Source organism: Heterodontus francisci, chromosome 10, assembly GCF_036365525.1.
Source record: "Heterodontus francisci isolate sHetFra1 chromosome 10, sHetFra1.hap1, whole genome shotgun sequence".
Taxonomy (NCBI): domain Eukaryota; kingdom Metazoa; phylum Chordata; class Chondrichthyes; order Heterodontiformes; family Heterodontidae; genus Heterodontus; species Heterodontus francisci.
In genome coordinates this window covers 86,477,547-86,549,635 of record NC_090380.1, presented here as the reverse complement: position 1 = coordinate 86,549,635, position 72,089 = coordinate 86,477,547, and the positions used below count along the sequence as shown (strand labels likewise).

The 72,089-nt window shown below is 44.7% G+C and overlaps 1 protein-coding gene across 1 annotated transcript; it reads right to left on the bottom strand.

Annotated features, from left to right (window-relative positions):
- Positions 1–13,363: 13,363 nt before the first annotated feature.
- On the bottom strand, positions 13,364–51,391 carry LOC137374594 (NXPE family member 3-like). The gene is made up of 5 exons (XM_068040932.1): positions 51,275–51,391; positions 35,712–36,496; positions 30,718–30,791; positions 22,444–22,653; positions 13,364–13,927 (listed from the first exon to the last, which is right to left on the bottom strand). The coding sequence occupies exons 1-5, from the start codon at positions 51,389–51,391 to the stop codon at positions 13,374–13,376; spliced, it is 1,740 nt and encodes a 579-aa protein (XP_067897033.1). The 3' UTR covers positions 13,364–13,373.
- Positions 51,392–72,089: the final 20,698 nt, after the last annotated feature.

The window sequence follows — 72,089 nt, the reverse complement described above, 5'->3', positions numbered from 1 at the left end:
TGAATTTTTCGAGGCGGTGACGAGATGTGTAGATGAGGGTAAAGCAGTTGATGTAGTCTACATAAACCTCAGTAAGGCTTTTGATATGGTCCCGCATGGGAGTTTTGTGAAGAAGGTAAGAGCCCATGGGATCCAGGGCAATTTGGCAATTTGGATCCAAAATTGGCTTAGTGGCAGGAGGCAGAGGGTAATGGTCGAGGGTTGTTTTTGCGAGTGGAAGCCTGTGACCAGTGGTGTACTGCAGGGATCGGTGCTGGGACCCTTGCTATTTGTAGTGTACATTAACGATTTAGACGTGAATATAGGAGGTATGATCAGTAAGTTCACAGATGACATGCAAATTGGTGGTGTCGTAAAGAGTGAGGAGGAAAACCTTAGATTATAGGATGATATCGATGGGCTAGTAAGATGGGCGGAGCAATGGCAAATGGAATTTAATCCTGAGAAGTGTGGGGTGATGCATTTTGGGAGGACTAAAAAGGCAATGGAATATACAATGGATGGTAGGACCCTAGGAAGTACAGAGGGTCAGAGGGACCTTGGTGTGCTTATCCATCGATCACTGAAGGCAGCAGCACAGGTAGCTAAGATGGTTAGGAAGGCATATGGGATGCTTGCCTTTATTAGCTGAGGCATAGAATATAAGAGCAGGGAGGTTATGATGGAGCTATATAAAATGCCAGTTAGGCCACAGCTGGAGTACTGTGTACAGTTCTGGGCACCACACTATAGGAAGGATGTGATTGTACTGGAGAGCGTGCAGATGAGATTCACCAGGGTGTTGCCTGGGCTGGAGCATTTCAGCAATGAAGAGAGACTGAAAAGGCTAGGGTTGTTTTCCTTAGAGCAGAGAAGGCTGAGGGGAGATATGATTGAGGTATACAAGATTATGAGGGGCATTGATAATTTGGATAGGAAGAAACTTTTTCCCTTAGCGGAGGGGTCAATAACCAAGGGGCATAGAATTAAGGTAACGTGCAGGAAGTTTAGAGAGGATTTGAGGAAAAGGTTTTTCACCCAGAGGGTGGTTGGAATCTGGAACGCACAGCCTGAAGAGGTGGTAGAAGCAGGAACCCTCACAACATTTAAGATGTATTTAGTTGAGCTCTTGAATCGCCATAGCATACAAGGCTGCAGGCCAGGTGCTGGAAAATGGGATTAGAATAGTTAGGTGCTTGATGGCTGGCACAGACACGATGGGCTTAAGGGCCTGTTTCTGTGCTGTATAACTCTATGACTCTTAAGCCGATGTACACAACAACAACTGAAGCAATCATCAGAGTTTTACAAGAATTTTTTGCAACACGTGGTATACCTGTTCAGATAGTATCTGATAATGGACCACAATCTGCAAATGATTACTTCATGCAATTTGTGGAAGAATGTGGATTTGTTCACCTAACAAGTTCTTCTAAGTATCCACAATCAAATGGAAAAGCTGAACAAGCAGTCAGAACCATGAAAACTACGATGATGAAAAATCAACATTTTCAATTAGCACTAAAATAAAAGCAAAATACTGCAGATGCTGGACATCTGAAATAAAAACAGAAAGTGCTGGAAATACTCAGCAGGTCTGGCAGCATCTGTGGAGAGAGAAGCAGAGTTCTGATGTTCTGATGAAAGGTCACTGACCTGAAACGTTAACTCTGCTTCTCTCTCCACAGATGCTGTCAGACCTGCTGAACATTTGCAGGACTTTCTGTTTTTATTTCCAATTAGTACTACTGAAATATAGAACCACTCCATTATTGTGCTGATTAGCGCCATCAGAAGTCTTAATGGGCAGAAAACTTGGAACGCAACTTCTAATTCTACCCAAGAAATTACTTCCAGGATTACGAAGCATAGATTATCAGAAAGTACAAGACAAAGGAAAGTCATATCGAAACAAACAAACCCATAATTATAACAGAAGATACCATACAAGGAATCTACCAAAGTTGTCAGAAGGGGAAAAGGTACGGGTACGAGATCAAAATAAAGGAGTAATTCTCCAGAAAGGTGAGAATTAACAGTAATCTTATCTAGTATGAACCCAAGAAGGTTCTATGTGGATAAATAGAAGGAATCTTATTCCTTTACATCAAAGATGTCAATTGCTCATACATTTAGACGACTCAGATTGATGAACTGAAAATTCAAAAAGCACCGAATGCTGCAAACCTCAAGGAAGGCCGTCCAAGTCAAGAAACAAGGGATCAGAGAAACACTACCAATCTTCCACATCTGACAACAATAAGATCAGGGAGAGTTGTGAAGCCTCCTGATAGATTGAATCTATGAAGTCAGAGACTTGGGGGGAGATGGGGTAGCATGTATATAAAAAAGTAAATGTATGCAAATAAATATTGGGATAAAGACTTGGCGGAAGATGTAGCAGAAGGGTTAATCTTGAGAGAATGTAAAGATTACTGCCTACCAGGATGCGGTAAGAGATCATGTTGGAGAGACTCGAGAACAGTTACAGCATGGCTTTTGAAGGAGACACACAGGTAAGTGTGGAGTGTATATAGTTACTATACAATAAAGATTAATGTTTAAACACTACAGACTAAGAACCTCTTTGGCTCGACTCTATACGGTGGCAGCATAAAGAACCAAGTATATAACAAGAAGTGATCTCCGAATAATGACATGATTGGGCAGAGTCAATACGGATTTATGAAAGGGAAACCATATTTGACAAACCTGTTGGAGTTTTTTTGAGGATGTTACCTGTAGCAGAGATAAAGGAGAATCAGTGGATGTGGTGTATTTGGATTTTCAGAAAGCTTTTGATAAGATCCCACACAGGAGGTTAATAAACAAAATTAGAGCACATGGGATTGGGGTTAATATACTGGTATGGATTGAGAATTGGGTTAACAGACAGAAAACAAAGAACAGGAATAAACAGGTCATTCGCAGGATGGCAGGCTGTTACTAATGGGGTACTGCAAGGATCAGTGTTGGGGCCACAGTTGTTCACAATCTGTAAAAATGATTTGGATGTGGGAACCAAATGTAGTATTTTCTGATGACACAAAACTCGGTGGGAATACAAGGGGCTGAATTTTAACAGCCTCCCACATTGGGGGTTTGGCATGGGGGCCTGGAATATTCTTCCGGGAGAGGCCCACCACCACCCCTGACGCTGGGAAGGCTGCGCCGCATTTTACCAGTGGCAGTGAGGCATCAATGTAACCCCCCCCCCGCCCGACCATCACCAACCCCCCCTCAACCGCCTCTCAGTGGTGGAGCCTTCATCTAAATATGCTAATCTTAATACAATAATGAATAAACACTTAACTGGTAGCGACGGCCGTCCCATGGCAATATTCCAGCTGTTGGCCGGAATTCCTGTGCCTTTGGATCTCCATCCGGAGATCCGTGGCCTGAGACTGTTGGGTAGGGGTGAGGATTGAAATTTTCAGGGCAGGAGGGGGGTGGCTATCGAGGAAAAACTCTCCGATTGGTTGTGAGGATGGTGGGAAAGGGTTGAGGGTCAAAGGCGCTGAAGTTGTTGGGGGGGGGGGGGTGTGAAAGTGTTACATATTAAAAAGTGGTTTTCTGGGGGGCGTAGGTCATTTTATATATTGAGAACTCAGTGGGGCGGGCGGTGGGAGAGGGGATTCGAAGTTTAAATAACATTTTATTTCCAATTTTCGTGCAGTGGGACGTTTAAAAATGCATATTTACCTGAAGGCTTGAAGCCCTTTAAAAATGGCGCCGGATGCCGTTGCTCGGGATGGTGCACCTGCCCCCTCTATGTTAGTGGGGACGGGCCTTCTGTCCCTACCACACTAATGAGCCGATGGGCATAATATTGCGGCGGCTCTGCGGCGCATGTGTTGTGCGTGCACTGCATGCTTTTTCAAGCTTGCCGCCAAGAACAGGGGCAAGCTGATAAATGCAGCCCAAGTTGTGAGGAGGTTACAAGGAGGCCTCAAGGGGACTTGGGCAGGCTAAATGAATGGGCAAGAACATGGCAGTTGGAATATAATGTGGATAAATGTGAAGTGATCCACTTTGGTGGAAAACAACCGAAAGGCAGAGTATTTCTTAAATGGTGAGAGGTTTGGGAAGTGTTGATGTCCAAAGGGACCCAGGTGTCCTTGTTCATGAGTCACGAAAAGCAAGCAAACAATTGCAGCAAGTGATTAGGAAGGCAAATGGTATTTTGGCCTTTATCACAAGGGCTTTTGAGCACAGGAATAAAGAAGACTGGCTGAAATTGTATAGAGCCTTGTTGAGGCTGCACCTGGAGTATTGTGTACAGTTTTGGTTTCCTCATCTAAGGACGGATATGCTTGCCATAGAATGAGTGCAATGGAGATTCACCAGACTAATCCCTGGAATGGCGCTATTATCTTCAGAGGAGAGTTTGAGGAAACTGGATCTGTATTCTCTAGAGTTTCAAAGAATGAGAACCGATCTCAATGAACTTAGAAAATTCTTACAGGGCATGATTATTCTATGACAGGATAGATGCAGATAGGATGTTTCCCCTGGCTGGTGAGTCTAGAACCAGGGGACACAGTCTCAGAATAAGAGGTATGCCATTTAAGAATGAGACGAGGAGAAATTTCTTCACTCAGAGCGTGGTGAATCTTTGGAATTCTCTACCCCAGAGGGCTGGGGAAGCTCAGTCATTGAGCATGTTAAAGACAGAAATCGATAGATATCTAGATATTGATGACATCAAGGGATATGGGGATAATGCGGGAAAGTGGTGTTGAGGTAGATGATCAGCCATGATCTAATTGAATGATAGAGCAGGCTCGAAGGGCTGAATGACCTACTCCTGCTCCTATGCTCCTAAATTCCTAATCCCATGAGCTCTAATATTGTGAGACAACATATTGTGTGGCACATAACTGAATGCAAGTTCCCCTTTATTTATTCTGTTATTACATCTTCAAAAAACTCATTAGGTTTGTCAAACACAATTTCCCTTTCATAAAACCATGTTGATCCTGCCTAATCATATTGTAACTTTCCAAGTATTTTGTTACAACTCCCTTAATAATTAATTCTAGCATTTTCACTGCTACTGATGTCAGGCTAACTGGCCTATAGTTCCCTGTTATTTCTCTCCTTCCTTTCTTGAGCAGCAGGGTTACATTTGCTGCCTTCTAATCCAGAGGGGCCATTTGAAAATCTAGGGAATTCTCAAAGATCAAGCGGGGTGGTAGGTGGGGTGGTGGACCCGCCACCACTCCATCCACTCAGCCCATCGGAGGAGATGTTGCTCTGCATCATGGCGCCAGCTGCAACAGAACCTGTGGCATTTGCATTGCCAAGATCATTGAGAATGACAGTAATTTACAGCCTTCCATCCATCTCAATTCCTTCCTCAGCCTTACCCTGAGAGCTGGCAATAAGTGATAGCTGCAGACTATTAACTTCCTGCTTTCTTCTTGACTTCCCGACAATCATCCACTATTTCTGTAGCTACCTCTTTTAAAACCCTAGGTTGCAGGTCATCAAGCCGAGGGGATTTGTTGGCTTTTAGTCCCATTAAATTTTCCAGTACTTTTACTTTACTAATGTCTTCAGTCTCATTCGACCCTTGGTTCCCCACAATTTCTGATATGTTCTTTGCATCTTCTATGTGAAAACAGACACAAAATATTTGTTTAATGTCTCTTTCTCCTATAATTTCTCCTGCTCTACCTCTAAGGAACCTATGTTTGCTGTTGTTAATCTTTTCCTTTTTACATACTGTAAACCTCTTACAATCTGCTTTTATATTTCTTGCTAGTTTACCCCCATCTTCTATTTTCTTCCTTTTAATCAATTTATTGTTCATTCATTGCTTATGTTTAAAAACCTCCCAATGTTCAGGCTTACTACTCTGAATTGACTGCATTGCAAGCTTCTTCTTTTAACTTCTCAAGTTTGCCTTGGCTCTACTACTTCCTCAATGACATTTTTATTCCTGATGTGAATTTTGTTCAGAATGAAGAATTATTTCTTTAAATGTTTGCCATTGCTTCTATACAATCATATCTTTTAAACTAATTCCCCATGTCTCATTGCACAATACCAAATTTAAATGAACTGCTCCTTAGTTGGTTCTTTCAAGAAAACTATTTCGAATGCATTCTGATCTCCCAGCTTTTATATCCATTCTATTGATACTAACAACTTAATCATTGCACAGGAGGTTAAGTCATTCACTGCAAACACAGGAATGCCAAATGTAAGTTGTAATTACTGTGCAAAAGCCAGAGTCTAGACCGCATGGTTGTGCACAAAGATTAAGTTTATTAAAGCTAACACTAACTAAATAATAACTTTATTAAAGGTAACAGTAACAGTATTAATATGATAACCAGTATTGGACAATTTGTACACAACAAAACAGCACTCAATTACAACCACAATGAATAGTCCCACACTTGAATAATTTGAAAATTATCATTTGTTTCAAAAAGTCATTTGTGGTGGAATTTTAACTTAATGACATGTTGGGAGCAGGACGGGGACAATAGCACGCTGGAAACCCAGAATTAAACGCAGCACATCTGTCAGTGGCTTTTTAACCCAGCAACTCAATTTGCATCTGACTTCGACCTTTCTCGATCAATTAGAGTGAGTGGACATGATGACGACCCACCTGAGTCGATTTCAACTGTGCTATTTAAAGGGATAGTGAGGTGGGTGAACATAAGATGTAATTGTTGTAATGGAGTTCCCAATGTGCCAAGTCTGCTCCTTGTTTCACTGACGCCTCCCTGAATCTGATGCTGCAGTTTGAAAGGGAGGACAGGGAGATACCCTTCCCCACTGATGGGAGGCAGAAACCGACCACTGAAAGCAAGAGGCGTGGCTGGAGGTTGCCATTAGGTCAGCAGGAGGAGTGTGATCCCACACTCCTAGATTTAGTCTGGAAAGCAGTTCAATTACCTAATTAGGACAGCAAAAGCAATTACAGTGGCACATTCAAATACATCTGAATCACCCAGCCATCTCATTCTGCCTTCTCAAGCCTACTGGAGCACATTACTCTTGATGCCAACTTATCTTGCAGGGACATGCATCTCTCCCTGTCTATACAAAATGTCATGCCCCTCCCTCATAGTCTCTCAATATGTGATCGCCATCCATCCGTTCTACGCATGCCATTCCTCTCACTCATAGGTCTCTATTTGCAGGAGAAGAGAACACAGAACACCCAGGAATGATTCGAACAAGTCAGCACGGTTTTACTAAAGGCAGATCCTGTTTGACAAATTAATTCGAGTTTCTTGAGGATGTAACTAGTAGAGTAGATAAAGGGGAACCAGTAGATATAGTATACCTGGATTTCCAAAGGCATTCGATAAGGTGCCACCTAAAAGATTAATAGGCAAGATAAGGGCTCATGGTGTTGGGGGTAATATATTAGTATTGTTACGACCAGGTTAGAAAGAGGTCTAGGGTTTCCTCTCAGCCTTCACCTGGTCTTACCATAACAGGATTTAATTTTTAGCTGCCCCTCAATGAATCCTTGTTCACTAACTTCCAATTATAAGGCAAAGAAACTAGCCAAACAGGTTTTCTTAGGTTTAAAGATAAAAGGTTGAACTTATTAAACTTAAATTCTAATTTGGTTAATGCCTACGGATACGTGAAGCACTCACGCTAGCATGCATACATGATACGCACATGCAGATAGAGACAGAAAAGAGCAGAAGAAATAAAGTGGCAAAGTTTGAGGCAATATCTGAAGATGGTTTTGGTTCCTATTCTTCGAGCTCGCTGTACGGTCCTTTATTGTTTGGTAGGTCTTGCTTTTTGTTGGGGCCCATATTCTTCTTACACCTTGTTTGATGTAGGGGACTTTTCTCTCTTGAGGTTCACGTGTCCTCAGTGGGTCCAGAGGCTTGTGAGAAAGAGGTGGGAGCAGACAGGAGAGGTCTTCTCACTCCAGGAGCAGTCTTTTTTTCAGTTCAAACTCTGTGGCTAGTTCAACAAAACCCTGGATTAGCCAGGTAGTCATGTGACCAGCTGGTTTAGCCAGTCCTGGCTTTTGTGGATTGTATCACATTAGCAGTCTCTGGAATGCTCTTCCTTACACCTTCACAGTCTGGTGATCAAATCCATTGTGGGTTGAATGTGCCAGGGAATGGTCCTTTGTCTCCATAAGCACAGTCTGTTATTATGCAAATGTTTTTCAGCTAAGGGTCTGGCAGCCCTTATGACAGGTCTTCTCTTCTTCACAACAACAGTTTAAAATCAATGTTCATATGGCAAAATTAATATGCCTCATTCTTGGCAGGTGGGGGCTTGCATGACAGTGCGGATAGAGGATTGGTTGACAGGCAGGAAGCAGAGAGTGGGCATAAATGAGGCATTTTCAAGTTGGCAGGCAGTGAATAGTGGGGTACCACAAGGATCAGTGCTGGGGCCTCAGCTATTTACACTTTATACTGGAAACCTGGATGAAGAGTAATGTATCTAAGTTTGCTGATAATACAAAGCTCGGTGGAAGGGTAAGCTGTGGGGAGGACATAGAGAGACTGCAAAGAGATATATACAGGTTAAGTGAGTGGGCAACAAGATGGCAAATGGAGTAAAATGTAGGGAAGTGTGAAGTTGTTCACTTTGGTCGTAAAAACAGAAAAGCCAAATATTTTTTAAAAGGTGTCAAACTGTTAAGTGTTGATATTCATAGAGACTTGGGGGTACTCGTACAAGAAATGCACAAAGTTAACATGCAGGTGCAGCAGGCTATTAGGAAGTGTCAGGCAAACCCCATCTGCCAAGACTGCGGCACACATTACTTTTGCCACCTAAACATTAAAACTTTAAAAATTGCAATCTCTGACTGGAAGAAAATTTGTATAAGTACAAGACAACATGGAAACATGGGTGGCACAGTGGCGCAGTGGTTAGCACCGCAGCCTCACAGCTCCAGTGACCTAGGTTCAATTCCGGGTACTGCCTGTGTGGAGTTTGCAAGTTCTCCCTGTGTCTGCGTGGGTTTCCTCTGGGTGCTCTGGTTTCCTCCCACACGCCAAAGACTTGCAGGTTGATAGGTAAATTGACCATTAGCAATTGCCCCGAGTATAGGTAGGTGGTAGGGAAATATAGGGACAGGTGGGGATGTGGAAGGAATATGGGATTAGTATAAATGGGTGGTTGATGGTCGGCACAGACTTGGTGGGCCGAAGGGCCTGTTTCAGTGCTGTATCTCCAAACTAAACTGAACTAAAAGGGAGCCAGTCCCTATTTTCCAATACACAGAAGTGGTCAAAACAGTTCTGCTGGATGTTGAAGATGTTCTATATAAGGTGCTAGTCACATGACTAACCAGCTGAGCACCCTGGGAGCTTTTTGAATTTTAAACTTCCAACAAAGGAATTGTCAGGGAGAACAGCCATGTGCTCATGGAGTAAAGACCTCTCCTCGGACTGAGAACATCTCCTATCTCCTGTCTGTTCATCTCTCAGGGAACTGAAACCATTGAAGACCCATAAACTCAGAAAGAGAAAAATGTTTCCTACGTGAACAACGTTTTTCGAAGTTTATTGGGCCCCAACGAAACATCAGACCATCTCTTCAATCAAGGACTACAGCGAGCTCAAGAAAACATAACCAGATTGCATCAAACCATTTTACTTATCTTCTCCTCTGCCTTTTCTATCCCTATTTTGCATGTTTATATCACGCTTGCATGCTAGTGTGAGCGTGTTGTATATCGGTAGGTATGAACTGTATTAGAGAGCAAGTTTAAGATTTAATAAATTTCCTTTTCCTGTTTTAAACCAAAGTAAACCTGTTTGTGCTCATTTCTTTGCCTTATAATTGGAAAGTTGTGAACAAGGATTCACTAAAAGGGAGCTCAAAACACAGTGTGTTTAAAAATTAAAGCCTGTTATGATAAGACCAGGTCAAGACAGCAAAAAAAACCCAGACATTGCTCACCTAGTCGTAACAGAAGGCAAATGGCATGTTGGCCTTTATTGCAATAGGATTGGAGTACAGAAATAAAACTACAGGGCTTTGGTGAGACCGCACCTGTGTGCAGTTCTGGTCTTCATATTTAAGAAAGGATGTACTTGCACTGGAGGTGGTGCAGCGAAGATTTACTAAATTGGTCTCTGGGATAAGGGGATTGTCCTATGATTAGAGTCTGAGTAAATTGGGTAAATACAGATTCTCTGTAGTTTAGAAGAATGAGAGGCAATCTAATTGAGACATACAAGATTCTGAAAGGGCTTGACAGGGCAAAAGCTGAGAGATTGTTTCCACTGGTTGGGGGACAGTCACAGGATAAGGAGCCAATCATTCAGGACTGAGATGAGGAGAAATTTCTACACTCAAAGGGTTGTGAATCTTTGGAATTGTCTACCCCAGAGGGTTGTGGATGCTCCATCATTGAATACATTTAAGGCTGGGATTGATAGATTTTTGTCTCACAGGGAATCAAGGGATATGGGGAGCGGGCAGGAAAGTGGAACTGAAGCCCAAGACCAGTCATGATAGTATTGAATGGTGGAGCAGGCTGGATGGGTTACTTCTGCTCCTATTGCTTGTGTTCTTGTGCGAAACCAGGCAGAGGCAGAAAACAAGAGATGGTCTTCCAGCAACATTCTATGTTCTATGTAATCTCACCACTAAAATCTGAAGAGCAGGAGGCGCTGGAGATCAACAGAGTCTCCGTTTGCCTGGACATCAGAGCTGGGGAGTGAGGGCTTCCCAACAAACTGATGACAGAATTAAATATCACAGTCACATGACATACAACACTCACTCACGTTGACTTGATGTCAGCAGCAACTGAAATATGATCATGTTCAGCATAATGAGGTAAAACATTCTTACCTTGTCTGCTCTAATTCGTGTTTTTAATCTCCCACAGCACCATCAAGCTTTCCACAGGAGGTGGTCCAGGAGAATGACAATGACTCCTCAGAGGAGGTCACTCCATCAGAGGGTGAACTATCACAGGATTCATGCAAACCCTGCACCAACTCAGATACTCACACTTCAATGAGAACAATAAGAAAGATAGTTGGACTTTCACAATGTGATTTACATATCATAAGTGAGCAAGAACAGATGGTGGAGACTGGCACAGCAATGGAGAGTCTGTGTCAGAGGCTGCAGAACGCTCCAAGCTCTGCTCAAGTGATGAAGATGTTGAACCTCGGGGGCAGTTGACAAAGAAGATACTTCTGGAGAAGCAGAAAAGAAACTGTGATGTACTGGCAGGCATTCCAGCCACACTGTGCACGCTTGCAGAGAGTATGGAGGATTCCATCTCAAGCATCTGTAGCATGATGTCCTTGTTCATGGAAAGAGTGGCCACCTGCACGGAGCATCAAATGAGTGCATACAGGCCCACACCAAAGTTGATGGGGGTGAAGTAGGTTTAGCATGTCGCTGCCAGACGAGTGCACCAGTGCAACCTAACTGAACCTTGCCATTATCAGGGCATCCTGGGCATCCCAGGATGCAATGTGCACTGCTGCGAGTGCTCTGACTGCATGGCATTACATGTTCTCCTTTTCCTCCTCCTCCTCCGAAGAGGCTCTGTTGTGCTTTGCACTTGCTCCTCCTGGAGGTTAAAACCTCGCTGTTGTGCAGAGTGCAGCACACCACACCCACAAGCTGGCTGGTGCGTATCGATGGGCGCCTCCAGATATTTTGGGGAACCTGAAATACATCTTCAACATTCCGATTTCTTGCTCAACGACACATTTTGTTATCATATACATTTCATTGCAGTGGTCCTGGGCCTCATTGCTCGGGTTCCTCACAGATGTCATTAGTCATGTTTTAAGTCTCCAAACATCAACAGGAATGACTGCTTCAAGATGCGCAGAGATGAGCGAGGGTGGACTGGCACAAGATAAAAGCATCATGGCAGCTGCTTGGGAAGCTTGCACACACCTACATAAACACTTTTTTGTGCTTGTACACCGACTGTACATTGAAGAATTTGAAGGCCTTTTGATTTACAAAACTCCTGGGTGATCTGGGAAGGGGGAGAGGGGTACAATGACTCCCTGCACCTGTGTGATGCCAACGAGAGCCACTAACCCTAGTGCCTGCTCATTCCAGCTGGCATCATCAGTGGCAAAGGGTACATAATTGCCTTTCAAGGCAACCACATCATCAGTCAATTGATGCATTTGTGGGTGGATAACTGAGAAACATTGCAAATGTCAGCAGCTGATCCCTGGAAGGAGCCTGAAGCAAAGAAATTGAGGGCAGTGGTGACTTTGACAGCTACTGGTAAAGCATGATCATTAGTTTCACATGGCAGCATGTCCTCTTCCAGAAAACTGCACATGTCTGCCATGACCTGATGCATGACCCTGAGCCTGATTTAACATTGGTGTTCAGATATGTCCAGGGAGCTGATCCTTTGTCTGTACAATCTGTGTTGCAGATATCACCTACTGTGAACTGCACCTCTCTGCTCATCCCCTCTCTCATATGAAGCAGCAGATTTGTGAAGAAAGGGCTGCTGCTGCTTCTACTGGTGCTGCAGGAGATGCGCCTGCTGCTGCTGGTCTTCCTGATCCTGCTGATGCAGTTGATGCTGTTGTTTATCTTGCTCCTCATCTGAAGTGTGAGCTAATATAGCATAAGCAACACCCATGCTGATCTGAGACATTACAGATGCAAAGTGGAGATTAGATAAACAAATCTCCCAAGTAGAGAAACATTTTTAAATTATTTGTTCAGGGGATGTGCACATCCCTGGCAAGGCCAGCATTTGTTGCTCACCCTTAATTTCCCTTGAAAAGGTTGTAATGTGCCACCTCCTTGAATTGCTGTAGTTCTTGTGATGTAGGTCCACCCACTGTGCTATAATGTAGGTAGTTTCAGGAATTCAATACAGCGACAATGAAGGAATAGCAAAATATTTCCAATTCAGGATGGTGTGTGATTTGGAGGAGAATTTGCAGCTGGTGGTATTCCCATGGGCCTGCTGTCCTTGTTGCTCTAGGTGAAAGAGTTAGTGGGATTGGAATTCATCTCCCAAGTCATGAAAGTGACCACCCACAGAGGGAAAGTCAATTCCAAAGTAGTGCAGTGACTCCAAAGCAGTAGAAATAAATGACAAAGGAGTGAAAATAAATTGCAAAGCAGTGAAAGTAAACTCTCAGAATTAGTATTGCAGGAAAGGGTCTTTCACACAATTAGGCAAGGAAACAGCTGTGACATTTCAGTAGTTACAGGAATTTTTGCCTCTCATTTCTTCAGCCAACTGAATTGCTGCTGTGCTCCCACCTCGCTTTACTAGCAAATTCCAGGAAGCCCGGGAAAAGTGTGCACCCACAGTTAAATCCCAAATCCCTGTTAAAAAAGTTTTTAATGAGTTATTAACATATTTAAATTATTAAAATTTTGAATCGTGTTATAACCAAAACCTGGTAATACAGCATTTATCTCTTTTCAGAAGGACACACATATGAAAGAAACATATCAATTTCATTCTTTACAATGACTTGCTTGGGGTGTAATTCATGTGGCAGGTAATGTGCTATGGTCATTTCCCAGGCATCCACAAATGCCACATTGATGCCTGTGAACATCTGTTTCATCACTAAATCAAACTGATAGGAATACCAGTCACTGTGGTAGAGACTATAGTATAGTGACAGAGCCTGGACATTGGCAGTCTTTATTACAACTAGTGTATCTGTACTCCTGTCGAGCAACTGTACAATAGACCTCCGAATATTCTGTAGTCTCCGGATATACACTTCTATTGGATGGGTGGTTAAATGGGCCCATAACGTGATACCTATAACTGTGTCTTTTCCTCCTTTAATTTCATCCAGTGCATTTGCAATATACTTCTGGTGCTGAGTCAATTGAGTGTTCCATTGGACTGGAAGGCCATGAGTATGATATTCCACCAAGATGTTATTTTCCAAATTCACAGCAAGGTGAGGGCCATGTTTTGAAGGATTTCCAAAATCAAATTTTTTGAGACCTAGAACAGAAATTATAACATTATTTAACACAGTAAGCCACAATGTTCCTGATGCTAACAGATATGAAATGGGGAGGACAGATCATTTCCAACTGCAGAACACCAAAATGGAGCTGCAGATTTACCAGTGTGCTAATGTAATAGATGAACTAAGAGACGTAAAACATATAGTGGAATCTTGCAATAAGCACAGACTGACAAACTGGCAAATAAGTGTATACCTTCTATATCATATTGGTTTGTTTCCATCTATTTTGCAAATTATGTATTCTCCTTTGAAGTTTCTTCCCTGAAACTGATATATCACAATACAGTGGGAATGTAGGCTGTGAGGAGGACACAAAGAGGCTGCAAAGAGTTATAGACAGGTTAAGTGAGTGCGCAACAAGGGGGCAGAAGGTGTACAATATGGGAAAGTATGAGGTTATTCACTTTGGCAGTAAGAATAGAAAAGCAGAATTTTTTAAAAAGGCATGAAACTTTTAAATGTTGATCTTCAGAGAGACGTTGGTGTACTTGTAAAAAACACAGCAAGTTAGCATGCAGGTACAGCAAGCGATTAGGAAGTGTTACAATCAGGTGAGGAAGGGTCAAAGGGCTCCCCTCTTTTCCCTCTCCTTGTTTGACCACAACTGGTTTGTTTCTTTTTGAAGTGGATATACTTGCCAATTCAGTGAGTGTTTAACTGCTAATGTGCCATGATCATAAAAAGACCCAATCAAAAAGGTTTTCCTGAGTTGTACTTAAACCAAGTAAAAACCAAGTAAAATAATAATATCCGCTCCAACTTTCACAAACACACACACACACACTCGAAGTTCACACACACACACACACATACAAATAGGTTACAGATTGGGGAACGATAGATTCGTAAAATTAGAGTCCAGAGAAAAAGAAGGGCTATACAATCACTGGCGGTTGGTGACTCGTCTGGCTTCAGGCTGAATTCGGTGGTCATGTGACTTTCCTTTGGTGGTTCTGACGCTTCCGGTTTGAAGATGTGGATGGCTGATTTAGTGGTTCACTGGGAGACAGAAACATGGCTGATTTCCTTCAAGGAATCACTGTGTGTAGCAGGAATATGCCTAGGTCAGGGTTGACCAACATATGGCCCATGGGCCAGGATCTGGCTCACCACAGGTTTTCATCTGGCCCGTGGATGTAAACTCTACCCAACCATTCCGTATCCTCACCAGGGGTCGGCAACATGTTCATACACGCACATCGATGCCCGTGGTAAAAAAAATTTGAGGTCTGTGACTAGTAATTTCAGAGATGACAAATTTCCCATAGGCGTAAGCCTATTTCATTGTAAATTTCTTTTCAAAATTAAATATTTTATTATTAGTAGAATATCAAATGTAATGTACAAACTACTGTATTCTCTGTACAACAAGAATCTAGTTCCGAAGAAGGGTCACTGACCCGAAACGTTAACTCTGCTTCTCTTTTCACAGATGCTGCCAGACCAGCTGAGTGGTTCCAGCATTTCTTGTTTTTATTTCAGATTTCCAGCATCCGCAGTATTTTGCTTTTATTTTAAATAACATCACAGTTTGAACTGGACAAGAATCACCTCTTAACCATATTTTTCATCACCTATCTTTGGCTTAACATCCATTTTGTTCCTTACACCTCTGTGAAGCACCTTGGGATGTTTTTCTGCTACAGAAAGCTGAGAGGAGCATACAAAGTGGAGGGGTGAAGTCAAAAAGGAAATTCAGAAAGCAAACAGAGGGCATGAAAGAATATTGGCAAGCAAAATCAAAGTGAACCCAAAGATGTCTGATCAATGTATTAAGAGTAAGAGGATAACTAAGGAAAGAGTAGGGCCCATAAAAGACCAAAAAGGTAACCTATGTGTAGGGGTGGAAGATGTTGGCATGGTCCTGAATGAATGCTTTGTGTCTGTCTTCACAAAAGAGGGGGACAATGCAGATATTGTAGTTAAGAAGGAGGAGTGCGAAGTATTGAATGTGATAAACATAGTGAGAGAGGAAGTATTAATGGGATTAGCATTCTTGAAAGTTAAGAAATCAGCAGGGCTGGATGAAATATACCCAGGCTGTTAAAAGAAGCCAGGGAGGAAATAGCGGACGGTCTGAACATCATTTTCCAGTCCTCACTGGATACAGGTGTGGTGCCGGAGGATTGGAGAACTGCTAACATTGTACTTTTGTTTAAAAAGGGAGTGAGGGATAGACTGAGTAATTACAGACCAGTCAGTCTAACCTCAGTAGTGACCAAATTATTGGAATCTATTCTGAGAGATAGAGTAAACTATCACTTAGAAGGGCACGATTATTCAAGGATAGTCAGTATGGATTTGTTAAGGGAAGATATTGTCTGACTAAATTGAATGAATTTTTTGAAGAACTAACAAGGAGGATTGATGAGGGTAGTGCAGTTGATGTGGTCTGCATGGATTTTAACAAGGCTTTTGACAAGGTCCCACTTGGCATACTGGTTAAAAAATAAAAGCCCACAGGATCCAGGGAAATGTAGCAAGCTGGATACAAAATTGGCTCAGTGGCAGGAAACAAAGGGTAATTGTTGATGGGTGTTTTTGCAACTGGAAGTCTGTTTCCAGTGGCGTTCCACAGGGCTCAGTACTAGGTTACCTGATTTTTCTGCCAAACATTAACGATTTAAATGTAAATGTAGGGGGCATGATCAAGAAGTTTGCAGACGACACAAAAATTGGCCCATTAGTTGATAACAAGGAGGATAGCTGTAGGCTGCAGGAAGGTATCAATAGACTGGTCAGGTGGGCAGAAAAGTGGCAAATGAAATTAAACACAGAGAAGTGTGAGGTGATGCATTTGGGGAGGTCAAACAAGGCAAAGGAATACACGATTAAAGGGAGAATATTGAGAGTGTTCTTACCCAGTGCGTGTCCCATGGGTACAGCATGGTTGGTGAAAGGCAGCTAACATTCAGTGGGGGAGACTGCAGATGACCTTCCAGGATATCCTCGAGCAGCTGTGAGCCTTGAGGCTCAGCTTCAGACTGCATCGCCTTGCACCCAGGGAGAAGCAACTTGTCACGGGCCTCATTCATATGGCTTCAAGGCCCCAATTGAGGAGGAGGAGCAGCATAGAGGGAGGGAGGTGCAGGCACCTGTAGGGGCATACAGCAACTTGGGGGCCCACAGGAGTGCCAGCCTTGCGAATGGCTGCAGATTGCAGAGGGGCACGCCAACAGCCTCCTGCACGCAGAAGAGAGGGTCACGGCCATGGCTCAACTACCTAATGATATCCTGTCAAGTGTCTTCGAAGACTCCGCCTCTCCAGAGTAGCCATCAGTGATCTGGTGCCATGATGCAGGATGAGCAGAGAACCATGGGACTCGGTGGACATCTGATGCCAGTGTCGTTGAAGGTCACCGTGGCACTGAGTGTCTACGCCATTGGTCACTGCAGGGGTCCACTGGAGGCATGTGTGGAATATTGGAATCTGCAGCTCAATTGTGCATCAAGGAGGTCACCAATATCCTGTTCAGGAGGGCAGGCGACTGTGTGCACTACCAACTGATCAAAACAAATCAAGCTAAGAGGGCTACAGAAGCTGGGGCCATTACTGTATTCCCCAAGGTGTAGGGTGTCATCGACTGCACGCAAATGACCATCAAGGCTTCCACTGACCCGCCATGGCCTTCATGGAAGGACTTCCACTCACTCAATCTGCAACTGGTCTGAGACCACTGCAAACAAATCTACTTCCTGGGAAGCAGCCACAACATCTACATACATCAGCAGTGCCAGGTGCCAGATCTTTTCCATCCCTCGGTATACCTACAGGGATGGATCGTTGGAGACAACATTAATATTTTAGACGTGAATATAGGAGGTATGATCAGTAAGTTCGCAGATGACACAAAAATTGGTGGTGTTGTAAATAGTGAGGAGGAAAGCCTTAGATTACAGGACGATATAGATGGGCTGGTAAGATGGGCAGAACAGTGGCAAATGGAATTTAATCCTGAGAAGTGTGAGGTGATGAATTTTGGGAGGACTAACAGGGCAAGGGAATATACAAGGTAGGACCCTTGGAAGTACAGAGGGTCAGAGGGACCTTGGTGGACTTGTCCATAGATTACTGAAGGCAGCAGCACAGTTAGATGAGGTGGTTAGGAAGGCATATGGGATACTTGCCTTTATTAGTCGAGGCATAGAATATAAGAACAGGGAGTTTATGATGGAGCTGTATAAAACGCTAGTTAGCCCACAGCTGGAGTACTGTGTACAGTTCTGGGCACCACACTATGGGAAGGATGTGTTTGCACTGGAGAGGGTGCAGAGGAGATTCACCAGGATGTTGCCTGGGCTGGAGCTTTTCAGCTATGAAGAGAGACTTGGCAGGCTGGGGTTGTTTTCTTTAGAGCAGAGAAGGCTGAGGGGGGACATGATTGAGGTATACAAAATTATGAGGCGCATAGATAGGGTAGATAGGAAGAAACTTTTTCCCTTATTGGAGGTGTCAATAACCAGGGGGCAGGAGGTTTAGAGGGGATTTGCGGAAAAAACTTTTCACCCAGAGGGTGGTTGGAATCTGGAACACACTGCCTGAAGGGGTGGTAGAGGCAGGAATCCTCCCAACATTTAAGAAATATTTAGATGAGCACTTAAAATGCCATAGCATATAAGGCTATGGGCCAAGTGCTGGAAAATGGGATTAGAATAGATAAGTGCTTGATGGCCGGCCTGGACAAGATGGGCCGTAGGGCCTGTTTCTGTGCTGTATAACTCTATGACTCTATGACAAGGGCTATTCACTGAGGACATGGCTATGGATGCCTGTGAGGAACCCATGCATGGATGCAGTAGAGTTACAATACCTACCCCGGGTCAACCTGAGTGACCATTGAGCAGGCCATTGGTTTACTCAAGCTGAGATTCAGTTATCTTGATTGATCTGGTGGGGCCCTTCAGTATGCCCCAGTGAGGGTCTTGCATATCATGGCAGTTTGCTGTGTACTGCATAACCTGGAGCTAGAGAGCAGATGGTGTTGGTCAGTGAGAATATCGTAGAGCGCGACGCCTCCTCCGATGATGAGGATGGGGAGGAGGATGGTGCCCAGGCAGTGCCAGATGAGAGGACCCAGGGAGATCAGGAAGGTGCCATGTGATACGTGAAAGGGAGGCACGAGCTGCCCTTATACATTCATGTTTCCTATGACCCATAGCACCTTCTCGAACAGCACTAATTAAGCCTTACCTTTAAGCAGTCCTGTTGTTGCCTCCTTCCTTCTGCACTGCTGCACCCAGGTGCAATTCATACAGTGTCAAGGCCAAAGCGTTGAGTATTCAGGACTTTGTCCAGTGCTTCCAGCCCCTTAGGAGGAAGGGTTTAAATTAAGTCCCAAAGGGCATCAACAAAGGGAAGGAGATGTAGCGAGATGACATAAAATGCAATCCGATCTATTTGGAATGTAAATTCATCCATGAATCCCTAAGTGTATCTAGGTGCTCTTCTTAAATCTTTTCCGGGTGCTCCTATGTGGTGCACCCCCTGCGCTGTCAGTAGTGTCGGAGGCAGGGTGCTGAGTTTGCTGTCCCGTGGCTTGGGATGACCTTGGCGGCTGTCCTCTTGCTGCCTGAGGACTGGAGGGCTCTGGCACACTTGAGGGCCTCCTGTCATCGGGGATGATGAGACACTGTCGTCACTGGCAGAGGGGTTTTGGAGATACTGACCCTGAGAGAAACCCCCAGATGTGGCTCCTGCCTGCTGATAAGGCACACTTGTACCTCTCTGCTGAGCTGAGAGGGACGTGGACCTGGTGGAGACTCCAGATGCCTTGCCCCTCTCACCTTGCCACTGCTGCATCGAGCTCATGGACAGTGCGATGATTTGCAGTTCTGTGCGCATATCTGGTAGCCATTGATTGGTCTGCTGAATCTGCCTCTCCATGAGAGTTGCCAATCTCTCAATGGAGGAAGCCGGACTTGCACCTGTCAGAGACAGTGCAGCACCAAAGGCCTGGATGGACTCCTCCATTGTCTGTGTTTGGGAATCCATAGCCTCTGGCATCTCTGCCAGATGTTGTCTTACCTCTCATTGCAGCTGTAGCATTTCCCATGCAGCCATTGACACCAGAGACACGTCATTAGCCTAGGGCTCAGCATGAGCCTGGACTCCCATGGTCCTCTGACTGTTCGTGTCCTCAGATGTCACAGCTTCCGTCAGCTGATTGGGTGTGTCTGAGTTGTGCTCACCAGGTTGTGTGCCTGAATCTAACCGCGAACGGATACTCGCTGATGTGAGAGTATCTGCGCTGGCGGAGTATGTGGAGGAATGATATGCCAGTGCACCCTCTGACGCTCCTCCCTCCTCTTTCTCCTTCTCAGAGGTGACCGACTGTTCTCCAGTCTTTCCAGTTCTTTGTTCTTGTGGTTCATCTTGACCTGCATGAGAGAAAAGAGACATTGAAGGGTTAAGGTCTGCCCATTGCGACATTCCAACCACCCCTACTGTGCAGCTCCATTGATGTAGTGGTGAACAGATGAGCAGCATGGCTCGTTTGCAGCAGATGCACCCTTGTGCCCCAGGAGATGCTCACTGACTGTCTTGGGTAGGGGACCCTGTCTCACCATCAGCAATGGAGGCCTTTTCCTCCAACGGGCTTAAGACATGGAGATAAGGCACTCCACCGCCAGTCTTGGCACACTCTTTCCAATTGTGGGCTATCTTCTCCTGCAGACACAATGATGTACAAAATTAATTTCTCAGCGGAGACAAGCCCTAAACCTCTGATGGAGGTAGTCCAGTGGTCCATGATGGGGGCACATATTTGCCTCCTGCATTTGGCCCCTCTCAAGGGATTGTGTGGGGTGAGACAATGACTGATGTGTGCCTCTCATGAAGATGCAACTAAGCCTCAGGCAGCACCTGAGTCCTGCTACCCTTCCCCAATCAACATGACTGAGTGGTCACTCCCTTTGCACCAAACGTTCCCTCTCGCTCTGCCACATACAATGCCCAACGTGTCAAAAGTGTTTGCAGTTCTCATCTTACCAGTCCAGATAGGTCATTAACTCACTTCCTGCATTGGATCCATGTCCTGAGGGGGTGATCTGATGGCTGCTGACCTCCTCCGCAATCTCCATCCAGGCTTGCTTGGTCAGACGGGCAACTTTCCTCCAGTTGTCCCTGGGGAAGCGGACCTCCTGGCTTTCCCTTGCAGCTTAGAGGAGAAGCTGCAGGGAGGCATCGCTAAACTGTGGGGCCACCCGGTGTCTTCCTTCAGACATGGTCATTGCAGGCCTGTGTTTATCTCCTTACCTATCAGGGAGTAGAGACTGTAGAAGGCTTCTTGGGGGCACTCAGCAAGGCACTCCTTTAACCCAGGCAGCAGTGAAAGCAGGGCTGGCAGCCCTTTAAATGTGGTGCCAGCACCTACTATCGATGCCTTGTTTCCCGCCCCTGGTGATTGATTGCATGGGCCCCACACCTCCCCTTCCTTAATTGGCCAGCCGCCGCATGATCAATGTTGATTGGCTGCAGGCCGCTCATATGGCAACAGCACCCGGATCCGATGCCACCACCGAGATCTGCACCAATTGATCTAAATTTCAGCCAGTGTTTCTTCCTCCTCAGTTTTTTCTCCCTCCAAGCCTTCAGCATCAGGCACCATTGGCTGACCAGGTGATAATTCTTGGGTATCTGAAAGTATAAATGCACAAGGCAGGGTTTGGGGGTGAGGAGAGGGGAGGGAATACAAGAGCTGCAGAGTTACACCATCTGCAGCTTGTACAGCACAGATTGCGGGATGAGAGTGAAGTGGGATTTTAGAAAGTGGATAAGGCTGGGAATCCCATCTCCCACTTCATTAGCAGAATCGTCAATGGTGTGTATTACTACAGAAACAGACACAGCTCCTCTCACCAAGGAAGCCCTGGAAATCCTGGGGCCATTCAAAAGGCCATTGATGGATCAAAAAAGATCTCTAGCTATTTTTCCTGCTCTTTCCATCAGGGGAAGTGGCCATTCCCTTGGGTCAAAGAGCAAAAAAAATCAACCATATTACATTCAAGCTCAGATGTGACCTTGAAATTAAAGTATTAATAACGATACTCAAAGAAAGAAGAAAATGCAATAGTTGAATTTAAAATGTATTTTGTAAATGTATTTTCTATATTTAAATTTTATTTTGAGCAGACCAAGATGGTAAAAATGGCAAAGCAAAACAATTTCATGAAGTATTTTGTTATATTTAATTGGTTCACCTTCAACTTTCTTTTACTGGTCGATGAGTCATTTAAGATTAGTTATTTTTATAAATCGTGATATGTTTCTCATCAGTAGTTCTCTGACTACTTTCCTTGATTCAAATTCTTACTTGAGCCAATTATAAAAGCATAATTGATAGATTTCAATTGTTACATATGCAGTTAATGTATGGTCCATGCTACATGCAAGATGACAGAGATAGATGCACACAAACATAGGTGCAAACATAGACAGACAGATTTATACAAAGATAGAAAAATAGGCAGACAGACGAACTAAACCAACCTGGCACAAACATGGTCAAATATTCAAACCACTGACGTATAGTGGAATCTCCAAACAGATAAACTTTTTTTCGCTGAAGACAATCTGTAATTTTTGCAGGAGTGTCAAAGCGGCGAATATTGCAGGTTGTTGACATCCACTGGTCCTTATAATAAAAGCCAGATGGTGATACCAAAGGCTTTCCCCGGATGCATTCTCCGAGAACTGCAGCTGAAAATAAAGAGAAACAAGATGCAGGATGGTGATGGCCTATAGCTTAGGTTATCAATGCATTTTCAATTGGTTAATTGTAGTTTCCATGGCAATGACAAATCCCAGCAGGACCATTAGCTGTTGCCACAGAAAGTACACATACACAATGAGAAAAATGATCCAAGCAGCGAAAAAAACCTTGTTGTGTCAATGGGTAAATGCAGCACTTGGTGTGTCACTGAACTTTCTAGGTGAGGGGGGGTCCCAACTCTTAATGCTTTGTCTGTGCTGGGTTAGCTCATCTCAGCTGGGTGGCAGTGGAGCTGCTACATAGGACATTATGTTGACCACATATTCATGCCCCATTAAGTACATCCTCTTGTAGACATGGCAACTAGACTATTTAACTTTCTCCAGAAAAGATGAAGGAAATGAGTAAATAAAAGTAACACCTCACTCCTGACTCCTAACTGCTGGAGTCTTTTGAATAGTTTCCAGTCCAAGCTCCTTGCACTGCCCCTGGGAATAGAGACTAAGTAAAATGCTGCATACCTGTTATCCTTACTACAGTATATAGAGAATATAAACTATTTCAGCAATATCTCACCGATGATTATATATTTACTCCAAAACCCAAGAATGCCCACTTTGCATCTATTTTGAGTAACCACGACTATCTTTTACAGCCAAAGTTATGTTCTGCATTCTGAATGCATGTAACCATAGGAAGGAACATAGCAGCAGGAGTAGGTCATTCATCTCTTCGAGCCTGCTCCGCTATTCTAGGCCATGGCTGATCGTCTACCTCAACACCATATTCTCGCACTATCCCCATATCCCTTGATGTCATTAGCAACTAGAAATCTATCGATCTCTGTCTTGAACTTACTCAGTGACTGAGCTTCCACCACCCTCTGGGGCAGAGAATTCCAAAGATTCACCAAACTCTGAGTGAAGAAGTTCCTCCTCATCTCAGTCCTAAATGGCTTGCCCTTTATTCTGTGATTGTGTCCCCTTGTTCCAGACCCCACAACCAGGGAAAACATCCTTTCTGCATCTACCCTGTCTATCCCTTAAAGAATTTTGTAAATTTCTATGAGATCGCTTCTCATTCTTCTAAACTCCAAAGAATACAGGCCCAGTCTCCTCATTGTCTCCTCATAGGGCAATCGCACCATCCCAGGAATCAGTCTGGTGAACCTTCGCTGCTCTCCCTCAATGGCAAGTATATCCTTCCTCAGGCAAGGGGACCAGAACTGCTCACAATGTTCCAGGTGCGGCCTCACCAATGCTCTATATCATTGAAGCAAGATACCTTTGCTCCTGTATTCAAATCCTCTTGTGATAAAGTCTAACATACCATTTGCCTTCCTAACTGCTTGTTGCACCTGCATGCTAGCTTTCAGTGACCTATGAACAAAGACACCAGGACCCTTTGGACATCAATACTTTCCAATCTCTCACCATTTAAGAAATACTCTGCACCTCCATTCCTCCTACCAAAGTGGATAACCTCACACTTATCCACATTATATTCATCTGCCATGTTCTTGCCCACTCACTCAGCCTGTCCGAATCCCTTGAAGCCTCTTTGCATCCTCCTCACAACTCACATTCCCACCAAGTTTTGTGTTGTCCACAAACTTGGAAACATTACAATTGGCCCCCACATCCAAATCATTGATATAAATTATGAACAGCTGGGGCCCAAGCACTGATCCTTGTGGTACCCCACTGGTCACAGCCTGCCAACCTGAGAATGACCCATGTATTCCTACTCTCTGTTTTCTGCCCATTACCCAATCCTCAATCCATGCTAGTATATTAACCCCAATCCCATGCACTTTAATTTTGCTTACTAACCTTCTATGTGAGACTTTATCAAAAGCTTTCTGAAAGTCCAAATACACCACATTCACTTGTTCTCCCTTATCCATTCTGCTAGTAATATCCTCATAAAACTCGAACTAGCTTGTTAAACATGATTTTACCTTCAAAAATCTATGTTGACGCTGCCCAATCAGACCATTATTTTCGAAGTGTCCAGTAATCACATCCTTTCTAATAGGTTCTAGTATTTTCCCTGCTACCGATGTCAGGCTAACAGGTTTGCAGTTCCCATTTTCTCTTTCCCTCCTGTCTTAAACAGTGGGGTTACATTTGCAACCTTCCAATCTGCAGGCACCATTGCAGAATTTAGAGAATTTTGAAAGATGATCACTAATGCATCCATTACCTCTGTAGCCATCTCTTTCAATACTCTAGGGTGAAGATTATCAGGTCCCAGGGATTTGTCAACTTTCAGTCCCATTAATTTCTCCAATACTACGTTTTTGCTGATCCTTATTTCTTTCAGTTCCTCATTCTCACTAGACTCCTGGATCTCAATTATGTCAGGGAGACCTCTTGTATCTTCTTCCATGAAGATAGACAAAAAGTAATTATTTAGCTTCTCTGCCATTTCTGTATTTATTTTGAGATACAGCACTGAAACAGGCCCTTCGGCCCACCGAGTCTGTGCCAACCAACAACCACCCATTTATACTAACCCTACAGTAATCCATATTCCCTACCGCCTACCTACACTAGGTGCAATTTACAATGGCCAATTTACCTATCACCTGCAAGTTTTTGGCGATGGGAGGAAACAGGAGCACCCGGTGAAAACCCACGCGTCACAGGGAGAACTTGCAAACTCCGCACAGGCAGTACCCAAAATTGAACCCGGGTCCCCGGAGCTGTGAAGCTGTGGTGCTAAACACTGCGCCACTGTGCCTCCCTAATATAATTTCCCATTATAAATTGTCCTGCCTTTGCCTGTAATAGACACACATTTGTCTTTAGTATTGCTGAAAAGAGACATTTTGTCAAAGCTTTTTGTCTTGCACTCATCAGGACAAATCGCAAGGATACCAATGTAAGGGAAAGCAACAAATTTATACTGCATGAGAAGAGAGTGCTGATTGGTTGGCAGGGAGACGTGGTGGTGCTGTGGTAATGTCACTGGATGAGTAATCCAGAGGCCCAGGCTAAAGCTCTGAGGCATGGGTTCAAATCCCACCATGGCAGATGGTGAAATTTGAATTCAATTAATAAAAATCTAATGGTGACCATGAAACCATTGTTGATTGTTGTAAAAAACGATCTGGTTCACTAATGTCCTTTAGGGAAGGAAATCTGCTGTCCTTACCTGGTCTAGCCTACATGTGACTCCAGACCCACAGCAAAGTGCTTGACTCTTAACTGCCCTCTGAAATCACAGAATAATACAGTGCAGAAGAGGCCCTTCGGCCCATCGGGTCTGCACCGATGCATTAAAGACACCTGACCTGTCTACCTAATCCCATTTGCCAGCACTTGGCCCATAGCCTTGAATATTATGACGTGCCAAGTGCTCATCCAGGTAGTTTTTAAAGGATGTGAGGCAACCTGCCTCTACCACCCTCCCAGGCAGTGCATTCCAGACTGTCACCATCCTCTGGGTAAAAAAGTTCTTCCTCAAATCCCCCTTAAACCTCCCGCCCCGCACCTTAAACTTGTGACCCCTCGTAACTGACCCTTCAACTAAGGGGAATAGCTGCTCCCTATCCACCCTGTCCATGCCCCTCATAATCTTGTACACCTTGATCAGGTCACCTCTCAATCTTCTCTGCTCCAGTGAAAACAACCCAAGCTTATCCAACTTCTCTTCATAGCTTAAATGTTCCATCCCCGGCAACATCCTGGTGAATCGCCTCTGCACCCCCTCCAATGCAATCACATCCTTCCTATAATGTGGCGACCAGAATTGCACACAATACTCCAGCTGTGGCCTTACCAAAGTTCTGTACAACTCCAACATGACCTCCCTGCTTTTGTAATCTATGCCTCGATTGATAAAGGCAAGTGTCCCATATGCCTTTTTCACTCCCCTATTAACCTGCCCTTCTGCCTTTCGAGATCTATGGACAAACACGCCAAGGTCCCTTTGTTCCTCGGAACTTCCCGGTGTCAGGCCATTCATTGAATACTTCCATGTCACATTACTCCTTCCAAAGTGTATCACCTCACACTTTTCAGCGTTAAATTCCATCTGCCACTTTTCTGCCCATTTGACCATTTCTGCCCATCTATATCTTCCTGTAACCTAAGACACTCCACCTCACTGTTAACCACTCGGCCAATCTTTGTGTCATCTGCGAATTTACTGATCCTACCCCCCACATAGTCATCTATGTCGTTTATATAAATGAAAAACAATAGGGAACCCAGCACAGATCCCCGTGGTACGCCACTGGACACTGGCTTCCAGTCACTAAAACAGCCGTCTGTCATCACTCTCTGTCTCCTACAGCTAAGCCAATTTTGAATCCACCTTATCAAGTTACCTTGTATCCCATGTGCATTTGCTTTCTTGATAAGTCTCCCATGTGGGACCTTGTCAAAGGCTTTGCTGAAATCCATGTAAACTACATCATGAAATAGCCAAGCCACTCAGTTCAAGGGCAATTAGGGATGGACAATGAATGCTGGCCTAGCCAGCAATGACAGAACCCACAAAACGAATAGAAAAATGTGGACTCTGATTGGTAGAGGTATTGCCATGCAGAATGCATCAGTTTATGATGACTGACAGTTAACTACCAAGTTTTGTTTGAAGTTTACACCAGGCAGCTTGACTCTGATTGGTCAAGGCATTGTCCTGAGGAATGAACCAGCAAATAACTGTCACTTATTTTGTTTCGCTGAAACAGGTGCAATGTGTGTACATATTCTTTCTGTCTGCAAAGCAGGGGGCCTTATTATTTTGACAAAATGTCTCTGTTTTCAGCAATACTCAAGTTCTGTACAACTAAACAACATTTTCTTTGTTTTTTTTTTCATTTTACATACCCATAGATGCTTTTATAATCCGTATTTATATTTCGTGCTAGCTTAAATTCATATTCTATTCTCTCTTTCTTTATCAATTTCTTGGTCCTCCTTTGCTGGATTCTAAAATTCTCATCCTCCAGATTATGACATTTTTTCGCAACTTTCTCAGCCTCCCCCTTTGATCTAATACAATCTTTAACTTCTTTTGTTAGCCATAGCTGACTTGTTTTCCCTATTGGGTTCTTTTGCCTGATAGGAATGTATGTTTTTTTGAAAACCATGCATTAACTCTTTAAATACGAGCCATTGCCTATCTCCTGTCCAACCCTTTAATGTATTTTTCCAATCCACCATGGCCAACTTGCTCCTCATAACTTCATAATTGCCCTTGTTTAGATTTAAGACCCTAGTTTCGGATTGAACTACATCTTTTTCAAACTTAATGGAAAATTCTATCATACTATAGTCATTTTGCCCTAAAGGTTCTTTTACCACCAGATTATTAATTAGCCCTTTCTCATCGCATAATACTAGATCCAAAATAGTCTGTTCCCTAGTTGGTTCCTTAACATATTGCTCCAGAAAACCATCTTGGACACATTTCAGGAAGTCTTCTTTCACAATATTGGTGCTCCTTAGATTTACCCAGCCTATATGTAGATTGACATCACCCATGATTACTGCATTGCCCTTGCTACATGCACTTCTAATTTCCTGATTTGTACCATGCCCCACATTATCACTACTGTTTGGTGGCCTGTAAGTTACTCCTACCAATAATTGTTGGCCCTTGCTGTTTCTTAGCTCCACCCAAACAGATTCTACATTCTGCTCTTCCGATTGAAGATCCGCTCTCACTAATGCACTAATCTCATCTCTTATTATCAGCACTACCCCACCTCCTTTTCCTTTTTGCCTGTCTTTCCTAAATGTCAAATATCCTTTAATATTCAGTTCCCAGTCTTGGTCACCCTGCAGCCACCTCTCCGTGATGGCAATTAAATCATATTGGTTTACTTCTACTTGCGTCATCAACTCACCTACCTTGTTGCAAATGCTGCGTGCATTCTGATAGAGTGCCTGTAATTCTGCTTTTTTAAAACTATTCTGTATTTAGACCCTTGTTGGTTCTAGCATTTATTTCGGCTGCTTTCCACTTTCATTCACAACTTTTCTACTTCTCATAACCAGCTTTGTTTTTCTTTCTGAATTCCCTTGCAAGTTCCCAACCCCCTGACAAGCTAGTTTAAACTCTCCCGAAGAGCACTAGCAAATCGCCCCATGTGGATATTAGTCCCCGTCCTGTTAAGGTATAGCCCATCCATCTTGTTCAGGTCCCACCTGCCCCAGAACTGGTCCCAATGCCCCAGGAATCTAAAGCCCTCCCTCTTACATCATTTATTCAGGCCACGTATTCATTTGTTCAATCTTCCTATTTCTATACTCACTCGCATATGGTGCTGGAATTACTGCCTTAGATGTCCTGCTTTTCAATCTCCTTCCTAGCTCCCTAAATTCTGCTTTCAGGACCTCATCCCTCTTTCAACCCAGGTCATTGGTGCCAATGTGGACCATGACTTCTGGCTGTTCACCCTGCCCTGAAAGAATGCCCTGCAGCCATTCCGTGACATCCTTGACTCTGGCACCAGGGAGACAATATACCATCCTGGAGTCACATCTATGGCCTGTCTGTTCCCCTAACTATCAAATCGCCTACTACTATTGCCCTTCCACTCTTCTTCACCCCCAACTGTGCAGCTGAGCCACTTGTGGTGCCACAAACTTGGGTCTTGCTGCATTCCTCTGACAAACCATATTCCTCACCAGTATCCAAAACGGAAAACTGGTTAGTGAGTGAGAAAGACTCAAGGACTCCTGCACTACCTGCCTAGTCTTTCTAGGCTGCTTAGTGGTCACCCATTCCCTCTCTGCCTGCACACTCTTGATCTGCGGTGTGATCACTTTGGTAAAAGTGCTATCCACGTAGTTTACAGCTTCGCGGATACACCACAATGACTCCAACCTCTGCTCGAGTTCCAAAACATGGAGCTCATGTTTTTGCAGCTGGAGACACTTCCTGTACATGTGATCGTCTAGGCCATGTGAACTGTCCACGACTCCCCCATGTCATGAGATGGGCATTCCACACAGCCGAGCTGTCCTGCCATGCCTTAAGCTTGCTTTCAGATTATTTACTTTAAACTGGAAACTAGAAAGTAGAAAGTAAAATTACTCACCAATCAGCTTCTTCTGTGTGTATAAGGCAGAGTTCAAGAAAAAAAAACTTTTACCTTTCTTCTACCTTTTTTCGATAATCCAATTATCAACCCACTTTTCCTAAAAGTATTGAATGTGTCAAATGCTCTACAGACACTTACACTAGATGCTCATCAATCAATCAGCTTGCAACTTTGCCGTGACATGACGGATTTTTTTTCAGCTCAGCATGTGCTGATTCCAAGGAGCACCCGATATGTGCCTCTCCGACTCCCAGGTAAGACCATACATGAATAGCAACAGCAGCAATGGATTCCAAATGTTCAGCAAAATACCTAACTGAAATTGCAGTCCATTTTTCTCTGCCGTGTAGCTCCCTTCCAGAACTACAGAGGGACTGTTGGCAGGAACCTTGGTGTTGCCCTGCTGATGTCCCACATTCCCGCTCCCTAGGAACAGACTACTTGGGGATGATTTTCACTTCCAGCAGCAGTAGAAAACAGGTGTTAGTAGATCAGCCGCCTATTACACATCATTTGTTTATAAACTGGATGTATTTAGCAGGGACGGGGCAGGGGAACTGACCACAGTACAAGATCAACACTAAAATAAAAGCAAAATACTGTGGATGCTGGAAATCAGTAATAAAAACAGAAAGTGCTGGAAATACTCAGCAGGTCAGGCAGTATCTGTGGAGAGGGAAGCAGAGTTAACGTTTCAGGTCAGTGACCTTTCATCAGAACAGTTTTGGATCAGAATTAATCATACCTGAATTCATCAAGGCAATGCATTCTTGTTGGACAAGTCCTACATGCTCTAAATATGTTCACATCCAAAATGTTAATCTAATTCAGAAAATACCAACATGGGGCATTAAATTATGCTTTAGTTGAAAAAGCCACAAATTCCTGTGTTTTTGCAACAAGGAGTTGCTCACCATTCTGCTTACTCAGACTCCCTCTCATATAACAAACATTCAATTTACTAGCCATGCGTTTACAATTATCTTACCTGCTCGAGGTGAAGGTTGTACTATTATATACCCTGTGGCATTAGGTAATATGGGCTTCTTGATGTTGACTTCACTGTAAATGTAAATATATCATAGATTAAGTTGTTGTATCAATGTGAGAAGTGAATAATACATCCAGGATATAGCCTAGAAATATTCTCAGCTATCTTATTCCTCAAACCTCTCAATTCCCATAGGTGCAAGAAGTCATCAACTGCAAATATATGGCCATCAAGGCTCCCACTAACCAGCCTGCAGCCTTCATCAACAGGAAGGGCTTCCACTCAATGTACAACTGGTCTGCGACCACCGCAAGTGGTTCCTACAGGTGTGTGCATGGTTCTCGGGAAGCAGCCATGATGCACTCCTAGGTTCCAGACCTTTTCTTACCCCCTGCTTGCCTTCAAGGATAGATAATGAGCAACAAGTGCTACTCATTAAAGAAAAGCAAAATACTGCAGATGCTGGAAATCTGAAATAAAAACAGAAAGTGCTGGAAATACTCAGCAAGTCAGGCAGCATCTGTGGAGAGAGAAGCAGAGTTAACATTTCAGGTCTGTAACCTTTCATCGGCACATTGAAACATTAACTCTGCTTCTCTCTCCACAGATGCTGCCTGACCTGCTGAGTATTTCCAGCACTTTCTGTTTATACTACTCATTAAAGACATGGCTACTGACGCTTGTGAGGAATGCTAGCACTGATACAGAGGAGAGATACAACATCAACCATAGCACAACTCAAGCGACCATCAAACAGGCCTTAGGGCTTCTGAAGATGCGGTTCAGATGCCTTGGCAGGTCTGGTGGAGCCCTATAATATTCCCCAGCAAGGGTCTCCCATATTGCTTAGATCTGCTTTGTCCTACACAATCTGGCGCTTGAGAGGGGACAGCAATTGAACACTGAGGATATCGTTAACTATGACGCCTCCTCCACCAGGTGCAGGATGTGGTGTGGAGTCCCAGCGACCGCAGACAAGTTGCCATGCTATACAAGAGTTTTGTTTTTTTATTGAAAGCTAAGAGTTCTGTGTGCTTTTAGAAACAGAGAAAAAGGATTTTCTGTGAACAGTGAGTGCTACAACTTGGTATTTGAACTGTGTGCACAGACTGCAAGACCTGTTTCCAAGCAACTAGGAAGATTTATGACTGTCAGGTAATTTGACTGTTGAAAGTTTAGTTTCACTTTGGGTTAAAAAGGGTTGGTGCTGGACCTCCAGAAAGACAACCCAAAAATCTCTTTCTCTTGAAAATAATTCCTGCATCAAGTGTAATTCCAATTTCCTCATGAAGTTAAAAGAACTTTGAAAGAGTTGTAAATCAAATGAATGGGAGCTAAACCTTTGTAGCTGAGTCTGCTTGGAGAGAGGAAGTCTTGTATTTCGGTTGTGGCAGATTACTGTTGCTTCAGGTCTCTGAAGAAACTCTGCATTAAGTTGTGAATCTCTGCATCAAGCTGCTTCCTGTGTTTGAAGAAGTCCTGAATTGGCAGAAATCTTGCATTTTTTAAAAAAAGGGGCTTTTACATTGAGTGTGAGAACTGATTCCTGTTGCTGCACCCCTGATGGAAGACCTTATGTGGTGCCTGCTGCAGACAAATTGCCTTGAACACCTACCCATCACAGTCTGTTCATCAATCTCATCTGGACAGAGTGGTATCTGACTATTCGACTCTGGGACACCTCACTGATCCGGAAATATCCTACCAGACCATGACAACCAATTATTTTATTATACCTAAGAAACCGTTGTAAATCAAAACATCCTTTTTCCCCGATTAACCCATTTTTGAATGTATGTGTGTGTGCATGAGGGTTAGGAAGAATAAGAAGTGATAAAATCTTTTCATATATGGATTTATCTCATTATTGTTTAAGATTTAGTTTATCAATAAATAGTTAATTCTATTGTTGTTTAAAGAAACCTGGCTTGGTGTGCTTTATTCTGGGGGACAAATAGAGTGTTAATTTGGCTACTTTCCGGTAGGTGAGAAACTTTACTAATATGATGTGACCTGTGGAGTACTGGGACTGAATTAACAGTGCATTACTCCCACCTTGGTCATAACACATGCAAGGAATGCTGGGGATACACTCATACAGGAACAGTTCACATGATCCTTACTGACAGAACCTGAAATCCAGTAAAACTTCAGCATTCTGCAGCCCTGGTGCCACCGCATTCATTAAGCTTACCATTTACCTGGTCCCAGTTAGACTTGACATTGTGGCATGGGGAATATTTTGATCTTGTGGTGAGCTTCCACCCGCTAAACACTTTGATAGAGCCAAGGTGCTCCTGAAGTTCAAATGGCCCCCCAAGAGATGCAAGGAGAACTCATGCCCTGCAACATCAGAAATGTAATGGCAGTACAAAGAGTTTCAATGCTTCAAGAATCCCCCAAAAAAACAGTGAATCCTGAGTGCAACTAGGTGCTTTTGTTAAATCTCTTCCATGTGCTCCTATGTGGTACTCCCCCATGCTATCAACTGAGGTGGAGGCAGGCCATCATCCTCTACCTGCCGGAGGCCTGGAGGGCTCCGGTAAATTGACAACTTTGTGCAGAGTGCAGGAGTCTCCTTTGTCATTGTGGCTTAATGAGGTTCTGGTGTAACTGACAGAGGGGCTGAAGAGCTGCTGTCGACACCAGAAGCTGCCTGACAGGCGCTCCCAGATGCGTCAGGCAGCCCCTTCTCCTCCATTTCAAGGCAGACTTGTACCTCCAAGCTCACCTGAGGAGTCTGAGGACCTGGTGCATTGACCCATCCTCTCGCCCAGTCATTGCTGCACAAAGCTCATGGAGTTAGTGATGGCATGCAGGTCCGCAGGCATCTGTGGCATCCATTATGTGGTCTGCTCGATATGGCTATCCATGAGGGTCGCCAGTCTTTCCATGGAGGAAGCCATGTATGCATACGTTGGAGACATGGCTGCATTCATGGCCTGGATAGACTTCTCCATCATTGGCACATGGGTCGCCTCTGGGATCTCTGCAAATGGATACCCATCAACACAAAAGTATCTGCACTGGTGCAGGGTGAGGAGGAATGATGTGATGGTGCATCCTCTGAGGCTCCCTCCTCCTCCTCAGTGGTGGACGGCTATCTACCGGTCTTTGCAGCCTGCTGCTCTTGTCTTTGATCTTAGTAGGCAAAGAGTAATTTGAGGATAATGTGCAATTCATCATGCCCTTCAGTCCACTCCTAGGGTGGAGCTTCATCTGACTAGTGGTGGACACATCAGCGTCGTCCTTGTCTGAGGTTTTCTTTTGCCCATCCAATAGGCCATTCACTCTTTCGTCTCCCACTCCCGTCTCATCATCTGTGATAGAATGGCCCCCATGCTGCCCACCAAGCCCCAGTGCCTTCTCCTCACTGGGGGTCAGGATTAATAGGTATGGAATACCACCATCAGTCTTTGCCTTTTCCCAGGCATTGTTGACTGTCTTTTCCTGCAAGCGCACAGATGAACATTGTGAGTCACCTGACTAAGATACACACATTGCCTATGATGTTGGCCACCTGATTGTCCATGATGGTCCCACAGGTATGCCTTCCTCATGCGACCACTCAGAGACAGAAGTGCAGGAGTCACCTGAGATGGGGGGGAGCCATTAACCAATATGCTGCCTTGCCTGCCACAGCCAATGCTGCTGCCTGGACCCCCTTGCCAGGAACTGGGTTGGCATCCCTTCTCTAACTAGCTCACCCTCCCACCTCACCACATGTAAGCCCCTAAGGCGAGCACATTGTTGTGCACCTACCTTGGTGGATGAGGTCATTCACCCTCCAGTGGTACTGCAATCAGGTTCTCAGATGACCCCATGGCTGCTGACCTCCTCTCCAATCTCTACTAGGCTTCCCTTGGTCTGGCAGGCATCCTCGGCTGGCAGCCAGCCTAGTGGATAACCTACAGGGCGGCATCGCTAAACCGTGAGGCCACACGGGATCTTACCTCTGAACTGGCCTGCTTTCTGCTGCTGTTCCTCTGAGCCTTCTTTGCTGCTGCAACGAGTGAGAAGAGTGTTGGCAGCCCTTTAAAGATGGCACCAGCACTCCCAGTGGTGTGACTTTATGCCGCCACCAGTGCCCTACTGGGTGCTTCCTCCACCTGCCGGCAGTTAAATGACTGACCGCCACATAATCGCACTTCACAGCCCGCCCCTGCACAAACATCACTGTTGTCAACCTCCGGTCTCACCTCCAGGACCGCGGGCAGTGCCGAAAAATTCAGTCCAATGAGGCTCAGCTGTGATGCCCTCATGGTTGAATAGTGTTCTAATCTCAGACATTAAGTACTATCATAACCAGAGGGTTCAAAAGTAATCATTGTACAACTCTACGGAAAATTTTAAGACATTCAAGATTCTAGTTCATCCCGTCATCATATCACAGCAGATTAATTAACTCTAATGTTTAACATAGAAAAAAAATGCTTAATTGGAGGGAGCTGAAATCTAATTGCTGCTGTTATAAAGTTAAAATCACCAGAAGAAGATGAAATAAATTACTTATCATACATCTTCGATTAATATGCATGTTTATTTTGGCATCTTGGTTTGCAATACCATCCATCATAGAATTAAAAAAAGAATTCATTGATTACTTTCCTGACTTTTAACTCCTTTCTCTGTACTAAATACCATTCCCAGTCTGAGATGTGCATCAGTCCAATAGCTTCTGCCAATACAGCAATTGGAAAAATCCTTAGAGCTGTCTAAGGGTGGTCTCTGATAACTTGCCATTCAATTTTCCATCCTTCACTGTGAAGAAGCACCTCAATTTTTTTCATAAAATTAATATAGGCTCCAAATCAATGCACCAAAAAGGAATTAAATACTGTTGTGCTCTGGGAGATATTTCATGATCAAATATTTATTTGACATTCTTGTGTGGGGAAGTCTGGTTCCATAACTCGTGTTTTTACTGCAATCTGAACCAGAATGAAAGATGGAAAGGCAAAGTGGAAAGAAAAGAATGTTAAGTGACATACCTTTGGAAAAATCGACTCTCTTCTCCAATTAAGGGGGCTTTCTCATATCCTTTTTTAGCATGGTTGATACGAGCAGTGCAGGGAAGCTTCTTTGGTTTGTCACAGAACCAGGGCTCCCCAGTCCTGAGATCAGTAAAGTTACAGAGGGAATCAGATTGAGGCAAACAAAGATTACATGCAGTGGTCTCTGAGGCATCTCCTGATTTGAAGGTACTTTGAAAATACATTCTCTGTGGCCGTTCACGTAGCCTTTCAAGTGCTTGGACCCCTTCACTGGGATGAACCAAGGAAACAGACGCTTCAACTTTCCCTGGCCAAGTTAAACTAAAATTTATCAAGTAAATTCCATTTTGCTTATCTATAACTGTTCCTGCTGAACCAGCTTTTAAAGCTGGGGTGTGGATCCGGGCTTGGAGATAGTCACCCCCATATTGCTTTGGGTGTCCTTCAAAATCAGTTATTCGCAGCATCACTTGTAATTGATCTCCAACATAGAAAGTCTTTGTTGAATTTAAAATAACAAAGCGAGCATGCGATGGGTCACTGCTTTTTTGATAGGGTACAATGGGACTTGGAGGCTTTGGCCATTTGATCATTTTCATAAGGAATGTTCCCTCTGACCTTTCTTCAGGGGTGAAGCTGTGATTCTGGTAGCCACATTGCACCAAGTTGTGTATCCAAGGGAGCTTCCTTGTTTCCACTTTCTGCCTCATTGCAGGATAAATCTTTGAAGTTGGATATCTCCTCCATTTGGATTCTGATCCAGAAATTGAAGGTTTATCATACTACAAAAAGGAACAACATGTTAATGATTTTTTTCCCATTACCATCACATATATGTTACTTCCCTCCTTCATTTAGGAAATTTAATTCAGATCACAGAATTTTTGGGATTGCCACATCATGATGCAAAGGTTGTATAGTTCAATGAAGCAGTGTATAGTTAATGCTTTATATTCTCCGATTGCATCCCAGACCAGGAGAGAAAGCATGTTCGTAGAAAATCTGACCATTGACCAGAGCTCAGTGAATTTATCGAGCCAGTGCCTAAATTTTATCAGACAAGGGAAGTTCCAGCTTGATCTCCACTGTGTGCAGAGTTAGCTTCAGCACTGCTGAGTTCGTGGGAGGATAAATATATCATCAGTTAGTGCTTGCACTCCTGATCACTGACCAATGACTCCTGTTGGAAGATCATATGTGGCAAAGGCTGAGAACAGGGTTTGGATTCACTACAGTAAAACCAGAAAATGAAGGCAATGTTCACTAGGTCTGGCAGCATCTGTGGAACTGTGGAATCACTGCCTGAAAGGGCGGTAGAGGCACAGCATTTACAAAATACTTGGCTATGCACTTGAGGCTTGGTAAACTACAGAGCTATGGACCAAGAGCTGGAAAGTGGGATTAGGATGGATCGCACTTTTTCAGCAGGCACAGACATGATGGGCCAAATGACAAGGACAGGAATAGCACAGCGAAGATTCAGATTCCCATAGCTCTCTGGTTCTTACTTGAATGAGGCCCAACCTGTCACCAGACACCCTCCTTCACCTGGCTGAACTAGTTCTCACATTGAATAACATACCCTTTCAATTCATTAAACTCGTCCAAATAAAAGGTGTCTCGAAGGGAACCCATATGGGTCCTAGCTGTGTCTGTTATTCACAGAATGTGCATGGGTCCTAACTATGCCTGTCTTTTCATGGAATATGTTGGCCATACTTTGTTCGTGTACTACTTATATATCCTCCATCACCTCTTTTTCTGGTACATTCATGTCTGTATCGATGCCGTTTCCTGTTCTTGCCCTGAGCTGGAAAATGTCATTAAACTTTGCTTCCACTTTCCATCTTTCCTTCGCCTTCACTATGGTCCACCTCCAACTGCAACCTTTCCCTTCCTTGACTTTTCTTTCTCCACTTCTGGGGATAGACTATCGACAAACATCCACTCAAAGCCCACTGACTCCTGGCCACCTCAACATCACTTCCTCACACGCCACTTCCTGGAAGAACCCTATTCCACTCTCCCAGTTTCTCTGTGTCCATTGTTTTTGTTCTGATGATACAACCTTCTGTACCAATGCTTCTCATATGCCGTCCATTTTCCTCAAACAAGTCGTTCCCCCCACTGTGGTTGACAGGACTCATGTCCGTGCCCATTCCATTTCCCGAATTTCTGCTCTCATCCCTTCCCCTCCCTCCCGGAACCATGGTAGGGTTTCCCGTGTCTTCACCATGTCCCCACAAGCCTCCATGTTCAACATATCGCCCTACGACATTACCGCCATCTTCAGTGTGATTCCACCATCAAAAACATCCTCACTCCACTCTCATTTCAGCATTCCAAAGGGGCCATTCCCGCCGTGACACCCAGGTCCTCTCTTACTCCCAATACCCCCTCCCCTTCCCACGACTCCTTCCTGTGGAAGTGCAGGAGATATAACGACTGTTCTTTTACCTCCTGCCTTCTCAACATCAAGTGCCCCAAGCATTTATTCCAGGTGAAGCAGCAATGTACTTGTACTTCTTTCGAACATATGAATTAGGAGCAGGAGTAGGCCACTCGGCCCCACGAGCCTGCACCGCCATTCAATAAGATCATGGCTGATCTGATTGTAACCTCAACTCCACATTCCTGCCCACCCCCAATAACCTTTCACCCTTGTTTATCAAGAATCGATCGACCTACCTCTGCCTTAAAAATATTTAAAAACTCTGCTTCCAGCGCATTTTGAGGAAGAGAGTTCCAAAGACTCATGACCCTCTGAGAGAAAACATTTCTCTTCGTTGCTGTATTAAATGGGTAACCACTTATTTTTAAACTGTGACTTCTAGTTCTAGTTTCTCCCACAAGAGGAAACATCCTTTCCACATTGACCCTGTCAAGACTCCTCAGAATCTTATTTGTTTCAATCAAGTTGCCTCTTACTCTTCTAAACTCCAGCGGATACAAGTCTAGCCTGTCCAACCTTCCCGATAAGACAATTTGCTCATTCCAGGTGTTAGTCTAGTAAACTATCTCTGAACTGCTTCCAACACAGTTACAACCTTCCTTAAATAAGGAAACCAGTACTGTGCACAGTACTGCAGATGTGGTCTCACCAATGCCCTGCGTAGCTGAAGCATAACCTCTCTACTTTTGTATTCAATTTCCAGTGCAATAAACAATAACATTCTATTAGCTTTCCTAGTTACTTGCTGTACCTGCATAGTAACCTTTTGGGATCCATACAGTAGGGCACCCAGATCCCTCTGAATCTCAGAGCTCTGCAATCTCTCACCATTTAGATAATATGCTTCTTTTTTATTCTTCCTGCCAAAATTGGCAATTTCACATTTTCCCACATAATACTCCATTTGCCAGATCTTTGCCCACTCACTTAACCTATCTTTATCCCTTTGAAGCCTCCTTATGTCCTCTTCACAACTTACTTTCCTACCTATCTTTGTGTCATCAGCAAATTTAGCAACCAGACCTTTGCTCCCTTCATCGAAGTCATTTATATAAATTGTAAAAGGTTGAGGCCCCAGCACAGATCCCTGTGGCATACCATTCATTACATCTTGCCAAGCAGAAAATTACCCATTTATGCCTACTTTCTATTTCCTGTTAGCTAGCCAATCTTCTTTTTTATTCATTCATGGGATGTGGGCGTCGCTGGCCAGGCCAGCATTTATTGACCATTCTCTATCCATGCCAATATGTTACCTCCTACACCATGAGATTTTATTTTCCGCAATAACCTTTGATGTAGCACCTAATCAAATGCCTTCAAGAAATCTGAATACATTCACCGGTTCCCCTTTATCCACACGTTACTTCTTCAAAGTAACTTCTTCAAAGAGCCCTTTCCTATCCTGAGTGGTGTGAAACAGGGCTGTGTTCTCGCACCCACACTTTTTGGGATTTTCTTCTCCCTGCTGCTTTCACATGCGTTCAAATCCTCTGAAGAAGGAATTTTCCTCCACACAAGATCAGGGGGCAGGTTGTTCAACCATGCCCGTCTAAGAGCGAAGTCCAAAGTATGGAAAGTCCTCATCAGAGAACTCCTCTTTGCTGACGATGCTGCTTTAACATCTCACACTGAAGAGTGCCTGCAGAGTCTCATCGACAAGTTTGCATTTGCCTGCAATGAATTTGGCCTAACCATCAGCCTCAAGAAAATGAACATCGTGGGGCAGGACGTCAGAAATGCTCCAGCCATCAATATTGGCGACCACGCTCTGGAAGTGGTTCAAGAGTTCACCTACCTAGTCTCAACTATCACCAGTAACCTGTCTCTAGATGCAGAAATCAACAAGCGCATGGGTAAGGCTTCCACTGCTATGTCCAGACTGGCCAAGAGAGTGTGGGAAAATGGCGCACTGACACGGAACACAAAAGTCCGAGTGTATCAGGCCTGTGTCCTCAGTACCTTGCTCTATGGCAGCGAGGCCTGGACAACGTATGCCAGCCAAGAGCGACGTCTCAATTCATTCCATCTTCGCTGCCTTCGGAGAATACTTGGCATCAGGTGGCAGGACTATATCTCCAACACAGAAGTCCTTGAAGCGGCCAACACCCCCAGCTTATACACACTACTGAGTCAGCGGCGCTTGAGATGGCTTGGCCATGTGAGCCGCATGGAAGATGGCAGGATCCCCAAAGACACATTGTACAGCGAGCTCGCCACTGGTATCAGACCCACCGGCCGTCCATGTCTCCGCTATAAAGACGTCTGCAAACGCGACATGAAATCGTGTGACATTGATCACAAGTCGTGGGAGTCAGTTGCCAGCATTCGCCAGAGCTGGCGGGCAGCCATAAAGACAGGGCTAAATTGTGGCGAGTCGAAGAGACTTAGTAGTTGGCAGGAAAAAAGACAGAGGCGCAAGGGGAGAGCCAACTGTGCAACAGCCCCGTCAAACAAATTTCTCTGCAGCACCTGTGGAAGAGCCTGTCACTCCAGAATTGGCCTTTATAGCCACTCCAGGCGCTGCTTCACAAACCACTGACCACCTCCAGGCGCGTATCCATTGTCTCTCGAGATAAGGAGGCCCAAAAGAAAAAGAAGATTTTCTTCAAAGAACTTCAAGAAATTGGATCAACATGATTTCCCTTTCACAAAAGCTGATTACCTTGAACTTTTCTAAGTGCCGTGCAAAAACATCTATAGTTTTTTTTATTAGTTCCTAGGAAGTGGGCGTTGCTGTCTAGGCCAGAATTTATCACCCATCCCTAATTGCCCTTGAGAAGGCGGTGGTGAGCTGCCTTCTGGAACTGCTGCAGTCCATGTGGGGTAGGTACACCCACAGTGCTGTTTGGAAGGGAGTTTCAGGATTTTGACCAGCGACATTGAAGGAACAGCAATATAGTTCCAAGTCAGGATGGTGTGTGGCTTGGAGGGGAACTTGTAGGTGGTGGTGTTCCCATGCATCTGCTGCCTTGTCCTTCTAGGTGGTAGAGGTCGTGGGTTTGGAAGGTGCTGTCTAAACTGCCTTGGTGCATTGCTGCAGTTGTAGATGGTACACACTGCTGCCACTGTGCGTTGGTGGTGGAGGGAGTGAATGTTTGCAGATGGGGTGCTTTGTCTTGGATGGTGTCGAGCTTCTTGAGTGTTGTTGGAGCTGCACCCATCCAGCAAGTGGAGAGTATTCCATCACACTCCGGACTTGTGCCTTGTAGATGGTGGACAGACTTTGCGGAGTTAGGAGGTGAGTTACTCGTCGCATTTATATGGCTACTCCAGTCCAATTTCTGGTCAATGGTAACCCTTAAAATGTTGATAGTGGGGGATTCAGTGATTGTAATGCGATTGAATGTCAAGGGGAGGTGGCTAGATTCTCTCTTGTTGGAGATGGTCATTGCCTGGCATTTGTGTAGCGCGAATGTTCCTTGCCACTTATCAGCCCAAGTCTGGATATTGTCCAGGTCTTGCTCTATTTCTACACGAACTGCTTCAGTATCTGAGGAGTCGCGAATGGTGCTGAACATGGTGCAATCATCAGCGAATCCCCACTTCTGGCCTTATGACTGAAGGAAGGTCATTGATGAAGCAGTTGAAGATGGTTGGACCTAGGACACTACCCTGAGGAATTCCTGCAGTGATGTCCTGGAGCTGAGATGATTGACCTCCAACAACCACAACCATCTGCCTTTGCGCTAGGTTACGACTCCAACCACCATAGAGTTTCCCGCTGCTTCCCACTGACTCCAATTTTGCGAGAGTTCGTTGATGCCATTCTCGGTCAAATGCTCCCTTGATGTTAAGGACAGTCACTCTCACCTCATCTCTTGAGTTCAGTTCTTTTGTCTGTGTTTGAACCAAGGCTGTGGTGAGGTCTGGAGTGAGTGGCCCTGGCGGAACCCAAACTGAGCGTCACTGAGCAGGTTATGGCTAAGCAAGTGCTGCTTGATGGCACTGTTGATGGCACCTTCCATCACTTTGCTGATGATTAAGAGCAGACTGATGGGACAGTAACTGGTCGGGTTGGACTTGTCCTGCTTTTTGTGTACAGGACATACCTGGGCAAATTTCCACATTGTCGGGTAGATGCAAGTGTTGTAGCTGCACTGAAACAGCTTGGCTGGGGGCGCAGCCAGTTCTGGAGCACAGGTCTTCAGTACTATTGCTGGAATGTTGTTAGGGCCCATAGCCTTTGCAGTATCCAGTGCCTTCAGGGTGCACAGGCTGAGTTTGCCGTTGTCGATTCCGATGCCTCGGTCGATGCCAGGTGGTCCGTCTGGTTTCATTCCTTATTGACTGATGTCAATTCATTTTTGAGTGGTGTCGTAAATAGTGAGGAGGAAAGCCTTAGATTACAGAATGATATAGATGTGCTGGTAAGATGTGCAGAGCAGTGGCAAATGGAAGTTAATCCTGAGAAGTGTGAGGTGATGCATTTTGGGAGGACGAACAAGGCAAGGGAATATACAATGGATGGTAGGACCCTAGGAAGTACAGAGGGTCAGAGGGACCTTGGTTCTCCATAGATCACTGAAGGCAGTTGCACAGGTAGATAAGTTGGTTAAGAAGGCCTATGGGATGCTTGCCTTTATTAGCCGAGGCATAGAATATAAGAGCAGGGACGGAGCTGTATAAAATGCTAGTTAGGCCACAGCTGGTGTACTGTGCACAGTTCTCAAGAAGCTCGACACCATCCAGAACAAAGCAGCCTGCTTGATTGGCACACCATCCACAAACATTCACTCCCTCCACCACCAACGCACAGTGGCAGCAGTGTGTACCATCTACGAGATGCACTGCAGCAACGCACCAAGGCTCCTTAGACAGCACCTTCTAAACCCGCAACCTCTACCACCTCAAAGGACAAGAGCAGCAGATGCATGGGAACATCACCACCTGCAAATTCCCCTCCAAGTCACACACCATCCTGACTTGGAACTATATCGCCGTTCCTGCACTGTCGCTGGGCCAAAATCCTGGAACTCCCTTCCTAACAGCACTGTGGGTGTATCTACCTCACATGGACTGCAGCGGTTCAAGAAGGCACCTCACCACTACCTTCTCAAGGGCAATTAGGGATGGGCAATAAAGGCTGGCATAGCCAGTGACGCCCACATCCCATGAATGCATAAAAAAAAGTTCTGGACACCACACTATCGGAAGGATGTGATTGCACTGGAGAGATTCCGGAAGAGATTCACCAGGATGTTGCCTGGGCTGGAGCATTTCAGCTATGAAGAGAGACTGGATAGGCTAGGGTTGTTTCCTAAGAGCAGAGAAGGCTGAGTGGGTGGGGACCTGATTGAGGTATAGAAAATTATGAAGGGCATAGATTGGATAGATAGGAAGAATCTTTTTTCCTTAGTGGAGGGGTCAATAACCAGGGGGCATAGATTTAAGGTCAGGAGCAGGAGGTTTAGAGGGGATTTGAGAAAAAAAATTTCACTCAGAGGGTGGTTGGAATCTCGAACGCACTGCCTGAAGGGGTGGTAGAGGCAAGAACCCTCACAACATTTAAGAAGTATTTAGATGAGCACTTGAAACACCATAGCATACAAGGCTACAGGTCAAGTGCTGGAAAATGGGATTAGAATAGTTAGGTGCTTGATGGCCGGCATAGACACATTGGGTCGAAAGGCTTGTTTCTGTGCTGTATAACTGTATGGCTTCACAGTGGTTAGAGACAACTGAGTGGCTTTCTTGGCCATTTCAGAGGACGTGTAAGAGTCAACCACATTGCTGTGGGTCTGGAGTCACATGTAGGCCAGACTAGGTAAAAGCAGCAGATTTCCTTCCCTGAAGGACATTAGTGAACCAGATGGGTTTTTACAACAATTGACAATGATTTCATGGCCATCATTAGACTATCTTTTTAATTCCAGATTTTTATTAATTGAACTCAAATTCCACCTTGTGCTATGGTGGGATTCAAACCATGTCCCAGAGCAATTTTCTGGTCTTTGGGTTACTCGTCCAGTCATCACATCACTACTCCACTGCCTCCCCTACTGTAATAGCTTAGGAACATAGGAGATGGAGTAGGCCATCAGCCCATCAAGCGATATGGCTGATCATCCACTTCAATGCCCTTTTCCTACACTATCCCATTATCCCTTTTTGTCATTGGTATTTAGAAATCTGTAAATTTCTGCTTTAAACATACTCAGTGACTGAGCTTCCATAGCCCTCTGGTGTAGAGAATACCAAAAATTCACAACCCTCTGAGTGAAGAAATTTCTCCTCATCTCTATCCTAAGTGGCTTCCCCCTTATTTTGAAATTGTGTCCCCAGTTCTAGAATCCCCAGCCAGGGGAAACATCTTAGCTGCATCTACCCTGTCTACCCCTTTAAGTATTTTGTAGGTTTCAATGAGATCACCTCTCATTCTTCGAAACTCTAGAGAATACAGGCCCAGTTTCCTCAATCTCTCTTCATAGGACAGTCCCGCCATCAAACAAAGAACAAAGAACAGTACAGCACAGGAACAGGCCATTCGACCCTCCAAGCCTGCGCCAATCTTGATGCCTGCCTAAACTAACACCTTCTGCACTTCCGGGGCCCATATCCCTCTATTCCCTTCCTATTCATGTATTTGTCAAGATGTCTCTTAAACGTCGCTATCGTATCTGCTTCCACCACCTCCCCTGGCATCAAGTTCCAGGCACTCACCACCCTCTGTGTAAAAGTCCCGGGAACAAGTCTGGTGAACCTTCATTGCACACCCTCTATGTCAATAATATCCTTCCTAAGGTAAGGGGACCAAAACTGCACACAGTACTCCAGGTGCGGTGTAACCAAGGTTCTATGCAACTAAAGCAAGACTTCTTTACTTCTGTACTCAAATCTTCTTGTGATAAAGGCTAACAAATCATTAGCATTCCTAATTGCTTGCTGCACCTGCATGTTAGCTTTCAGTGACTTATTGACAAGGACAGCTAGGTCCCTTTGTACATCTACACTTTCTAATCTCTTATCAATTAAGAAATACTCTGCACATCTATTCCTCCTACCAAAGTAAATAACCTCACATTTTTCCACATTATATTCCATCTGCCACATTCTTGCCCTCTCACTAAGTCTGCCCAAATCCCCTTGAAGCCACTTTGCATCTTCCTCACAACACACATTCCCACCTAGTTTTGTGCCATCTGTGAGCTTGGAAATATTACATTTGGTCCGCACATCCAAATCATTGATATATATTGTGTATAGCTGGGGCCCAAGTACTGATCCTTGTGGTACCCCACTAGTCATAGTCTACCAATCCGAGAATGACCCTTTTATTCCTACTCTTTGTTTTCTGCCTGTTAACCAATCCTTAATCCATGCCAGTATAACAGACCTAATCCCATGTGCTGTAATTTTGCTATCCAACCTCCTGTGGGGGACTTTATCAGAAGCCTTCTGAAAATCCAAGTATACGATGTCCGCCAACTTAAATTATGGCTACCCGACCCGAACCCAATGGGTCTCGCGACATGTGTTGGGTTCGGCTCGGGTCGGGTCGCTCTTCCGGGTCTGGCATTCGGCTTGGGTCAGGTCAGGCCGGGTTGGACACACTCTATCACCATATCCGGTATGTGGCTAAAATGTTAATGTACTTTTTGGACTTGAAAGGTTGTTTATTTCCACTTTTTTTAAAGCTTGTGCAGATAAACAACAAAGTGAAAAATGGAAGCTAGGTTAACAGATGGTCGGGTCGGGCACGGGAAAATATGAAAGGACTCGGGCCAGATCGGGCTTGGATTGGATGTGGTTCTTTTGGGCTCGGGTCGAGTTTCCTTTGCAGACCTGAGCCGGCCTTTACTCTAACCCCCCTTTATCAATTCTATTAGTAACATCCTCAAAAAGCACCGACGGTTTCGTCAAACATTATTTCCCATTCATAAATCCATGTTGACTATGCCCAATCAGATCATTATTGTCTAATTGCCCATTTACCACATCCTTTCAAATAGATTCTAGCAATTTTACTACTACTGATGTAAAGCTAACAGCTCTGTAGTTCCCTGCTTTTAATTTGGTACAGTGCATTTTCTGCTCACCATATGGTCTCCTCCACAATGGAGAGGCCATAAACAGATTGGGTGACTGCTTTGCGCAACACGTCCTTTCAGTTCGTAAGTTTGAGCCCGAGCTTCCTGTTGCCTGTCATTTTAATTCTCCGCTCCACTCCCACTCTGACCTCTCTGTCCTCAGCCTCCTACACTGTTCCAATGAAGCTCAACATAAGCTTGCAAAACAGCACCTGCTCCTTCAGTTAGACAATTTACAACCTTCTGTTCAATAATTTCAGATCATAACCACAGCTCCCTTTTTCTGTGTTCTTTCATTCTTGGGCAGCAGTTGTTTGTAATGATTCTGCTTTCCCATTTACAGCTCCTCTAGACACATCCTTTGTTTCTGTACTTGTCCCATTACAATCTGTTTTTACCTTGCACCATCATCTCTTTTTTCAATTAATCTCTCCTGCCTTCCACCCAATCACAGATCTTCCCTTTTGTTCTTTCCTCTCCTTCCCCCCCCATTCCTTGCCTCTGAACTTGCTTAAATCCGTTACATCTCCAACTTATACTAGTTCTGATGAAAGCTCTGACCTGAAATGCTCACTCTGGTTTCTCTCTCCATACATGCTGCCAGATGTGCTGAGTATTTCCAGCATTTTCTAATTTCAAATTTCCAGCATTCACAGTATTTTGCATTTAGATTGTGTTAGGTGACCCAATAACACTCACTGTCAAGGCTAAATAATGATAAATCCTTGGTTGAAGTACTGAAAAGCACTGCCTGTCCATGGAACTGTATCCCAGCAGGATTAGTTTTCATAACTAAATTCATAATCTTGAGAGCTTTAATTCTTTCAGTTCTTGTTAGACAAGTATTTTTAACAATTTGAATCATTCTCAGTTCAACAATTGAGAACTTTGCTATCAGTGAGTAAAAAGCTATGGTGAAAGACAATGGATGAGTTAAACATTGAAAAATGATCAAGAGGAGGTATTAGATAGGCTAACTGTACTTCAAGTTGATAAACCACCAGGACCGGATGAGATGCATCTAAGGATTCTTAGGGAAGTAAGGTTGGAAATTGTGGAGGCACTGCCCATAATCTCACAAGCCCCTTAGATACAGTGGACTGGAGAATTGCAAATGTTACACCCTTGTTCAAAAAAGGGTGTCAGGACAAGCTCAGCAACTACGGATCAGTCATATCAACATCAATGGTGAGAAAGCTTTTTAGAAACAATAATTAGGGACAAAATTAAGTTACTTGGACAAATGTGAATGAATTAAGGAAAGCCAGCATGGACTTGTTAAGGGTAAATCATGTATAACTAACTTGCTTGAGTTTATTGATGTAACCAAGAGGGTTAATGAGCTTAATGCAGTTGATGTGGTGGACATGAACTTCCAAAAGTCAGTTGATAAAGTGCCACATAACAGGTTTGCCAGCAAAGTCACAGCCCATGGAATAAAAGGGACAGTAGCAGCATGGATATGAAATTGACTGAGTGACAGGAAACAGAGAGCAGTTGTGAACGGGTCTTTTTCGACTGGAGTTGACCCAGGGGTTGGTGTTGGGACCCCTACTTTTCTTGATAATTATTAATGACCTGGACTTGGACAGGGCACAATTTCAAAATTTTCAGATGACACAAAGCTTGGAAGAATTGTAAGCTGTGAGGAAGATTATGATAAACTTCAAGAAGACATAGGCTGGTGAAATGGGTGGACAAGTGGCAGATGAAATTTAATACAGAAAAGTGTGAAGCGATTCATTTTGGTAGGAAGAATGAGGAGAGGCAAATAAATTAAAGGGTACAATTCTAAAGGGTGTGCAGCAGCAGAGGGGGTATATGTGCACAAATCATTGAAGGTTGCAGGGCAGGTTGAGAAAGTGATGAATAAAACATATCAGATCATGGGCTTTACAAATAGGGACATAGAGTACAAAAGCAAGGAAGTTATGATAAACCTGTATAGAACACTGGTTCAGGCTGGAGTATTGTGTCCAGTTCCGGGCACCACACTTTCGGAAGGATGTTAAGGCATCAGAGAGGGTGCAGAAAATATTCACGATAATGGTTCCAGGGATGAGGAACTTCAGTTATGTGGGTAAATTGGAAAAGCTGGGTCTGCTCTCCTTGGAGAAGAGAAGATTAAGAGGAGATTTGAAAGAGGTGTTCAAAAGCATGAAGGGTCTGTGCAGAGTAGATAAGGAGAAACTGTTCCCATTGGCCGAAGTATCAGCACACCGATTTAAGGTGATTGGCAAAAGAAGCAACAGTGACAGGATTTTTTATTTTTATTTTTTACACAGTGAATGGTTAGGATCTGGAATGTACTGCTTGAGAATGTGGTGGAGGCAGATTCAATCGAAGCCTTCAAAAGAGAACTGGACAATTATCTGGAGAGAAAGAAATTGCAGGGCCACGGGGAGAAGGCAAGGGAGTAGGACAAGGTGAGTTGCTCTTGGACAGCCAACAAGGAGATGACGGGCCGAATGATCTCCTTCTGTGCTGAAACCATTCTATGATTCTATATGATTCTATGAACAACATTTTAATTGTGCCGTAAACTGAAGACATATAGGCAGACTGAAAATTTATGAACTCCAACGGATTCTTGAACTATGGAGGAGTCAAGGGTTATGGGAACAGGCATGAAAGTGAGTTGAGGCCAAGATCTGATCAGCCATGATGTTACTGAATGGCAGAGTAGGCTCGAGGGGCTGTACCCCTGCTCCTATTTCTTCTTTTTAAAAAATTCATTCATGGGATGTGGGCATCGCTGGCCAGGCCAGCATTTATTGCCCATCCCTAATTGCCCTTGAGAAGGTGGTGGTGAGCTGCCTTCTTGAACCGCTGCAGTGCATGATGGGTAGGTACACCCACAGTGCTGTTAGGAAGGGAGTTCCAGGATTTTGACCTAGCGACAATAAAGGGACGGCGATATAGTTCCAAGTCAGGATGGTGTGTGACTTGGAAGGGAACTTGCAGGTGGTGGTGTTCCCATGTATTTGCTGCCCTTGTCCTTCTAGTTGGTAGAGGTCGCCGGTTTGGAAGGTGCTATCTGAGGAGCCTTGGTGCATTGCTGCAGTGCATCTTGTAGATGGTACACACTGCTGCCACTGTGCGTCGGTGGTGGAGGGAGTGAATATTTGTAGATGGGGTGCCAATCAAGCAGGCTGCTTTGTCCTGGATGGTGTCGGGCTTCTTGAGTGTTGTTGGAGCTGCACCCATCCAGGCAAGTGGAGAGTATTCCATCACACTCCTGACTTGTGCCTTGTAGATGGTGGACAGGCTTTGGGGAGTCAGGAGGTGAGTTACTCGCCTCAGGATTCCTAGCCTCTGACCTGCTCTTGTCGCCACGGTATTTATATGGCTACTCCAGTTCAGTTTCTGGTCAATGGTAGCCCCTAGGATGTTGACAGTGGGAGATTCAGCGATGGTAATGCCGTTGAATGTCAAGGGGAGATGGTTAGATTCTCTCTTGTTGGAGATGGTCATTGCCTGGCACTTGTGTGGCGCGAATGTTACTTGCCACTTATCAGCCCAAGCCTGGACATTGTCCAGGTCTTGCTGTATTTCTACATGGTCTGCTTCAGTATCTGAGGAGTCACGAATGGTGCTGAATATTGTGCAATCATCAGCGAACATCCCCACTTCTGACCTTATGATTGAAGGAAGGTCATTGATGAAGCAGCTGAAGATGGTTGGGCCTGGGACACTACTCTGAGGAACTCCTGCAGTGATGTCCTGGAGCTCAGATGATTGACCTCCAACAACCACAACCATCTTCCTTTGTGCTAGGTATGACTCCATCCAGCGGAGGGTTTTCCCCCTGATTCCCATTGACCTCAGTTTTGTGAGGGATCCTTGATGCCATACTCAGTCAAATGCTGCCTTGATGTCAAGGGCAGTCACTCTCATCTCACCTCTTGAGTTCAGCTCTTTTGTCCATGTTTGAACCAAGGCTGTAATGAGGTCAGGAGCTGAGTGGCCCTGGCGGAACCCAAACTGAGCGTCACCGAGCAGGTTGTTGCCAAGCAAGTGGCACTTGCTGGCACTGTTGATGATACCTTCCATCACTTTACTGATAATTGAGAGTCGGCTAATGGGGCGGTAGTTGGCCGGGTTTGATTTGTCCTGCTTTTTGTGTACAGGACATACCTGGGCAAATTTCCATATTGCGGGGTAGATGCCAGTGTTGTAGCTGTACTGGAACAGCTTGGCTCGGGGCATGGCAAGTTCTGGAGCACAGGTCTTCAGTACTATTGCCGGAAGATTGTCAGTGCCCGTAGCTTTTGCAGTATCCAGTGCCTTCAGTCGTTTCTTGATATCACGTGGAGTGAATCAAATTGGCTGAAGTCTGGCATCTGTGATGCTGGGGACTTCAGGAGGAGGCCGAGATGGATCATCAACTCGGCACTTCTGGCTGAAGATTGATCTTATGTTCTTAAGTTCAACCAGTTGATTCAACCTCACCTCTTTAACACAATGTACATCTGCCTTGTTGTTTACATGTTACGAAAGAGGTAGTTAGAAACAACACTGACAACTTAAAAGATTTAAAATTGAATAAAGTTACACAATTCAAATTAGGTCACTTGTTATTTAAGGGCAGCACTGAAGAACATCAATGACAATGAACTGAAACTTCTTATTGATGCTTCAGCACTCAGTAGGAAGATATAAAGTCCATATGCCTACTCTGCTCAGATCCCAATGTGACTCTGCAGTGGGTGCAGCTGAAGCTACAACGTCTACATGCAATGGGGTGAAGGGGAAGGGGAGGAGAGAAAAAGGACAAATTGTCCTCAGTAGACTACTGTTGTATACCTTCTAGCAGATGGTCAAAGAAAGCACAGGCAGACGTCTGAAACATAATGCTCACCATATAATGGGAATATATAACCCAGAAAGGACCCAAACTGGGAGAAAACTCAGTCCTTGTTTAAAGAGACAACAGAAATATAATCATATTAATTCTTTCAACTTGAAACATGTGGTTCACCAGAAACAAACCATCACATTTTTAAACACTGCTACTTTGAACTTTGGTGAACATCATTGGTTTAATCTAAACATGTCGGTTATTCCACTCTACACACCTTTATATTATAGACGTTCAGAATCAGCAACAACAGCGTTATCAGCACCAGGAACGTGAAAATGTACCGATGGATGTAGAAGGGAAAAGCAGTTTTATTTGTGGCTTTTTCATCCATACTGGAAGGTTACTGTGCCTTAGTTCTGTTTAGCAGGTCTGCTTTGTAAATCTGCAACAAAAAACACGAAATAAATTTATCATCAAGAAATCACTGAATCACAGAATCGTTACAGGGCATAAGGAGGCCATTTGCCCATTGTGTCCACACCGGCTCTCTGAAAGAGCAATTCCCTCAGTTCCATTCCCCTGCCTTCTCCCCATAACCCTGCACATTCTTCCTTTTCATATAAGTGTTTACTTCCATTTTGAATGCTTTCATTGAACCTGCCTCCACCAGGTTCTCAGGCAGTGCATTCCAGACCTTAACCACTCTCTGCGTGCAAAAGTGTTTCCTCATGTCACTTTTGCTTCTCTTACCAAATACTTTAAATCTGTGCCCATTTGTTCTCAATCCTTTCACGAATGTGAACAGTTTCTATCTACTCTGTCCATGATTTTGAATACCTCTATCAATTCACCTCTCAGCCTTCTCTCCTTTAAGTAAAACAGTCCTATCTTCTCCAATCTAGCTTCATAACTGAAATTCTTCGCCCTGGAATCATTCTCATGAATCAAGTCAATTATTTTTTTTGCTTTATTAACTGCTCTTTCAACCTGTCGTGCCACCTTTAATGATTTATGCACAGATATACCCAGGTCCCTCTGCTGCTGCACCCTTTATTCTATATTGTCTCTCCATGTTCTTCCTACCAAAATGGATCACTTCACATTTCTGTGCATTGAACGTCATCTGCCACCTGTCTGTCCATTCCACCAACTTGTCTATGTCCTTTTGAAGTTCTACACTATCCTCCTCACAGTTGCTTCCAAGTTTCATATTATCTGAAAACTTTGAAATTATGGATCCTGATAGTTTCCATTTGAGGATTCTGAGGGAAGCCTCTGACTATAGTTTCACAAAATGTCTTGGAAAGTAAATTTTGCCAAAGAACTGGAAGGTGGGAAATCTGGCATCCATCAGGAAAAAGGAGACAAGGACAAGTGGATAATTATAGACTGCCTGTCTTAATTCAGCTGTTGGTAAATTATTAACCTATATCACTAAGCACTAGGAGAAACAAATAAATAGGTTCAGTGAACACTGATTAGAGGAGTCAAACAAGAGCTTTACATCGTCATAATCACAGAATCATACCATTCAGCCAATGTCCCAGACTTCACCATCCATGGGTATGTCCTGTCTCGCGACAGGCCAGACCTACCAGAAGTCATAGCATATAGGTATATAGGTGGGAGAAGCTGGCCCTGGGAGCCCTCAGTATTGATGCTGCATCCCATGAAATCTCATGAAATCAAGTAAAACATGGGCAAGGAAACCTCCTAGCACCCTCCTTCAGCTGACGAATGAGGACTCCTCCATGTTGAAGGCCACTGAGAAGAAACACTGAGGGTAGCAAAGGCACAGAATGTACTCTGGGTGAGGGGACTTCAATGTCCATCAACAAGATTGACTCAGTAGCACCACTACTGACGAAACTGGCCAAGTCCAGAAAGACATATCTTGCAGACTGGGCTTGCGGCAGATAGTGAATGAAACAAAATGAGGGAAAAATCTACTTGAACTTGTCTTCACCTGTCGCAGATACATCTATCCATAAATATATTGGTGGGAGTGACCACCACACAGTACGTGTGGAGCTGAAGTCCCATCTTCACGCTGAGGACACTTCCATTGTGTTGTGTAGCACTACCACCGTGTTAAATGGGATAGATTCAGAACAAATCTAGCAGCTCAAAACTGGACATCCATGAGGTGCTGTGGGCCATCTGCAGCAGAGGAATTGTATTCTACCACAATCGGTAACCTCATGGACTGGCATATCCCTCACTCTACTATTACCATCAAGCCAGGAGACCGACCCTGGTTCAATGAGATTTGCAGGAGAGCATGTCCAGAGCAGCACCAGTCTTACTTAACAGTGAGGTGCCAACGTAGTGAAGCTCCAACACAGGACTGCAAACATGCTGGTCAGCAGAACAGTGTGATATAGGCGCAGCTAAGCGATCCGACAACCAACAGATCAGATCAAAGCTTTGCAGACCTGCTACAGCCAGTCATGAATGGTGGTGGACAATTAAACAGCTGATGGGAGGAGAAGACACCACAGATATTCCCATCCTCAATATACGCGCTTCTGATATGTCTTCCTTTTTCCTCAACCGAGGATTCCCCCCACTGTTGTTGACAGGGCCCTCAACCATGTCCGGCCCATTTCCCGCACCTCTCCCTCCCAGAACTGTGACAGGGTTTCCCTTGTCCTCACTTTCCATCCCATCAGCCTCCATTTCCAAAGGATCATCCTCCGCCATTTCCGCCACCTCCAGCGTGATGCCACTACCAAATGCATCTTCCCCTGTCAGCATTCCGAAGGGATCGTTCCCTCCGTGACACCCTGGTCCACTCCTCCATTACCCCCACCACCTCGGCCCCTTCAATCGCAGGAGGTGTAATACCTGCCCATTTACCTCCTCTCTCCTCACTATCCCAGGCCCCAAACACTCCTTTCAGATGAAGCAGCGATTTACTTGTACCTCTTTCAATGTAGTATACTGTATTCGCTGCTCACAATGCGGTCTCCTCTCCATTGGAGAGACCAAACGCAGACTGGGTGACCGCTTTGCGGAACACCTCCGCTCAGTCAGCAAGCAGGACCCCGAGCTTCCGGTTGCTTGCCATTTCAACACTCTCCCCTGCTCTCATGCTCACATCTCTATTCTGGGATTGCTGCAGTGTTCCAGTGAACATCAACGCAAGCTCGAGGAACAGCATCTCATTTACTGATTAGGCACACTACAGCCTGCCGGACTGAACATTGAGTTCAATAATTTCAAGCATGATGGGCCCCCCATTTTACTTTTATTTTTAGTTATTTGTTTCTTTTTCCTTTTTAATCTAATTTTTGTGTTTATTTTATTTTGTTTCATCTTAGTTTGTTCAGTTTCCTTACCCACTGTTTTGTTTCATGTTTGTACTTGCGGCTATTCAATTTCAGTCCGTTAACACCCTATCTGTAGTAATGCTTTGTCTTTCAACACACTATTAACATATTGTTTGCCTTTGCTCCATGACCTCTGGTCAGCTATTCTGTGACCTTGTCCTATCTACACCTTCTCCTTTGTTATCTCTTGCCCCACCCCCTTTTTACTTGCTTATAACCTTTTACATTTCTAATATTTGCTAGTTCTGAAGAAGGGTCACTGCCCTGAAACATTAACTCTGCTTCTCTCTCCACAGATGCTGCCAGACCTGCTGAGTATTTCCAGCATTTCTTGTTTTTATTTCAGATTTCCAGCATCTGCAGTATTTTGCTTTTATTCCCATCCTCAATGATGTCAGAGACCAGCACATCAGTGCAAAAGAGAAGGCTGAAGCATTTGTAACCATCCTCAGCCAGAAGTGCCAAGTGCCTGATCCACTACTGTCTCCTCCTGAGGTCCTCCCCATCGCAGATGCCAGTCTTCAGACAATTTGATTCACTCCACATGTATCAAGAAATGGCAATTGGCCCTGACAGTATTGAGGTTGTAATGCTGAAGACTTGTGCTCCAGAACTAGCCACACCCCTAGCCAAGCTGTTCCAGTATAGCTGCAACACCGGCCCTGCAGTCGGCAAAGTGGAAAATTGCCCAGTTAGGTCCTGTCTGTAAAAAGCAGGACAAATCTAATCCAGCCAGTCACCACCCCATCAGTCTACTCTCAATCAACAGCAAATTGATGGAAGGTGCAGTTGACAGTGCCATTAAGCAGTACTGACTCAACAAAACCTGCTCATCAATTCTCAGTTTGGGTTCTGCCAGGGCCATTTGGCTCCAGACTTCCTTACAGCCTTGGTCCAAATATGGCAAAGGAGCGGAATTCCAGAGGTAAGGTGAGAGGGATGGTTCTTGATATCAAGGCAGCAGTTATCTGAGTGTGACATCAGGGAGCCATAGTAAAATCAAAGTCAATGTGAATCAAGGGAAAACACTCTGCTGGCTGGAGTCATACTTAACACAGTATATTGCTGCATGAGTTCCTAAGGTCGTGTCCTAGGACCTCAGCTGCTTCATCAGTAACCTTCCCTCCATCATAAGGTCAGAAGTGGGAATGTTCAGTGATGATTTCACTGTGTTCTGTTCCATCCGCAACTCCTCAGAGTATGAAGCGGTCTGTGCTACATGCAGCAAGACCTGGACAATAGTCAGGCTTGGGCTGATAAATGACAAGTAACATTTGCGCCACACAAGTGCCAGGCAACAAACATCTCCAACAAGACAGAATCTAATCATTACCCCTGACATTCAACATGCAAACATACAAATTAGGAGCACAAGTAGGCTACTTAGCCCCTCGAGCCTGCTCCGCCATTCAATAAGATCATTGTTGATCTGGTTGTAACTGCGACTCCACATTCCCACCTGCTGCCGATAACCTTTCACCCCCTTTCTTATCCAGAATCTGGTGACCTCCCTGATCATCGTATCTCAGCCTTAAAAATATTTAAAGACTCTGCTTCCACTGCCTTTTGAAGAAGAGAGTTCCGAAGGCTCATGGCCCGGAGAGAAAAAAATTTCTCCTCATCTGTGTCTTAGATGGGCAACCCTTATTTTTAAACAGTGATCCCTAGTTCCAGATTCTCCCACAAGGGGAAACATCCTTTCCACATCCACCCTGTCAAGACCTTTCGGAATCTTATATGTTTCAAACAAGTCGCATTTTTCTCTCCTAAACTCCAGTGGATACAAGCCTAGCTTGTCCAACCTTTCCTCATAAGACCCTTTCTCGGTATCAGTCTATTAAACCTTTTCTGAACCTCTTCCAACGCATTTACATCCTTCCATAAATAAGGAGTCCAATACCATATACAGTACTCCAGATGTGGTCTCACCAATGCCCTGTATAACTGAAGCATAACTTCCCTACTTTTGTATTCAATTCCCCTCACAATGAACAATAACATTCTGGGCTGTGTGAACGACATGTGCCAGCATATACTGGTCATGTCTCCTCCCATTACATCAGTAGCTTTTCAGAACTTCCAATACATGAAATAACCTCAACAATGGCTCCATCTGCTGCTGCCAGTAATGCTTGCAACAAAGATGTTGCAGTTGTGGACTGCTGCACAACAGATGAATGAAGGAGCTGTGTGGCTTGCAGAGCACATGTTGGTCTTATGGTGGGGAGGACCTTTGATCAATAAGGCGTTGTCGTGCATCCCTTGCTCGTTGCTCGCTCTGCATGCGACGCCTGGATGCTCTCTGTCCTCCCAAATGCCTTTCCTGCTGTAAGTCCTCTGCATCCTCATCCTCCGAGGAGGAGTCCTGCTCATGTCTCCCCTCATCCTGCAAGGCCTCCCCCTTATTCAGTGCATAGTTGTGCAGAGCACAGTAAACAGCAATTATATGAGCTACCCTTTCCGGCTTGTACTGCAGGGCCCCACCTGATCTATCCAGGCAGCGGAAGACCATTTTCAGCATACTGATTGCCTGCTCAATGGTGGCTCTTGTCATGCCATGACAGACATTGTATCTCTCCTCTACATCAGTGGTGGGGTCTCTCACTGGTGTTAGGAGCCATGTCTGCAAGGGGTAGCCCTTGTCTCCAAGAAGCCACCCCTCAATGTGAGCCAGTTCATTGAATAGCAATGGCAGCTGGGGCTGGTGCAGGATGAAGGCATCATGTCAGCTGCCTGGAAAACGTCTACAGATTTGCATGAAGCATTTCCAGCAATCGCATAATAGCTGTACGTTAAGCAAGTGAAAGCCCTTTTGGTTTACGTATTCAGCTGGTCGCTCGGCTGGAGCCTTGATGGCCACATGGGTGCAGTCTATGACCCCTTGCACCTGTGGGAATCCCGGGATGGAGACAAAAACGATGATCCTCTGCATCTGGCTCAATGTGTCCGCCCTGAAGCGGACATAATCACTGGCGCTCTGGTACAGGGCATTGGTAACCTCCCTGATGCAGCGGTCTACTGCTCACTGTGTTGCCCCACATAGGTCACCAGTGGGTCCCTGAAATGATGCAGAAGCCCAGAAGTCAAGAGCCACTGTCACTTTGAGGGCCACGGGCATAGGATGTCCACCAAAGCCCATTGGCTGCAGATCATCGTTCAGCAGTGCACAGGGATGTGTTACCACCTCTCTCAACATCCACAGTCACCTCTGACACTGTCGCTCAGACACCTGCAGGTATGTCATGCAGAACCTGTAGATGCGTGGCGATCTATAGTGATGGGCACACCTTGGGGGCTTCTGGTGCTCACGACTGGGGGCTTCCGCAGGCTGCACCTGCCTTTTGGTTTTTCCTGCGGAGCATATGGCTCCTCATGACATGCGGGTCAATGAATATTGGGTGAATCATCCCCATCTCCATGTTGCAATTAAACTTGGTTTCTTCACTTCTTCGAAGGTACCTAACAGGGCAGAGATTGATGTTGACTGGTACATCAGGTGCTTTCAGGCATCAACTATGTGGCGTGGCAGGACATTGGCCGTCTTAGCTGAATGACTACATTCAGATTGTAGCAGTTGCATTGATTGGTGCACCAACCAGATTACCTTTAAATGCCTACCGTTTAAGGCACCCTCCCGACACACAGGGTTCCTGGAGTGCCATCGTTCCTTCACTCACACAAACATTCAATGACACAGAGTGCTCCCCTTTACAGAGGGAGAGTATGCAGCAGCTCCCTTTATGCCAGCAGAGTTGTGCCCCTTTCGTGGACTCCCCCACCCACCTCTCTACACAAATGGAGAGTTGTGCCCCCAGTAATACCATCCCCCTCCCACCTCCGTACATATCTGCAAAGTTGTGCCCCCGTCTCTCCACACTAATTTTCACAGGCTCCGAGCATGGCAACTTGTGTCCCATTAGCTGTTTGCAGTCAGGAAAGGAAGGCACGTAAGACACGCCCATTCAGCTGACTATTAGAAAATGTTTCCAAAGTGGCAATGGGATGCATAATCAGGCAAGGTAAGTAGCGCTTTGCATATGTTGTTTCGGCTCTCGTCACCGAGCTTGGGTGGGCTGCGACGAAGGCTCGCCGGCGGCGGCGATATGGGGCAGGGCCTTCCCGGCATCGGGGAGTGTTGCGGGCGTCTCCCGGAGGCATTTTCCGGCCCCCTCCGCCATAACCCCCAATGTTAGCTTTCCTAATTAATTGCAGAACTTGCATGCTAACCTTTTGTGATCCATGCACTAGTGCACCCAGATCCCTCTGCAATCTCTCATCATTTAGATAATATGCTTCCTTTTTATTCTTCCTGCCAAAGTGGACAATTTCACATTTTCCCACATTATACTCCATTTGCCAGATCTTTGCCCACTCACCTAACCAATCTTTATAGCCTCCTTATGTCCTCGTCACAACTTACTTTCCAACCTATCTTTGTGTCATCAGCAAATTTCGCAACTTCAGTCCCTTCATCCAAGTCATTTATATAAATTGTAAAAAGTTAAGGCCCCAGCACAGATCCCTGTGGCACACCACTCGTTACATCTTGCCAAGTAGAAAATGATCCATTTATGCCTACTCTCTGTTTCCTGTTAGCTAGCCAATCTTCTATCTATGCCAATATGTTACCACTTACACCATGAGTTTTTATTTTCCGCAATAACCTTTGATGTGGCACCTTATCAAATGCCTTCTGGAAATCCACGTATAGTACATCCACTGGTTCCCCTTCATCCACAGCACATGTTGGGCTGAATTTTATCCGGGCACCGCGCTGTGCAGCAGCGCCCTTTAAACTCAGCGGGGTCCCTGCATTAAGTGGCTGCCACTACCCCCCACCAACCCCCCTCCCCACCCCCCACATATTACATCGGGAGAGACAGGACATTTGGCACAGTGAGAGACATTTTGACAGCCGTGCAACAGATGCTGGGCCCTATTTAAAGCACCTCAGCACCTGCTTCCTGACAGCTGTCAAAGAAATACTTACCTGACTGCTGAGGAGTGGGGCTGCTGTCAATCTGGCAGCAAAGCAGAAAGTGCTGCAGAAATCCAGCAGGTCAGGCAGCATCTGTGGAGTCCAAGTTCACAGACCTGTAAGTTCACTCTGCTTCTCTCTCCACAGATGCTGCCTGACTTGCTGAGTTACCTCAGCACTTTCTGCTTTGCTGTCACATACTTACCCTGCTGTGTCCCAGTGTCCTGTGAAGTTGCGATCCTCTTCATCCATTCAAGTGTAACATTCCTTCTTGTAGGCATACCACACCTGGGTGAATAATCTTAATTTTGCACATTCTTAAATATACCATAAAAGGCAAATACACAACAGAAATAAAACCATAATTGAAGAACAATTACTTACTATAAGCATCTCATCACCTTGACTGTGAAAAGCCACAGACTAATATGCATTCGGAATCTCTATTCCTTGCTCTACTAACTGTTCTCTGAAAATACTTGGAATTGCAATTACACAATCTTTATTGAAAAAACAGGAAAATATGTTCATACTCTAGCTACATTGACAACTAGGAATATTACACCAATAAATATGATCAGCTTCTGCAGAAGCAAAATGTTCATGAACATGTGTTGATGTGTAACAGTTGAAAAACCATGACAACAGCACAGATTTCCCCACCAATCCTGCATTAGTTTTCAAACATGTGCAAGACGAACCTTGCATCCAGAAGTTAGAGCTGTTACACGGTGCAGTCATCTTTGCATTTAAAGGACTAGACCAAAAGCCAAGGATAGCAGAGGGATGCTCTAAGGTGGCCCCACAGTTCAGTGATGCCTCCCTGCTCACTCTCCTCCAGGCTGTGCGGGAAAGGGGGGAGATCCTTTTCACCAGCGACATTATAAAGAGGCCCTACAGCCTGAACAAGGCAGTCTGGCTGGAGATGGCAGAGGAGGCGAGTAGCCGTAGGGCCATCTGCCATCAAAGGGTCCAATGCTGGAAGGGGAAGAACGAGCACTCCTCCAGCCAGCTGGGGCCTGCTAGGCCTCGTGTGAACAGGGTATGAGCGCCAAAGTCATCCACAGCCAAAGGCCAATCAGATCAGCAGCCTTCCTCCAGTAGGGCTGCTAGCGAGAGGTGGCACCAAGAAAGGTTTACAGATAACACACTGACACAAATGGGAATGCACGAGCGTCACAGCAATGTAAATACGTCTTTCATTAAATGTTCCTCACCAACATGTGTGTCCTTTTCTCTGTGCGAATGATGTGTGCCAGCATGTAGTGCCAATGTCACAGTTTGCACCATTGGCCTCAGGGGAGCCAACGTATGCAATAACATCATTGCCATACCACTATTAGTCATGAGCGTCTCCATGGGTGCAGTGACATGGACATTGGCTCAGTCAACTGCTGCCTCTATTGGTTTACACAGGGATGCTGCAGATGTGGACTGGTGCACAGCAGGTGAAAGAGGGTGATGTGTGGCTTACAGAGCTCATGTCAGTCCCTATGGAGCAGACAGCCTTTGTCTGATAAGCCACTGCCATACATCCCCTAGCTCACTGGTGGCAGATAGAATTTGTTACTGGCAAGTGTGAGATGATGCATTTTGGCAGGATGAATAGGGAGATTAAATCTCCCCTCAATTTCCTTTGCTCCAAGGAGAACAAACCCAGTTTTTGCAACCTAACCTTGTAACTAAAATTCCCCATCCCTGGAACCATTCTGGTAAATCTCCTCTGCATCCTCTCAAGGACCCTCACATCCTTCCGAAAGTGTGGTGACCAGAACTGGACACAATACTCCAGTTGGGCCTAACCAGCGCTTTATAAAGGTTCAGCATAAGTTCCATGCTTTTGTACTCAATGCCTCTATTTATGAAGTCCAAGATTCCATACGCTTTGCTAACCATGTTCTCCACATCTCCTGCCACCTTTAAAGATCGACGTACATGCACCCCCAGGTCTTTCTGTTCTTGCACACTCTTTATAACTGTGCCATTAAGTATATATTACATCTCCCTATTCATCCTGCCAAAATGCATCACCTCACACTTGCCAGGAATAAATTCCATCTGCCACCAGTCTGCCCATTCTGCTAGCCTATCTATGACCTGTTGCAGGCAGTTCATATCATCCTCACTGTTTGCCACACCCCGAAGTTTGGTATCATCAGCAAATTTTGAGATTCTACTCTGTATTCCATATAGCATATATATAGCAAAAAAAGCAGTGTTCCCAGCACTGACCCTTGGAGAACACCAATGTCTACCATCATCTAGTCTGAAAAACAACTATTTACTATGACTCGCTGTTTTCTGTTCTTAGTCAATTTTTTTTTAACCAATTGGACACTGGACCTCCTATTCCATAAGCCCCAATTTTGTTAACCAGCCTTCTATGTGGTACGTTATGAAACACTTTCTTAAAATGCATATAAACAACATCCACTGCATTCCCTTCATCAACCTTCTCTGATACTTCAGAAAATTCAATTACAGTAGTCAAGCATGATCTGCCTTTTACAAATCTGTGCTGGTTATCTTTAATTAACTCGAATCTCTCCAAGTGTCTGTTGATGTTTTCCCTGGTTATAGTTTCTAAAACCTTACCCACCACTGATGCTAAACTAACTGGCCTGTAGTTTTTAGGACTGTCCTTACACTCTTTCTGGAATAAGGGTTTCACATTTGCCATACTTGGCACATAACAGTCACTCATGTTAAGTTGCTGTAACCACTGAGCAGATCTTTATATTTCAGATAAAGTAGACTTTGAATGCTTTCCCCATGTCAGTTCAAATTTCAGATCAATAAGTCTTTTATCTCCCACTTATCCTTCAAGGGTGACGGAGGAACTGGAGCTAGAGGAGATTGAGGAGTCCTCAGAGGAGGGTGTGCACTCTGAGGAAGCACTATCACAGGACTCATGCACATCCTTTAACAGCACAGAAACACACAGACATCTCGGTGGGGACTTCAATAGAGATAACTAGGTTGTCACATGGTCAGGAGAACATCACATGTGAGCAGGATCAGGTGCTGGAGACAGGGAAAGCGGTAGAGAGTCTCCATCGGGGCTACAGGATACTCTAAGTGCTGCTCAGCTAGACACAGATGCTGAGCCTCGGGGTTCATTCACATGTGACAGCAGAGAAGACAGTTGCTGTTGTTTATGTTGCTCCTGCAGTGGCTTGTGTTGTTGGTGTGGCTGCTCCTCTTGTTCTTCATCATAATCTGACCCCACCAAGTCCTGCACACCCATCACTAGTCTGCTCACTCACCCACATTGTCTCCCAGTCCACCAAAACGTTGATTTTAAAATTCTCATCCGTGTGTTCAAATTCCTCGATGACCTCACCACCCCTTCCTATCTCTGCAACCTCCTCTGACCCCACAACCTTCCAAGAATTCTGCATTCCTCCAATTCTGGACTCCCCACTCCTTTTCACCCACCAAAGTTTGTGCCATCGGGCAAAGAGGACTTAAACTCTGAAATTCCCTTCAGAAACCTCTCCATCTTGCCACCTCTCTCTTCCTTTAAGAACCTCCTTAAAGCCTACCTTTTCGACCAAGCATTTAGTCACCTCCCCTAATATCTCCTTCTTTCAGTTTCAATTTTCCAATATTATAGTGTAATATAAATGCTAATTATTGTTGTTGTTCATTCCAAGCAATAAAACGGCCCAGAATGTCCTGGAGACTTGTACCATTTTAATAGCGCATCTCATAAAGTCATAGAGTTATACAGCACAGAAACAGACCCTTCGGCCCATCTTGTCCGCACCGGCCATCAAGCCAATCTATTCTAATCCCATTTTCCATCACTGGCCCGTAGCCTTGTATGCTATCACGTTTCAAGTGCTCATCTAAATATTTCTTAAATGTCATGAAGGTTCCTGTCTCTACCACTTCTTCAGGCAGTGTGTTCCAGATTCTAACCACCCTCTGGGTGAAATTTTTTTTCCTCAAATTCCCTCTAAACCTCCTGCCCCTTACCTTAAATCTATGCCGCCTGGTTATTGACACCTCCATAAAGGGAAAAAGTTACTTCCTATATACTCTATCTATGCTCCTCATAATTTTGTATACCTCAATCAGGTGCCCCCTCAGCCTTCTCTGCTCTAAGGGAAACAACTCCAGCCTATCCAATCTCTCCGGCCATCCTGAGGTTCAGCCAGCTCCATGACCGTCTTCTCCATTGGGGTTAGGACATGAAGAATGGGCAACCCACTGCCAGCCTTGCCTGCATTCTCTAATTGTATGGTATCAGAGGGAAGGAAGCTGTCGGTCACCCAGAACAATCCCAAGACTTAGGCTGGTGGTAGTCCAGCTGCCACTTATGGGGCACACAGATGCCTCCAGTATGTGGCTCCTTTCCACGGACCTCGTGAGGGTCTGCTGTGACTGCGACATGAGAGAAGTTGGTCAAATTAACTGCCAGAAGGTGCACTAGGCAGAAAGGTTGGTGATAAAAAATAGTGGGGCAGTTGCAGGTAGGGCCAGTAACAAAGCAGTGGCAGGTAAGTAACTGAGCTTATCCAAGGGGGTTCAAGACTGCGATGGCAACAGGAGACTAGCATAGCATAAGAGTATGAATTATAAATCCCTTAAAACTTATAATTCTCTTTTATTCTAAGAGGCGACCCAATTATTTATTGCTGAGTAGCTATTCAAAGAGACATCATCATTAAATATACAATTCAAAATTAGATTTTAAAGGGTAGGTCATATCTGATGAACTTGATTGAAGTTTTTGAAGAGGTGACCGAAGTAGTGGACAGGATAATGTCTTTGGATGTTATTTATATGGACTTCCAGAAGATGCTTGATAAAATTTCTCATAACGTAACTGTTTGATAAAGTTGAAGCTCATGGAATTGAAGGCAAATGATTGACCTGGTTAAGGAAATTGGCTGAACAGCAGGAGACAAAAAGTAAGGATAATGGGTAGGAATTCTAATTGGCAGGATGTGACTAGTTGTGTCTCGCAAGGGTCTGTGTTGGGGCATCATCTATAAACCGTATATATAGCACCTCTAATGTAATACCACATCCCAAGGTGCTTCACAGGAGTGTTACAAAGGAAGATTTGACACCGAACCACAAAGGCGATACTAGGGCAGATGACTAAAAGCCTTGTTAAAGAAGTAGGTTTTAAGGAGTGTCTTATAGGAGGAAAGAGAGGTAGAGAGTTGGGCAGGTTTAGGAAAAAAATTCTAGAGCTTTGGGCCTCGGCAGCTGAGGGCACAGCCATGGCCACCAACGGTGGAGCAATAAAAATAAAATTACAAAGAGATATTAATAAAATAAGTGAATGGGATAAAATGTGACAAACAGATTTCAATGCAGCCAAATGTGATGTCATCCACTTTAGTTCCAAAAAGGATAGAACAGAGTACTTTATAAATGGTGAAAAACTAAAAACAGCAGAGGTTCAAAAAGGATTCAGGGCAGATACACAGATCATTAAAATGTCATGAACAGGCACCAAAACAATCAAAAAGGCTAATGGAATGCTGGTCTGAAAAGACTGCAAAACAAGGGGTTACACAAAGCCCTGGTTACCTGGAGTACTGTGAGTAGTTCTGGTCACCACACCTTAGAATGGATATTTGGCCTTGAAAGGAGTGCAGTGTAGATTTACCAGAATGGTACCTGGACTTCAAGGATTAAGTTACGAGGGCTTTGTCTTTCAACACACCATTAACATATTGTTTGCCTTTGCTCCATGACCTCTTGGTCAGCTATGTGGCCTTGTCCAATCTACACCTTCTCCTTTGTTATCTCTTGCCCCACCCCCGGCTCACTTGCTTATAATCTTTGACATTTCTAATATTTGCTAGTTCCGAAGAAGGGTCACTGACCCAAAACGTTAACTTTGCTTCTCTTTCCACAGATGCTGCCAGACCTGCTGAGTGGTTCCATCATTTCTTGTTTTTATTTCAGATTTCCAGCATCCGCAGTATTTTGCTTTTATTACACAAATTAAGGTAGTATTCCTTGGAAATTAGAAGGTTAAGTGATGACTTGATCAAAGCTTTCAACGTATTAAGGGGAATAGATAAGGTAGATAGAGAGAAACTATTTCTGCTGGCTAGATAGTCGAGGACAAGGGGGCATACGCTAAAAATTAGAACCAGAACTTTCAGAAATGAAATTTTGAAATACTTCTACACACAAAGATAGCAGTTTAGAAGTCTCTTCTGCAAATGGCAATTGATGCTAGATAAATTGTTCATTTTAAATCTGAAATTGATAGGTTGTTGTTAATGAAAGGCACTAAGGGATATGGGGCAAAGGTGGGTTTATGGAATTAGTTCACAGATCAGTCATAAACTCATTGAATTGCATAACAGGATGGAAAGGCGAAATGGCCTACTCTTATTGCTAATTTCTAATGTTCACACAAATCTTTGTTAATCAATGTGTAAAAGCTATGGTCACGCAAAAAATTTGCAGTTTTATTTAACATAAACATCCATTTCTCCTAATGTCTGAAACTGAGATTAAGGCCTGGATTTTAGCCTGGAGGGGCATTCCATTCAGGCATGGGGCACGGGCCAGGGATACAGCTATTTTGAGGTCAGGAAACCCTGAAGAACATGTTTTCCAAATGTCCTGCAGTTTTAATTCAGGACTCCTTTAAATATTTTTCTGACAATTTTGTGCCCACAGGCAGCCTAGTTGGCAGGCTAGAGGCCTTTCAGACAAGAATCTGAAGCATAATGCCACAACAGAGAAGAGCAGGTAGGTCTAGTGTGGGGATGTGGTTACCACTGGGGGTGTCATGATTGTGGGTGTGAGTCTCAATCATCGGTTTGGGGGATGAGATGGTGTTGTGGGTGTCTGATGGTGGTCAAGGAAGTCTGATTGTGGTCAGAGATCCGATGTTGCAGGTGGGGGGTGTGAGTTCCGATGTTGTGGGGGAGCAGATAGATCATGGGTGGTGGGGATTGTTTACTGGGTGGATTGTTGGGCTTGTAGGAAACATTCCTGTTCCTCTTGGCCCACAAGCAGTGCTGAAAAAGGAACTTATCTCATGGATTCAGACCCTCTAATCTCCTTTCACCTGTTGGGTTTCCTGAGACTTGGGAAACCTGGACAATAATAGTTAAAAAATGGAATGACTGTTAAAATAAAACCAGGCAGCCTCATTGTAATATTTAAATTACCAACCTACCTCCCTCAAGGGGGTTCATCACCTGACCCTTGTTTAAACAGGGGTCAGTTCTTCCAGTATTCAATGACCCTTGAACTACAAGCCAGGACAATGGATAGCCTTGCATATGGGGTGGTCAACTCTGGAGTGGAGTTAAGAGATGGAGTTTAATTGACTAACAGTATAACATAATTGATGGCAGGTGAGAGGCACCATCAAAGGATGCGTCGACAGCCTGAACGGCCTCGTAGTGCCTGTGAGAAGAATTTGATAAGAACTGATGATTGTCAGACTGTTGTTTTGAGAAAGTTTGGATGGAGGCTTCGGAAGGCTGGAATGGACTTAAAAGATTGCACATCCAACATTCGGTGCTGCAGCCGGAGAAGACTAGTCAACCACTGAAGATTACGGAGGAAGGGACTTCGACGGAGTGACTGACTGGAGAGTCCACCTCTGTGTAAGGTTCTCAAGGAGACTTGGTGATGTATGTACCAAGGGGGAATGGTACCATTTTAGGGAGCTGTCTTGAACAGGCTAATTTGGGGTTATAGCATTTGTGCTATAAGATTGTTGTCTTTCTATACTCTTTTCCTTCCTTTCTTTTCAATAAAGTTATCTTTCTTTCCTATTTGTTGTCATTAATAATTATTTAGTAATTATTTAATCAAAAATTCTTATTTTTACACATTATTTGGTCACTCATTCCTGTTGTGTCCAGACTATGGCTCCGACCCTAAGTGAGACTCCGCAAGGGACTCTCACACCCTACAAAGGCAGCAAATATTTTAACTTTGCCACCAATGAGAAACAGTCAGAACGAGTGGACACTCAAATTTGAGGCTCTGGCTGGCTTCCACAATGCAGGGCATCATTGACTGCATCCATGTGACAATTAATGCCCCCAGAAAACCCAGGTGTGTTCATTAATCACAATGGCTTCCACTCGATCAACATGCGGCTACTGTGCAACCAGGAAAGGATTGTTTTTCAGTGGCGTGGAAAATTTTTGGGCAACTGCCATGATGCTTTCATCCTGCAGTAGTTTCACACCTCAAAGCAGAATTACCAGCTGATTGTTCAAAGATGAGGGAGACCCATTTAAAATGTGGCTGATGACACCCATAATGAAGCTAATCAATGAGGTCCAGGAATGATACAATAAAAGGTATATGACAACCAGATGTGCTAGTTAGCAAGGAATCAATATGCTGAAGATGCACTTCAGGCTTCTGGACAGATTTGGAGGCTCCCTTCAGTACACCTCAAGCAGAGTCTTCAGAATGGTCATGGTGTACTGTGCTCTGCACAACATTACACAGCAGTGAGGTTTAGACCTGCAGGAGGAACAAAGCACAGAACTCAGAAGCTCTTCAAATGATTCCAAGGAGGAGGAGACAGAATGTGATGTGACTAATGCACCAGCAGCGACACACTGCTGCCCTCACTGCCCAGGATGCCCTCATTATTGCAAAGTTGACTTACATTCTACCATTTCACCCAGCTGACAGCCATTCCCCCAATACATAGCAGTCCTGAAAACAACCAAGCCTTCCTTTCACAGCCCCCCATTGCTCAGCATAAATTCAAGACTTACCATTTGACACAAGTGAAAAGACCACTTTCCTGGCAACAACCAAAAATGGGCAAGACGGGAAAGTGGTGGAACCAAATAATATTTGCATGGCTCGAAAATAAAACAGAAACTCACCAATCTAACACTGTGCCAGCTGCTCAGATTCCTGCTCTGACTGCTGTGATGCTCCTGGCCAATGCCCTCTGGGTTTTGGTACCTGTGAGAGCCCCACCAAAGACTGCTCCACCTGCACCTGTGCAGAGGCAAACTTGGCCATTAGGATACAAGGCAGCATGTGGGGTACTGACTGACAGGGCGGGTGGGAGAGGGGCAATGGGTGAGAAGTGGAAGTGCTTTGAGTTGAGTCCCCATTTCCATGTTCCCTTCCACCATCATCCTTCTCATGGCCCACCCACACTTCCCTGCCAGCAATAAGCTGGAGAACACTTTGCAATGAATGTCCAAGCTTAGGGTATCATGGATCCTATATAAGGTGACATTCATTGTGTGCAAGCCATTGATGAAGGTCTGCACCTGTTCACTTGTCATGTTTGATTCTCCATGCAGGCAGCCATTCTTCCCATGGATGAAAACCTCATCACAAAGGTCTGCGACATTATGTCACTCATGCTTGAGATGGACTCCTCCAATCTCTCTGCATGGTGAGATTGGAACGTGAGACAGTATATTGTACATTAATGCAGCTGCTCCAGAAGTATCCTCTTTATCAACAGCTCCCTAGGTTCACCAGCTATGTCCAGGTGAGCAGAGTTTTGAGGGTTCAGCACCCTCTGATGTGGACTCTTCACTGCTGTCCCTGTCTCCACCAGCTGCTCTAGCTTTCTTGTGTTGTGTGAGTCGCCACTTGAAAACCCAAACTATCTGCCTTACTGGTCACACTGAAGTGTCAGTATCTCAGCTGGTGCATGGTCTGCATGAATCCCATGCTGTTGCACCTTCAGAGTGAGTGACCTCCTTTGAGGATAGAAAAAATTGGTTGGCAGACAGGAAACAAAGTGTAGGAATAAACGGGTCTTTTTCCGAATGGCAGGCCGTGACTATTGGGGTACCGCAGGGATCGGTGCTGGGATTCCAGCTATTCACAATATATATTAATGATTTAGTTGAGGGAACTAAATGTAATATCTCCAAAATTGCAGATGACACAAAACTGGGTGGGAGGGTAAGTTGTGAGGAGGTTTTGCACTGGAGTGCTGACTTGGGTTTCAATAGAGTGCTACAGTGAAGTTTGGTAAGTGAGGATAATTAAGGGTTAATTTTATCTTAAATCTAATCTGTCTTTTATTTAGCAGATCAACTTAACAGTTGCTGTTAGGGTTGGGGAAGGTGAGTTTTAGACCAGCTTTAAACAGGGTTCACTCAGGCTCTGCTTGTTAATTAGAGAATTGGTTTAAACCAGTTTTCAGGGGGCTTGAGTGAGTCAGTATAAAAGTGAGCCATCTGACAGTGCTGAGTTTGGTTGCAAAAGAGTGCTACAGTGGAAGTTTGGTCAGTGAGGAAGTTCGGTAAGGAGGGAGTGAGGAGCTCCTTTCATTTCCTACCTGTTCTCAGTGAGGGGAGCCCAGAGCTTCCAAAGAGCACAGCTGACTGGGAGAAGACTTGGAGGGCAGAGTTCTGGACTGGTAAGTATAAAAAACCAACCTCTGGTAATAAAAACTGAAAGTGATGTCACAGGAAAGCTGTGACCCGATTGGCTGGTAGGGAAGTTTTTTTTTCTGAATTTGAAAATAAGACATTGATAAAAATTGATTAAAACCCTAATTAACTAATAAGTAGAGTAACGAAACCAGAGGGAGGAGATTACTGTATTTAGTTAGCATTTAATATTTATAGTAGAAATCTAGCACTAGGGACCATATAGTTATAACAATTTAGTAAGGATTTAATAAGTATTTATTTATTTTAAATTAATTTAATTAGTGCTAGAAATGTCAGTTAGAGGGGTAAGTGCTTCACCTGTGAGATGTGGGAGGTCTGTGACGCTTCCAGTGTTCCGGACGACTACATTTGCAGGAAGTGCACCCAGTTGCAGCTCCTCAGACTGCATGGATGGTTGGAGCAGCTACTGGATGCACTAAGGAGCATGCAGGTGGCAGAAAGCGTCAGACAGGAGTTTTAGAGAAGTGGTTACACCCAAGGTGCAAGCAGATAGATGGGTGACCGCGAGAAGGGGCAGACAGTCAGTGCAGGAATCCCCTGTGACTATCCCCCTCTCTAACAAGTATACTGTTTTGGATACTGTTGGGGGGGATGGCCTATCAGGGGAAAACAGCAGCAGCCAGAGCAGTGGCACCACGGCTGGCACTGTTGTTCAGGGAGGGACAAAGCACAGAAGAGCAATAGTTATAGGGGACAATATAGTCAGGGGCACAGATAGCTTCTGTGGATGTGAAAGACTCCAGGATGGTATGTTGCCTCCCTGGTGCCAGGGTCAAGGATGTCTCTGAACGGATAGGGGGCATTCTGAAATGGGAGGGTGAACAGCCAGATGTTGTGGTACACATCGGTACCAATGACCTAGGCAGGAAGAGTGATGAGGTCCTGCAGGGGGAGTTTAGGGAGTTAGGGAGAAAGTCAAAAGACAGGACCTCCAGGGTTGTAATCTCGAGATTACTCCCTGTGCCATGTGCCAGTGAGGCTAGAAATAGGAAGATGGTGCAGCTAAACATGTGGCTGAACAGCTGATGTAGAAGGGAGGGTTTCAGATATCTGGACCATTGGGATCTCTTCAGGGACAGATGGGACCTGTACAAGAAGGACGGGTTGCATCTAAACTGGAGGGGCACAAATATCCTGGCTGTGAGGTTTGCTAGCGTCACTCGGGAGGGTTTAAACTAGTGTGGCAGGGGGGTGGGAACCAGAGCAGTAGGACAGCAAGTGAAATAAATGAGGGGGAACTAGTAAATAAGGCCAGTAGGACTAAGAGGAAGAGCAGGCAGGGAGATGTTGCGGAGCATAACGGGACTGGTGGTCTGAAGTGCATTTGTTTCAATGCGAGAAGTATAACAGGTAAGGCAGAGGAACTTAGAGCTTGGATTAGTACTTGGACCTATGATGTTGTTGCTATTAGAGACTTGGTCGAGGGAAGGGCAGGATTGGCAGCTAAATGTTCCAGGATTTAGAAGCTTCAGGCGGGATAGAGGGGGATGTAAAAGGGGTGGGGGAGTTGCATTACTTGTTAAGGAGAATATCACAGCTGTACTGCAGGAGGATACCTCGGAAGGGTCATGCAGCGAGGCAATATGGGTGGAGATCAGGAATAGGAAGGGTGCAGTCACGATGTTGGGGGTTTTCTACAGGCCTCCCAACAGCCAGCGGGAGGTAGAGGAGCAGATATGTAGACAGATTTCGGAAAGATATAACGTTAACAGGGTTGTAGTGGTGGGTGATAACTTCCCCTATATTGACTGGGACTCATTTAGTGCTAAGGGCTTAGATGGGGCCGAATTTGTAAGGAGCATCCAGGAGGGCTTCTTGAAACAATATGTAGATAGTCCAACTCGGGATGGGGCCGTACTGGACCTGGTATTGGGGAATGAGCCCGGCCAGGTGGTCAAAGTTTCAGTAGGGGAGCATTTCGGGAACAGTGACCATAATTCCATAAGTTTTTAAGGTACTTGTGGATAAGGATAAGAGTAGTCCTCGGGTGAAGGTGCTAAATTGGGGGAAGGCTAATTATAACAATATTAGGCAGGAACTGAAGAATTTAGATTGGTGGTGGCTGTTTGAGGGTAAATCAACATCTGACATGTGGGAGTCTTTCAAATGTCAGTTGATTAGAATCCAGGACCAGCATCTTCCTGTGAGGAAGAAGGATAAGTTTGGCAAGTTTCAGGAACCTTGGATAATGTGGGATACTGTGAGCCGAGTCAAAAAGAAAAAGGAAGCATTCATAAGGGCTGGAAGGCTAGGAACAGACGAATCCCTTGAGGAATATAAAGACAGTGGAAAGGAACTTAAGCAAGGAGTCAGGAGGGCTAAAAGGGGTCATGAAAAGTCATTGGCAAACAGGATTAAGGAGAATCCCAAGGCTTTTTATAC

Bases quoted from the DNA above. Each gene is read 5' to 3' on its own strand.
- LOC137374594 (XM_068040932.1), bottom strand. From the start codon at position 51,391: ATGGATGAAAAAGCCACAAATAAAACTGCTTTTCCCTTCTACATCCAT. The intron at 30,792-35,711 runs GTATGTCACTTA...TTACATTTACAG, and splicing joins GAGAGTCGATTTTTCCAAAG to TGAAGTCAACATCAAGAAGC. The intron at 13,928-22,443 runs GTTGGTTTAGTT...TTTCTGTTCTAG, and splicing joins TTTGACCATGTTTGTGCCAG to GTCTCAAAAAATTTGATTTT.